General features: G+C 38.6%; 3 protein-coding genes and 4 long non-coding RNA genes across 17 annotated transcripts in view; 5 read left to right on the forward strand and 2 right to left on the reverse strand.

The window, feature by feature from the left end:
* The window catches only part of LOC133728167 (uncharacterized), a 54,127-nt gene extending 45,287 nt beyond the window's left edge, over positions 1-8,840 (forward strand). The window contains exons 1-3 of one of the 4 annotated variants that reach the window (XM_062155577.1): positions 6,960-7,112; positions 7,404-7,490; positions 8,062-8,838. In XM_062155577.1, the coding sequence (XP_062011561.1) occupies positions 6,998-7,112; positions 7,404-7,490; positions 8,062-8,612 (753 nt within the window). In that variant the 5' untranslated portion in view covers positions 6,960-6,997 and the 3' untranslated portion in view covers positions 8,613-8,838. Of the gene's footprint in view, positions 1-6,959; positions 7,113-7,403; positions 7,503-8,061 lie in introns of those variants that run through there. The other 3 variants (XM_062155575.1, XM_062155578.1, XM_062155576.1) reach the window with 3 other exon arrangements.
* A 10,239-nt stretch (positions 8,841-19,079) lies between these two features.
* On the forward strand, positions 19,080-29,842 carry LOC133732480 (uncharacterized). Of its 3 annotated transcripts, none has more exons than XM_062160040.1 (3): positions 19,080-19,235; positions 19,543-19,641; positions 29,135-29,842. In XM_062160040.1, the coding sequence occupies exons 1-3, from the start codon at positions 19,121-19,123 to the stop codon at positions 29,704-29,706; spliced, it is 786 nt and encodes a 261-aa protein (XP_062016024.1). In that variant the 5' UTR covers positions 19,080-19,120; the 3' UTR covers positions 29,707-29,842. The 3 variants fall into 3 exon arrangements, with proteins under 3 accessions (XP_062016024.1, XP_062016025.1, XP_062016026.1); XM_062160041.1 differs by lacking the exon at positions 29,135-29,842 and adding an exon at positions 20,165-20,821; XM_062160042.1 differs by lacking the exon at positions 29,135-29,842 and adding an exon at positions 20,165-20,818 and having other exon boundaries at positions 19,543-19,629.
* A 2,369-nt stretch (positions 29,843-32,211) lies between these two features.
* On the forward strand, positions 32,212-37,006 carry LOC133728385 (uncharacterized). 2 transcript variants are annotated; one of them, XR_009855830.1, is made up of 4 exons: positions 32,212-33,159; positions 33,273-33,436; positions 34,189-34,877; positions 36,761-37,006. It is a non-coding gene; the product is annotated as an uncharacterized LOC133728385 (long non-coding RNA). The 2 variants fall into 2 exon arrangements; XR_009855829.1 differs by having other exon boundaries at positions 32,688-33,159; positions 34,189-34,258.
* A 1,423-nt stretch (positions 37,007-38,429) lies between these two features.
* Positions 38,430-39,410, reverse strand: LOC133732732 (uncharacterized). The gene is made up of 2 exons (XR_009857297.1): positions 38,943-39,410; positions 38,430-38,828 (listed from the first exon to the last, which is right to left on the reverse strand). It is a non-coding gene; the product is annotated as an uncharacterized LOC133732732 (long non-coding RNA).
* A 643-nt stretch (positions 39,411-40,053) lies between these two features.
* On the reverse strand, positions 40,054-47,229 carry LOC133732733 (receptor-like serine/threonine-protein kinase NCRK). 5 transcript variants are annotated; one of them, XM_062160315.1, is made up of 11 exons: positions 46,869-47,229; positions 45,699-45,756; positions 44,591-44,670; positions 44,360-44,479; positions 43,709-43,819; positions 43,041-43,313; positions 42,643-42,878; positions 42,264-42,560; positions 41,790-42,026; positions 40,965-41,192; positions 40,054-40,669 (listed from the first exon to the last, which is right to left on the reverse strand). In XM_062160315.1, the coding sequence occupies exons 3-11, from the start codon at positions 44,658-44,660 to the stop codon at positions 40,412-40,414; spliced, it is 1,830 nt and encodes a 609-aa protein (XP_062016299.1). In that variant the 5' UTR covers positions 44,661-44,670; positions 45,699-45,756; positions 46,869-47,229; the 3' UTR covers positions 40,054-40,411. The 5 variants fall into 5 exon arrangements, with proteins under 5 accessions (XP_062016299.1, XP_062016301.1, XP_062016300.1 ...); XM_062160317.1 differs by lacking the exon at positions 45,699-45,756; XM_062160316.1 differs by lacking the exon at positions 46,869-47,229 and having other exon boundaries at positions 45,699-45,906.
* Positions 47,230-69,838: 22,609 nt separating this feature from the next.
* On the forward strand, positions 69,839-70,631 carry LOC133731512 (uncharacterized). Its single transcript, XR_009856698.1, has 3 exons — positions 69,839-70,163; positions 70,441-70,508; positions 70,599-70,631. It is a non-coding gene; the product is annotated as an uncharacterized LOC133731512 (long non-coding RNA).
* Positions 70,632-70,680: 49 nt separating this feature from the next.
* Positions 70,681-71,380, forward strand: part of LOC133729051 (uncharacterized) — a 752-nt gene continuing 52 nt past the window's right edge. The window contains exons 1-3 of the long non-coding RNA XR_009856198.1: positions 70,681-70,813; positions 70,914-70,979; positions 71,267-71,380. The exon at positions 71,267-71,380 is cut by the window's right edge and continues 52 nt beyond it. This is a non-coding gene — a long non-coding RNA (uncharacterized LOC133729051). The remainder of the gene's footprint in view (positions 70,814-70,913; positions 70,980-71,266) is intronic.

Genomic DNA, 71,380 nt, shown 5'->3' on the forward strand with positions numbered 1-71,380 from the left:
TTTTTCCAAAGATGCACATCATATTGACATCTCTTTTTTCTAGGTGTTTCGGGTTTTCATACCGAATGCTAGTAGAGGGTTGTTCCAGAAAAATCATATTTGGAACAAGATTCTTGTCTGGTTTTTCTAATGGTTTGAATCTGTAGATACCTATACTAGCAAGCTACTTTGCTACATCACCAAGCATAAGTAACACCCTCTTTGGGACACCCACAAGCCATGGTAAGACCCAACCAAGACATGCATCCGGTAGCCCTATGTTCAAGCTACGCTATGGTATCCGGAAGTGGCAAATACGTCGTCGGGAAGCCACCTTCCCGGCCTTGCAAAGTTGCCTTCACAACATGGCTTTCTAGACTAGAATAGTGATTATTACATCCCACATCTAAGAAAATGTAAAGGAGATGACTTCCTTCACCTATAAAAGGAATGCCTCCTCCCACAACTCAAGACACTCCATTACATAGTTTGTAATCCCCCTTGGGCCGCAAGGCTCAACACACTAGTATAACATTCAAGTTGCGGCTAAGGCGGAGACGAACCACTATACTTCTTGTGTCTCTCTCTCTCTACTTATCGTTAATTAGATCCCCACAGATCCAAGCATTAATATTGGCGTCGTCTGTGGGAAGCCAACACAAAGGCTTCGTCACGTACCATAAACTTTGGCCCGTTAGCGTTGAGCCAACGCTCGGTCAACATCAAATCAAGGTTGGTCAACGCCCATTAGGGCCGGTCAGGGTTGGTCAACGCCCATTAGGGTCGGTCAACACCTAGTCTACGCAGGTCAAGGTCGGTCAACGCTGACCTACAAAAAAAAAAATAATAATAAAAAAATTTTGTGCTAACTTACTCTGGACACCCAGAAAACTTCTCTGGGCACCCAAGCACAAGCTTCAATCATCAGCGCCTCCGCTGAGCAAAACCCCTCCGCCGTCCAAGGCCTCTGCTAGCCATTACGAGTCTCCGCCGAACTTCCAATCTCCGCTGAGCTCCAAGTGTCAACCTCAGCCGGACTGCACCACCGGACAGCCTCCGCCGGACTATACCTCACTGACCCCAGGCTCTTCGGTGATGGCAGCTGCAAAATTCCAGTCCGGTCCTCCGCCGACTCATCGCTGCACACCAAGTCCGTTGCTAGCCACAAACACCGCTAAGGGACACCAGCGGCAAAACCTCCGCCCAGCAAGACACCGCCAGGCCTTGCACCTCCGCCAAGTCCGGCAGCACCTTCCGCCAAGCAAACACCTGCTGAGCACCACTGACCTCCTTTAGGTCATTTCTCCGCCAAACACCTCCGCTGGCTAAACGCTCCGCTCCGCCAGCCTCATCACTGTCGAGCTGCACCGTTGGAAGTTCACCGCCGAACTTCAAACTTCACCGCCTAACACACACCGCCACAGCTCCGCCGAGCACCATGCTCCACTCCGCCTAACTTCATCGCCGGCCAAGGTCCAACCACAGTAGGTAGAGCAGGTACCCTCCAACCGCTAGGTATAACTCCGTCGGCACCAAGGTTAACCAGCAGCCCCGCTAGCCTTCCCAGCTTCGGCAGCAACCAGCGGTAATCGGCGCTGCTAGCCACCTCCAGCGGTCATCAGGCTCCAGCTACAGTCAAAGATGAAACCATTGCTCATCCCTGTGTTCTTCTCCGAGCGTCCACATCTCTTTTGATTTGAACACCTGGCCTCTTCACCAAGTTCATTGGCAGAAAAGTCAACCAACAAGATAAGTCTTGTTATCTCTTTCTTTGATACGCACATGCCTACGCTTTCACACAAGGAAACTAGCTTTAGCATATTTCATCAACAGATCGAAAGCATGACTAACAATTTAAGGCCACACATAAATTATAGTCTCCTGTGTACGTGTGCAATACACTTGTCATCACTCACTTCAATTGCAGCATACTCACTAACATGCATATATTTACATCTATGTGCTGCAACATAGTCGTGATTGTATGTGCTTATTATCGCAAAACTCGACACACATACATGCTCTGTTCAATTGCATTAATTTTGTGGCACATGCAAAGGCACAAGTCCTCAATTGGACACCTTGCTTACACAATTTTGCCTATTGATATGTGGGTTAGGCGATGGCCACATAGTACCATATTTACTATATATACGATTGGGCACGTCCAAATTGAACTTGGGCTTAATTTTTCCCTATGACCACACACATGTAGCTTTTCTGTCCAAGCATTACTAATTGACCGCTTGTTAATGAACTTTATCACACAGAAACTAGCCTGTCAGCATGAATTCCATTTATTTGCTTGTTCAAAGCATTGAAATTAAGCTTGTGCACATGTGCGGCTTTCTTGGTTTATATGCTAGCAAATGAGCATTCACTCCTCCCTAGTACATTTCATGTACACATATTCTTATATTTTTTATTTCACTTAATAATCAAAACTTGCATCTCACATGCTCCTCAAACTCAAGCATTTCATGTCAATTAGTACTATACATATATTTGAAGCAACATGATTCAAACATGTGTACATGATCAAAGATGCTAATTATTTTCTCTATCTTATGCTAAGGAGACATAATCATCGATCACCTCTCTAATTAGTGAAACCATCATCCTTCTACTAAGGTGCTTCGCCGGAGCAATGGAGCGTCATGCTTGGAACAACTCCAACATAATTTGGGTACTTATATCATTTCCAACTCCAACTCGCTCCAAATCGGCATAAGATAAGTAACTATATCTTATCTCTTACGCTCTTGCAATTAGAGCCATTGCCATGCTTTCCCTACTTTTAAAGCATGCTTATAACATTTCGTAGATTTGGCAAACACTTTCTAGGCCTCACATGTGAGGTATGCCATGCTTCACATACCGATCTCAACGATCTCTAAGCATGCTTACAACAATACAAAATATTATTAGCATCCACACTACAAGTACATGCTAAACAAACTATGCCATGCTTCTATTTAATTGCAACTCAATTAAATAAACATGTAACGCTTAGTTAAACAAACTATGCCATGCTTATTTGTTGTTCATACAATTAACAACATTTACATGTACACTATATGTAAAAAATTTGGTCTAGCCTCTTGGCCACCATACTTTGTCAAACTCTCCCCATGGGAAAGAGACCTAAACAAGTCTAGACTCCACGAGTCTATGGTTCACGACCAACCGCCATGCGGCAAGGCAACGCCTCATAATGACAATTACTGCTACGCGGTATTGCAGTCAAGTTTTTCTCCTCTAGGAAAGAATAAGGGGATATGTTAATGTAGCCCACGGCAGCCATTGATCCGGCAGTTAACCCCCGACACTTGGGTATCAAAGATTAGGTTCGCTACCTAACACCCACAGCTTAAACGCAGCTCCCCTCATCAAACAATATTCTGACCATGCGGAGGTATATAGGTAGGAGTCGGGGACTCCTTAGAGGGCCTACCAGGGGCCCACCCGAAAGGGCATAAGCGTTCGCTCCGACCAATTCTAGATGGACAACGCACTTGCACTAATTATGATTGCAATACGGCACAAAGCCACGCTTTGGTATCAACCCCGCTGAAAACCCTCCTTGATCGGGGACTTCGGGCACTTGTACATACAGCCCAGCATAAATAACAATGGTTACGCTCATGCCTCCGGGCATCACTTGCGAGCTACCCATTAATGCCTCATGGCAACCCCTGAGCTTCCCGCTCACGAGCTTTCGCTCACGCCTTTGCGGCACCCACGAGCCTCCGCTCACGCCTTCACGGCACCCCTGAGCTTCCCCCTCACGAGCTTCCGCTCACGCCTTTGCAGCACCCACGAGCCTCCGCTCACGCCTTGGCGGTACCCCTGAGCTTCCCCCTCACGAGCTTCCGCTCAAGGGTTCGCGGCACCCCGAGCTTCCGCTCACGAGATTTCGCTCATGCCTTCGCGGCACCCCTGAGCTTCCCGCTCACGAGCTTCCGCTCACTCCTTCGTGGCACCCCCGAGCTACCGCTCATACCTTCGCGGCACCCTGAGCTTCCGCTCATAAGCTTTCTCTCACGCCTTCGCGGCACCCTTGAGCTTCCCGCTCACGAGCTTCCGCTCACGCCTTCGCGGTACCCCTGAGCTTCCCGCTCACGAGCTTCCGCTCATGCCTTCGCGGCACCCCCGAGCTTTCGCTCACGCCTTCGCGACACCCCCGAGCTTTCGCTCACGCCTTCGCGGCACCCCCGAGTTGTCTCTCACGCCTTTGCAACACCCCCGAGCTTCCGCTCAAGCCTTCGCGACACCCTTGAGCTTCCCGCTCACGAGCTTCCGCTCACGCCTTAGCGGCACCCCTGAGCTTCCCACTCACGAGCTTCCCCTCATGCCTTTGCGGCACCCCCGAGCTTCCGCTCACGAGCTTTCCGCTCACGCCTTCGCGGAACCCTTGAGCTTCCTGCTCACGAGCTTCCGCTCAAGCCTTCGGGGCACCCCTGAGCTTCCCGCTCACGAGCTTCCACTCATGCCTTCTCGGCACCCACGAGCTTCCACTCATGCCTTCTCGGCACCCACGAGCTTCCGCTCATACCTTCGCGGCACCCTTGAGCTTCTCGCTCACGCCTTCCCGGCAACCCTTGAACTTCCCGCTCACGTGCTTCCGCTCACGCCTTCGCGGCAACCACGAGCTTTCAGCTCACGCCTTCGCGGCACCCTTGAGCTTCCCGCTCACGAGCTTCCGCTCACCCCCGAGCTTTCCACTCATGCCTTCCTGGCAACCCCTAATTTTCCGCTCTTGCCTTCCGGCATTCCCAAGCTTTACACTCATGTCTCCTCGACACACTACACGTTAATGGAATATTGAATTTTTCTACCATTTGTCGTTTACTGATTGCGACAAATCGAATTCTTTTCGCATTCCATTAATACGAGCGAAAACCAAACAAACACAAACGTTCACGTATTCATCGCTCACGAACTGACAAACGCTTGCCTTCGTGGCACTCATGCAACTTACACCTCACGAGCGTAACCCCGTCAACTCGACCTCATTCGTTTTTCTTGCGCACATCACGCATTTATCATATGCAATCCGTTTGCACACACAACAATATGCGTTCTCGAGTTTCTACGTCATAACCGATCATACTCGGCACCATCCACATGTATACATCAACATGTATCACGCACCTCGCACAGTCGTATATGCCAACGCATATCAATGCAACTCACATTTGTGGCCCAATGCAACGAGCATTCTACATATGTGTGTTTTTGTCTTTGTTGTGCAGGTTAATGAGTCCCTTCTTGCTTACGGAGTTCGGGGACTTGTAGGGGCTCCGTGCCGCCCAGTTACTTATGCTTGATGACTTCATGATTATAACTCCCCAACCAAGAAGCTCCTCTTACTTGGGGACTTCGGGGACTTGTAGATACCTCTACTAGCAAGCTACTTTGCTACATCACCAAGCATAAGTAACACCCTCTTTGGGACACCCACAAGCCATGGTAAGACCTAATCGAGACATGCATCCCGTAGCCCTATGTTCAAGCTACGCTACGGTATCTAGAAGTGGCAAATACGTAGCCGGGAAGCGCCTTGCAAAGTTGCCTTCACAACATGGCTTTCTAGACTAGAATAGTGATTATTACATCCCACATCTAAGAAAATGTAAAGGAGATGGCTTCCTTCACCTATAAAAGAAATGCCTCCTCCCACAACTCAAGACACTCCATTACATACTTTGTAATCCCCCTTGGGCCGCAAGGCTCAATACACTAGTATAACATTCAAGTGGACGTAGTCTCCCACTAAGGCGGAGACGAACCACTATACTTCTTGTGTGTGTGTCTCTCTCTCTACTTATCGTTAATTAGATCCCCACGGATCCAAACGTTAACAGAATCCATTAGTTTTCTTTGATTTTACTGGAGGCATTTGCTTATCCTTTATTATATTTTTCATAAAATCCAGCGTTTTTTGCTGTTCATTGATTTTTCTGCCAACACTTGTTAGCTGTTCTTCTTCCTGTTTAGGAAGTTCTTTGATATAATCTATTTTTTGCTCCAATTTTTCTAATTGGGCGATTATATCAGGTATTTTATCTAGATGTTTTTGATATCTAGATACTTCGAGTATCATAGTCTGATATTTCTCATCAGAGGATTTCAATAGAGAATTCAACTTCTCTAATAGTAATTCTGACATTGTCCCCATTGGGGATTCCCCTTTTGAGTTTTTTTCAAGCTCTGATACCAGTGATTTACGGATCTAACCAATGCTCAAATAGTTAAGAGGCTTTTGTTCCTCTTCAATCATAAATTTCAGATCTTCAATATTTTTCTCGATCTTGTAGATTATTTTCTGAACTAGGAATATTCTATCCCAGTAATTAGGAGTGGCTCGGCTGAGCCTGCTGAGCCTATCTCCATAGTCTTTGGCTCTTCTCAACTTTTCTAGTTCTTCTTCTAGTTCTTTTTCAAATTTTATGCAATTTGCAAGTAAATCCAATCTAGACAGAATAATATGTAAATGTGCGATTATAGATAATGAAGTTTTAACTGTTTACCGTTGAAAATAGAGGGTGAAACTTTAGCTGCAACTAACATTTAAATAGATAATTTCAAGATATGGGCCCACCACGCTTTATAAAAAATATATAAAGTGTTGAAGATAAGAAAAAGATGATGGAGATGGGTATTAGTGGGATGAATAGTGAGTGGTTTTGAAAAGTAAAGAGAAAAGGTGGAAAGTTTTGTGTGAGTGGGAATAAAAATAAGTTGGTGGGGTGTATGAAAAGTATATTGATGGATTTCGGGTGTATGAGAATTTTCCCTTAATTAATTGTTTAAGAGAGTTTGAGATATTTTTGTCATCGTGGGTCAACGACCCATAAAGCTTATAATCCATGGATCCACAATTCAAAATCCTTATGACAAACCAGGCCAAACCATGTGACTTGACCCGACCCAAACTGCGATCTATCGAAATAAAAGGCGGAAGAAACCTATCATTGTTCTTTCACGTACGCTCTCATTGAATCAAACCCTAGGTATGGCTGGACCCGACGCAAGCTGTGTGGATGAGATCTGCCAGGGAGATGAAACTGTTTCAAAAGGCGTAAGAAACCTAGCCATCTTCTTTGAGACTCTCAGCGCCTCTTCTCCGGGTATGAAATTTGCTTCTCAGAATTTCGTTCATTAATTTTTCTTTGATTTGAAAGAAGATATATTCTATCCTTTATTTTTTATTTTTGAGTTCGTTTGCTCCTTCCTCGTATGGTTTTGAATTTTCAACTGTTTGTTAAGAATTGTCTTCAAGGGAAAAATCGTTGTTTTCCCTATTTCGTGATTTTTGTTAATAATAAGATTAATAATTGTGAAAATATCTGGTACTTTCAAAATCGTTTGAGACAGATCCTAAAGTTCTTGTTGCTCACTAATCTGGAATTTCTTGCCAGATACAAGGAAACAGTTCAGTTCCAGGGCCCGGGCACCTAGTTCTAAAACCAGCAATCGAAAAGGTTGCGGAGGATCCACTGGTTCAGGTTTTGCCTTAGGTATTGGGGTTTTCTGCTTAAGTTGTTCCCGTTTAGTTAATTAAGTTGTTCCCTGTGTTAAAATAATATTAATCATTGTGAAAATATTGCCGCTATATTGTATTTTTGTTAGTTTTTGAGAGAGATCTGAAATTTGTCTTTTTTGTTTCTCCGTGTGTGGATCATATATAGAAGAAAACCCAGAAAACCCTGCTTCTTTTTTACCTTTTTTTTTCCCCTCCATTAAGCTTTTATTATTGAATTCTACTTTTGTTTTGGTTAATAACTTTGAGATTGCTTTCTCTACTATGTGCTTTTTAGCTCCTATTATATCCTGGTGTTTGTGTAATTGGCTTAATCTTTTACAAACCTATACTCGAATGAGTTCCCAGTATTTATGTAACGTTTGGTAAAGCTAGATTTAAAGTGATATCCCAGTACTTAATTAATTGGTATAATGTTTCATAAAGCTATACAAGCATTTAAGTTTCTGGTGAAAAGGAAATTCAGCTTTGACTACCATAGATTCTTATTTTCGTATCTTTTATGGGTATCTAACAATGGAACTGCAAACAAACAGGCACCTATACCTATACTCCTGTCGACTTGAGGTCCAAGTTCAGAAGACCAGTGACTGGTGGAGATGCTTCTATGGACAAAGCAGTGCCTTGCAATGAGTGTTCTAAGTCTAAGGAGCACCCCCCTTATTCTTATTGCCCTTACGCGCCTTGTCATATTTGTTATAAGGTTCACCACCATAGTTATTGCCCTTACTTTGACCATATCCCACAGGGTGCAGCTTTTGACTGTGGCTATCAAATAATTTGTGGATGTGGTAGTGAATTTGATGAGGATAAGTGGGTTTGTACGTCTTGTGGTGGGAGCAGAGCAATGCTTAAGGCCAAGTATTGTAGCATTTGTAATAGCGTGAAACAGCACCGCGCATATGAATGCCCGAAGGACAAGGTTCTTGCTGCCAAGTATAAATTGGCCAGGGACAAGAGGCGTTCAGTTGTGCCGAATAGGATTCCCTATAACACTGTCTATATTCCAGAATCATCATCAGGAATGATCTATGTTCCAACTCCTCCTCCGGGGTGGGTTTGTGGACACATGAAAGAAGGCTCGTAGTTGCTGTCGAGATAGACGAATGTCAACCCGCTTCGTTTGAGCCACGAGCTCGTAGTTGCTGCAGCCTCAACAGAGTCAAATAGACACGCAATCCTAAATTTTTGTATTGTTCAAATTTTATTTATTTTTTCTGTGAAGGAAATAGAAAGTACAGGTCGCAGGTGTTCGCTGTATTATTTAATCCGATTAATGTTATTTTTTGGAGGCAGGAGGGAATTTAATCTATAGCGATGTGGCGTCTTATTATTGGTTAGTTGACTTAACTTGGAGACCAAGTAGCATAAGCATGTAACATGTTAGTGTTTGATTAAGAAGTGGACGTACATGGGGCACCAAAGCCACCACTCCTTGATTGACACGTTGCAGATTTATCCATGTAAATATGAACCCGGCCATATTTTACACGTAGTCTAGAATTCTCGGGGGATTATAACTTTTGATCCGTAACTCTAATTTAGGATTTGTGAAAAGCTACGGATATGTTTTGATGCTCTCTTTCTATTTACTGAGGTTTGAATTAGATCGAACGGTTATTTCCATAAGGTTCATATTAGAAGGCTGGTTTTATGATCGGTACTGCCGATCGAGGTTAGTGGGTTATGTAATGTGTGACAAAGTTCATATCTTTAAAATTCTATGAGATTCTAAAATTCATTTGTAGTAATATTTTTTATTTTTGTTTTTGGTCTGAAAACATAATTATGATATGTATAAAACGGCATGGTTTCACTGGCAAATTACATAGTCTAGAAGGAAATGGATTAGACAAGGCTGAAGGAAAAGCTTTAACTACTTTTGTGCATATCACTCACACAGTCACACCTCAAATTTGGCTCCACCTGGGAGTCCAAGGCGTGACAATGTCTCAGGCTCTTATCCTCAATTGAGTCAAAAGGGTTTGTACTCGCCGGATTTTGGAGCTGAACTCGATGACGACTCGTTGGGTTGATCTAAGTTGCAGCATTAAATGGTTTTGTAAATACTTGGCTTTTGACCAACTGCTACTTTTCAGTGTTTCTATTTTAAAGCACACAAGCAGCGTCATACTTTGTGGCTCTGTGCTTCCTAATATCACAAGAATCGCAACTTGCAGCCATGACAGCAAAACGTCTTTGTTTTTTCAAGAACAGTATATAAATGTACTATTGCCCACTGAGAATTAAGGTACTTAAAGTTTACAAACTATCACAACTGTATGTGGATTTATAAACCCGACATTTGGTAAATACCACCAATGACTCCGTCACTGAGTATACCATCTGGCATATTTTTAAGGGTAAATCAGTCTCTTAATAACAACAATGGGATTTATTGCATAATTACCTAATTTGCTATGTACACCCACTTAGCTCTCTTCCAAAAACCAGAGAGATGGTGCCGGAACCGATAACTCGACGACATAGAGGAAGCCAATCACGCTGTGGCACACAGCCACATCGGTACGTCGCCATCTGCGTCTCCTCCGTCACCTCCAAAATCTCTGACATCGACCCCTCTCGCCTTGTCTTCTTCTTCCTCTTCAAGGAGTCTGTCCTCTAAGTCCTAGTCGAGATCCAGCAGGATCCGATACCATACTCTGAAATTTTAGGAAAACCCATTGATTTCTCAGCAAGAATTGAATTGGGTTTTGGTTCACTTCCCTGAAAATTTAGAAATCCAGTAATAACAGACTGAAATTTCAAGACCCAATAGTGAGAAATCTATTTTGTTTCTTCAAATGTCATGGATTATGTATCAAGAACTGTTTTTGTGGATTGTGTAGATGAAAACGAACACTACTATCAGCAATTAGGAAGCCCCAATTTGTTTAACCCTGAGAAATCGATGAAAAAGCACTACATATCTAACGGCATATACTAAAAGTGTGTCGGGTTTGTAAAGTTATGTGCTAATGTGATAGTTTGTAAACTTTAAGTACCTTAATTCTCAATGGACAATAATTCACATACTGTTCTCAAAATTTTTCCTCATACCAAAGTGTGAAACAAATTCACATTAACCACCTGACCTATTCTGCTTTCTGCAAGTTATCATGCATATGTGCAGAGGATCATTTGAGATCCTACAACAAAAGGGAATTATATAGAATAATATTACAGGGTGTACGTGCCTGCTTCCAACTTTCATATTATGATATGTTTCTTCGCATTAAAAAAAAAAGGCTAAATACTGTTTAGTCCCTGAACTTTTGCTGAAAAAAACATTTCAGTCCCTCGCCTTTTAATTTGACACGTTTACTCCTTATTCTTTCAGTTTTACACCCAATAGGTCTATTCTGTTACACTCCGTTAAAATGTGCCGTTAACTTCCTATTTTAAGGATAAAATTACTATCATAGCACTGACTTTCTCTTTCTTTAACTTTTTTAATTGTTTTTATTCTTCTCTTTAATTTTTTTTTTATTTTTCTATTTTATTTTTTCTTTCTTTAATTTTTTAATTTTTTAATTTTTTTATTCTTCTCTTTTATTTTTTTCTTCTGATTCATACCAATAAAATTACTAATTTTTTTAATTGTTTTTATTCTTCTCTTTTAAGGATAAAAATTACTATTATAGTCCCTCTCTTGTTTCTTCTGTTATGACTAATTTTATTGGGTGTTTGGGTGAGCCGGAAAAGAGATTCATTTGTTGCTTGACACAAATAAAATTAGTCATAACTTTTAATACGACTTTTATTAATTTTTTAAATTGTTTTTATTCTTCTGATTCGCATCAATAAAATTACTAATTTTTTTAGTTTTTTTTATTCTTCTCTTTTATAGGTGCCAATCAAAAGAAAAAAAATTAAAGAGAAGAATAAAAACAATTGTAATTTTATTGGTGCTAATCAGAAGAAAAAATAAAAGAGAAGAATAAAAACAATTAAAAAAATTAATAAAAGTCGTATTAAAAGTTATGACTAATTTTATAGGCCTCAAGCAGCAAATTAATTTCTTCTGCTCACCCAAACACCTTATAAAATTAGTCATAATAGAAGAAACAAGAAGTAAACATGTCAAATTAAAGTGAAGAATAAAAAAAATTAAAAAAAAAAAGTAATTTTATTGGTATGAATCAGAAGGGAAAAAAAAAAGAATAAAAAAATTAAAAAATTAAAGAAACAAAAAAAATAAAAGAAAAGAATAAAAACAATTAAAAAAATAAAAGAGAAGAATAAAAACAATTAAAAAATTAAATAAAGAGAAAGTCAGGGCTATGATAGTAATTTTATCCTTAAAATAGGAAGTTAACGGCACAATTTAACGAAATAGACTTATTGAATGTAAAACTGAAAGAATAAGAAGTAAACTTGTCAAATTAAAAGGCGAGGGGCTGAAGTGTTTTTTCAACAAAAATTCAAGGACTAAACAGTACTTAGCCAAAAAAATATATGTTTCTTTTCTTTTCATTTTACTTTTTAGCATCGTAAAAAAAAATTTTAAATAAAAATTAAAAAAAAACTTTCATTATTTGGGGTAATATACGGAAAATTTGTAATCATACCCTAGTATTATATAGTAAGCTAGGACTTTGTGTAGGACTGTACGAGAAGACAGACATAGACCTTTGGGCTCTAGAGTAATGAGTACGTACAATAAATGTGCAACCCGTTCATATTGTTCTTACCAAATACTACCAAGCTGGCAATAGAATTTATACAGAGGGAATAGGTAAAAAGGCCAAAGCTTTTTTCTTTCTTCTTTTTTATCTAAAGAGGTCAGCTCTTCATGTGCTATATTTTTCCCATGTGTACCCTTAGTTAAGAGATCACTTTACTGGTATGTTAGTGTTAACCTGCACTAAATCTCCAATGAGGGCGTTCAACATGAGACAAATGCTACCACTCTTCATTTAAACGTAATTATTGCAACTCAGCAACTAATTATTTATATATATTCTTCTAGTCTGGCTGTTTTTTCCATTTTGCTCATCTACAACTCGATCGGGAAGTACTTACCTTTGAAATATATATATATATATATATATATATATATATATATATATATATATATATATATAATATGAAGATTGTTCAAGTAAATCCAGAACATGTGTTTGACCTAGTTGTAATAGGGTTGAATTAGAAATATTCTCGGAGATATTCATAGATATCTAATTAATTGTACGATTATCTTTCTTTTACAACTTTGATTTTATGTCTTGTAATCCTTTATATAAAGAGGTCTCTATTATGAATGAAAGCACGACTTAATTCTCTCTCAATTCAGTTTTCCTTAAACATGTTATCAGCACGACGCCCTAACCCTAAAACCTTATAGCCAAAACACGAAATCCGAATACAAAACCTTGAAACCCTTTCGGCCCCCGCCGCACACCTAGAAGCCCTCCACACGAGGAGTCTAGAACCAGCGGCGCCACCCCCAGAACCGGCTGGGAAAATACCGAACCGGCCATCAGGGGTTGGTTCGAGATCTTCCAGTCCACATACGGCCGCCATATTCCATCAACGTTAGCCCTCTTAGCCTAGATTCCGGGAACCGAAAAAGTACCTCCCGGAACCGGCCTAAAAGACATTGAACCAGCCAGCTTGAACTGCCACTGACCCTGCACGCCATCGAGCCCAATCACCTACCCCCAGACGCGGCCCACGTGCAGGCCACAGACGAGGCCTAGAAGATCAGAAGCCTAGTTACAGAAAAAAAAAAAAAAAAAAAAAAAGGCAGCCCACAGACGACTAGACCCGGCCTATTGCCAGCCAGGCCCAAATCTAGCGCCACGTCAGCTCCGCCACGTCACCTACCGTCAGACCGCCACGTTAGCATCGGTGACACGTCAACTCCGGCAACAGGTTAGCTTCCTCGACGACTTTTTCTTACCAATTTTCGGTGACCTATTTCAAGGTATTTTTTACTATTTTTGAGTTTTTATTCAATTTCTCTTCTTTTTCTCGGGGACTTGCAAACTCCCTTCTTCTACCCCCCCTTTCTTCATCATAGAGGAGACCAAATTAAGCTGAACTATGGGGGTTCGTGCTCACTCCAAGCTTGGAGCTTGTAGAGTCCTCCAAACTTAGAGTTTGCTCAGAAGAAACGATCGACCACAAACATCATTGTTTCGATCTAATCCAACCCCTCTTGGAATCGAATTTCTTGGAAGCGACTACTCTTAGAAATTTTTATTGTTTTCGTGGTAGCTTTTTCGCTCAAAAACTAACCCTTTTTCTTGTTCTCTTTCAGGATGAGTAACCTGAACAAATCGGACTTTGCTCCATTGGGAACAATTAGCTCTGGATATCACAGGTGGGTTCGTGATGTCCACCAGCATCTCAAGGTCGATGGAATCCTATATACGATTCTCGAGCCTAGCCAGGACGTGCTAACTGTTGAGCAAGCTTAAGCTTTGGAAGCAAATAGAGCAGCCTTAGAGGCAAATAAGGCGAAAGCCATCATCCTAATGACTCGTCATATGGATGATTCGCTCCGGTACGAGTGTATGAATGAAGAAGACCCCAGAAGGCTGTGGGTCTCATTCGAAGAAAGATTTGGCAATGTCCGTGACTCCCTGCTTCCTAACCTAGAAGTGAGATGGCATAACCTCTGCTTCTGTGATTTCAAGTCGATACTTAACTACAACTCGGAAGCACTTAGCATTAAATCCTTAATAGAATTCTGTGGTAAAGAGATCACAGATGCGATGTTGATTGAGAAGACTCTCTCTACCTTCCCCGTCTCTGCATTGATGGTTTCTAAGAACTATCGAATCGATGTTATTGCAGGACAGATCACAAGGTTCATGAGCTCATTGGAGCTATGAATGTCATTGAAAAGTATGACAACATCCTTGTGAATAACTATAATTCGAGATCCATGGAAACAGAGCATATTTCGGAATCCAATTATAGTTGCTCCCCTAAGAGAGGACGCCAAGAGCGAAACCCTAATCTTAGGGATACTTCTGGACGTTCTGATCCATATAATAGCTCTATTTGGGAAGGTAACCGCCAAAATAGGCGAATACGGAACCGAAGAGGTAAACATGCAAAGAAAGAGGGAGGCAACGCCTCTGACCATGTTGGTGGCGCCACCAACACTAAGAGCCATCTAAATGACGCTTTTAAAGCTAGCGCCTCAATCAATGGAGTCTGAGCAAAGAGATGTATGTTCTTGATGTGCAGTATCCGGTCATTGGGCATACATTTGTAGAGCTCGTGAAGAAATTGTCACCGCCTACAAAGCATATTGTGAAGCAAGAGAAGCTCACTATGTGGAACAAGAAGATCAAGAAGATGATCTAGAGTGAAGGGTTGAAGACTACAAATCTGGCTAGGATCAATAGATCGCCAATTCTGTTGAAATCTTTATTTTTCCAAAAGATGTAATAGGCAATTGCCATATACTTTGTAGTAAATGCCATTGGCTTAGTTTTTCTTCACATAGGCTCATCCAAAATGAGTATGATGTCTAGGAAGGTTTTAAGATAAGTGGTACTTAAGCGAGCTTTGCTCCACCGACATCTCTCTACTCACCTGGTCATATTTATTTTGGAGTTACTGAAAGAAGTCAAACGACTACCTTTGTTTTGCATTAGCTAGCATTTGGATTAGATTCTCCTAATGGTTAAGAGACAATGATGTACTCCATTGGCTTATGAATAAAATTTCACGTTCTTTTCATTATGACTCCATTTTGATTCTGAGCATATTACTTTGTGATTACGATTGCTAGGCCATCAGTATTAATTCAAGGACATGGAATAGCCTAAGTTCTCCTTGCCAAATGGCACCTTGATTACTGTCACATAAACTCTCAATGCTCCTAGGGCAAATCGCACCTATGAATAGCCAACGGATTCCATGCAGAAAAGCATGTAGAGAATGAAAAATGAGTTCCTTTGCAATACCTTTAATGATTACATCTTAGAGAAGTTTATGTGTCTCTCTAGTGGATTTTATGTCACCACTATTCGAGCTGTTAAATTCAATAAAATTATGAGAGAAGATCTCTTGGATTTAGACACATATTGGCTTTGTCAAGACAGGATAGGTCATCCTAGTCATGATATGATGATCCGTCTACTAAAGACTTAACATGGACATCCATTCTTCCGAGCAAAATGAAGCACGAATCAAAGGTTGATTCCTGGACTAAGTATGACCGCTGCCGCTACCTAGGGCACCGCCGCCGTGCGCCACCAGCCTAAGGCTAGTAGAGTTCCTATCCATAAAGCCATTGATGACGCCCTAGGTGATGCTGCAATCACCAACTTTGCTTCAAATAGCGTCTCACACGCTTAGGCTCAACCAAAATCCTCATTGGTTGCTTCTAAGGCCTCTCGCTCATTTTACGAAGCTCGTTCCTTAGAGAAATTAGGACTGAGACCGTCCTATGCAAAAGATATGAAAATACTCATTCTGTTCTTACATAGAGTACATGGGTATTCTGTGGGCTAGTTCAACCAATTTGCGGACGTTTAAATATCTCATGATGTTGGCTGACAAGCAAACACGCTGGTCACGTGTTGTGTCATTGTCCACTTGTAATGCTGCTTATGCTACACTCCTAGCACATATCATATGACAACGGGCTCACTCCCTGGATCATTCTATTCAATCAATTGGATTTGACATTGCTAGAGAGTTTACATCGAAGTCTTTCGATGGTTATTGCATTGGGACTGATGTTGGACATCATATTCTCATGAACACACCTAAATGGTCTCTCGGAAATGGCTACGATGGTAGCCCGGACATTGATAATGCTCACTCATCTCCTCATATCCGCTTGGGGTGGTGCAATATCGCAGGTAGCTATGCTAATTTCGTCTATGACCCACCGCCACTCAATCTACCTCTGCGTTACAGCTAGTGACTGGGTACAAGTATCGTACTTACACATATTTGAGTGTGCCAATTGCGCCGCCACAGCGCTCTATGATGGGTCCTTACAGACAAATGGGAAACTACGTTGGATTTGAGATTCCAACAATCGTCCGCCACTTAATGCCCTTACTAGGCGATCTCTTTACCACATGTCTTGCGGATTGTCACTTTGATAGACAGTCTTCCTTCTTGAACAAAGCATTGTCTCATGTTGATCACTCTCACAAATGAAGCGCACTTGCTCAACCATCTTGCTTGACATAGGTTGGAGTTACTCCCGGTTTCCTTGAGCATTAAGAATCAAGTCTAACTTCTTATTCATGTTGGCCTCAATCCGCTTCAACTCAATTTGCATTTGAGTGTTCGGTGGATCCATCTCATACATACCTCTTCTTCTTTGTTGATCATTCAAAATCACATTGGCTTCCTTCACCGGTCTCCTATCACTTTGATTATCAGAGAGTTAGGATGACTCAGCTAGTGAGTCAAGAACGCTTTCCGCTTTAATCTCATTCTTCTCCATGAAGCTCCTTTGACAAGCATTTTTAATTCTTCTCTTGGTATCTTGGCATAACCCATTGTAGAAAGTACTCAATAGTAACCACTGATACCAAAACATTGAGTCTGAGAGATTCAGAAACCTTAATTCGTCAGGGGTTGAGGAAGTCAAGTCCATGGCGATGGCTGCATAAAGAAGACTTCAGCTTAGTTTTAAACTGCAATCAGATCGACGTCGGAGTCGATTGGATTGATTGAAGGCACATAATGGAGAGGTAGCAACGAAGCCGATTGAGATATGAAGCTTCCATTTCTACAACCTCCAATTAAGGATTGTAAATGACATGTATGATTGAGATATGAATATGCTATTTCTACAACTCCAATTAAGGATCGTTCAAGTTCAAGCCCACCTTGGTAAGAACCAATCTCTGTTTTGAATCATTGGCCTTTGAGTAGGTGCTTGAGAGTTTTCAAGTTTCACTTGTATGAGACAGTGGACAACCCAATTGTTGAAGTTGTTTTACTTATCAATCCACACACAAAAATTTCCATATATATTTTGATATTTGTGGTGAGTTCAAGGAAAAGATGGGGTGGTATTTTTGGGTCGGTTGGTTCAGTTTTTTCCTTGTTTAAATTGAGAGGGTGGAGTGGAGTCGGATCCCAAAATTTGCACTTTCGAGGTCACATTATACACTATTGATAATTTTTTTTTTCTTCATAAAACCAGAAATAGCAGTAGCATAGCTAACCTTCATCTATTTTCCATCTCAAGCAGTAGCACCTGACTTTCAATACTTTTTTGATCTTCAAGTAGTAGCAACAGGGTAGCAGAAATTTGTTCTTCATCCCTACGTAGAAAAGTAGTAGCAGAAACTGGACAAGTATGATGAGTGCAGTAGCTAGAACTGGACAAGTACGAGTACAAGTGCAGTAGCAGAACTGGACAAGTACGAGTGTAGTAGCTGAAAGATTAGACGAGTGTAGTGAGTGTAGTAGCAGAATTGGACGAGCACAAGTGCAGTAACAAAACTAAACAAATATGAGTGTAGCGAGTGTAGTAGCAGGATTGGACGAGTGCAGTAGCAGGATTGGCAAGTGCAAGTACAATAGCAGGATTGGATGAGCGAAAATGCAGTAGCAGGATTGGACGATTGTCAAATGTTGTTTCTCTGTTATTTTTTTTGTCTCACATGGTTTCTCTCTCTTTATTTGAATGTAATTAAAGAAAATAATTAAGTACTTGTCCTTATTTGTAAAGTTTTGTCCTTATAACCTTGAAATCAACTTGTATAGATGTATTTGTGAATCTATTTTTTGTCAAGAACTTATGTGTAGTTTGCTGTAAATATTGGTATTACGAGGATAATTGTAATGCAACTTGGCTTGATCGGGGTACACGTATTACGTCCCCCGATGCGGTAAATTATTACTATTAATAATAGTGGCGTAAGGATGATCTAGCGAGGATAACTGGGTATAACCCAAGTATTATTTAAAAAATACACACATACATGTATATTTCTTAATATAAATATTAATAGTACATGTATTTTAACTTTTAAAGTGACACGGAAAAGATGGTTAAATAACTAATTTTATTGAAAATGGCTAAAACTTGATGTCATATGTAAACAAAGTTTTAATAAGTAGATAAATACAAACTTTACGAAAGTTTATAAAATTGAAAAAAATCTGGTATTGTTTATTGTAAATTATATTACAAAGAATTACTTATAAAGTTTGGTAATACCGGGAATCGAAATACCAAATTTGGTACATCTGATGAAGCACCAAAAAATTTGGTTTGTAATTGATACCTCAATTTCAAAACTGAAACCGATTCGAAACCAATTTCAAAACCAAAAAATTTTGATTTTAAAATTGAAAACATGTATAACTGATTCGAACCGACCGAATGACAACTTTATTTTTAAATTTTTAACGTTCGATAAGGCACCATATTCTAGAGATTAATTAATTGTTTAGGAGAACTTGACATATTTTTGTCATCGTGTGTCAACGACCCATAAAGCTTATAATCCATGGATCCACAATTCAAAATCCTTATGACAAACCAGGCCAAACCATGTGACTTGACCCGACCCAAACTGCGATCTATCGAAATAAAAGGCGGAAGAAACCCATCATTGTTCTTTCACGCTCTAATTGAATCGAACCCTAGGTATGGCTGGACCCGACGCAAGCTGTGTGGATGAGATCTGCCAGGGAGATGAAACTGTTTCAAAAGGCGTAAGAAACCTAGCCATATTCTTTGAGACTCTCGGCGCCTCTTCTCCGGGTATGAAATTTGCTTCTCAGAATTTCGTTCATTAATTTTTCTTTGATTTGAAAGAAGATATATTCTATCCTTTATTTTTTATTTTTGAGTTCGTTTGCTCCTTCCTCGTATGGTTTTGAATTTTTCAACTGTTTGTTAAGACTTGTCTTCATGGGAAAAATCGTTGTCTTCCCTATTTCGTGGTTTTTGTTAATAATAAGATTAATAATTGTGAAAATATCTGTTACTTTCAAAATCTTTTGAGACAGATCCTAAAGTTCTTGTTGCTCACTAAGCTTCCTTGTACTAATCTGGAATTTCTTGCCAGATACAAGGAAACAGTTCAGTTCCAGGGCCCGGGCACCTAGTTCTAAAACCAGCAATCGAAAAGGTTGCGGAGGATCCGCTGGTTCAGGTTTTGCCTTAGGTATTGGGGTTTTCTGCTTAAGTTGTTCCCTGTGTTAAAATAATATTAATCATTGTGAAAATATTGCCGCTATATTGTATTTTTGTTAGTTTTTGAGAGAGATCTGAAATTTGTCTTTTTTGTTTCTCCCTGTGTGGATCATAGAAGAAAACCCTGCTTCCTTTTTACCTTTTTTTCTTCCCCCCATTAAGCTTTTACTATTGAATTCTACTTTTGTTTTGGTTAATAACTTTGAGATTGCTTTCTCTACTATGTGCTTTTTAGCTCCTATTATATCCTGGTGTTTGTGTAATTGGCTTAATCTTTTACATACCTATTCTCGAATGAGTTCCCAGTATTTATGTAACGTTTGGTAAAGCTAGATTTAAAGTGATATCCCAGTACTTAATTAATTGGTATAATGTTTCACAAAGCTATACAAGCGTTTATGTTTCTGGTGAAAAGGGAATTCAGCTGTGACTACCATAGATTCTTATTGTCTTATCTTTTATGGGTATCTAACATCAGAACTGCAAACAAGCAGGCACCTATACCTATACTCCTGTCGACTTCAGTTCCAAGTTCAGAGGACCAGTGGCTGGTGGAGGCCCTTCAATGGACAAAGCAGTGCCTTGCAATGAGTGTTCTAAGGAGCACCCTCCTTATTCTTATTGCCCTTACGCTCCTTGTCATATTTGTTATAAGGTTCACCACCTTAGTTATTGCCCTTACTTCGACCATGTCCCACAGGGTGCAACTTTTCACCATGGCTATGAAATAATTTGTGCATGTGGTAATGAATTTAATGAGGGTAAGTGGGTTTGTACCTCTTGTGGTGGGAGCAGAGCAGTGCTTAAGGTCAAGTGTTGTAAAATTTGTAATAGCGTGAGTCAGCATGGCGCATATGAATGCCCGAAGGACAAGGTTCTTGCTGCCAAGTATAAATTGGCCAGAGACAAGAGACGTTCAGTTGTGCCGAATAGGATTCCCTATAACACTGTTTGTATTCCAAAATCATCATCAGAAAAGATCTATGTTCCAACTCCTCCTCCTGGGTGGGTTTGTGGACACATGAAAGAAGGCAAGCTTAAGGCCATCTCCAACCCATGATCTTAAAGTGCTAAAGGGCTAAATTTTAGCCCATTTGGACTCCAACCCAACAACCTAAGGGCCAAAAGGCCAAAATAGAGGGCCGAAGATGAGGTTGTAGTGCTAAATATAGCACTTTGAGTAGCACTTTGTCCTTTTAAAAAAATGAATCAGATTGGTGGTGGCCCACGGGCCGCAATTGATGTTGACGGGAGCATGACGTCAGCAACGACTAGTTGCTGACGTCAGTGAACCGTTGATTTTTTTTTTTTTTTTTAATAACTTTTATACTATAAATACATATGACTTTAACATTCTTTTTCACATCTTCCTTCTACTTCCTCATATATATCTTTCTATTCTAAATCTTTTATTTTCTCCCTATTCTTAATCTCTCATTTATTTTACTTTTATCGAAAATGGCTAGTTCGTCGAAAAGAAGTGTGAATTGGTCACCGTTGGAAGATGAAGCACTCACCGTTGCTTTCGTGAAAGTATCCCAAAATTCCGTCAATGGTACAAGTCAATCGGAAGATGGTCTTTGGGTCCAAGTCCAACAAAAATTCATGGAGATCCAAAATACTATTTTGGTACAAAGGACGTGGGAGAGTTGCAAATCTCGGTGGCAAAAACACATTTTTCCTCAAATGAACAAATGACACTCTTGCATCAAACGTGCCGAGAGGAGGAACCAAAGTGGAGGCAATCTTGAAGATCAAGTGAGTATTTTTTCAAAGAAAAAATTATTTTAAAAAATATTTTTTATCATATAAATTATTTCAATTACTATAAGTCAATTGACTTTAAAAAATAAGCACATATATATATATCTAACCAATCTAAAATGTTAAAATATATTTTAGGGCTATAATTTAGCCTTGATGGGTTGGAGACGGTTGATGTCAGATCAATGAATAATATAGAATTTAGGGCTAAAATTTAGCTCAGGGCTATTTTTAGCCATTTGGGTTGGAGATGGCCTTACTGGGTCTACAAGGTAAGCTTTCAACGAGTTGTTGTTTGCTTCTCTGGATAAATAGACAGGTTGCACCGGAGAGGATCCAGTTAATGTAACTTTATGAGGTTAATGTGACTTTATGAGCAGATAACGCCTTGAGAACTTTTTAATAGCTGAAATTTTTATCTATTTACAATGGTATGTAGGATTTACTTTTTTGTTTTTGTTTTCTTATGTGGATTTACTTTGGTGCTATAATGCTCTTGTTTCCGGACAAATTGCTTGACATTCATGTATGTATTATTATGTTTTCTATAAAAAAAAAGAAACTGTTATTTTTCAAGGTTGTCGAAAGAAATTAGCAAAAACTGGCCTAGTGGATTTGGGGAATTTCGTCTCTCCCCAAAATAAAAATTTTCTACTACACAGGGGTTTATAGAATTGTTGCAACAAAGGCTAATAGGCATTTTATTGTTTCCATTTATTAACAATTGTATATTTATATATTTCAAAATCTGGTGTTCTTACCAGATTTATGTACTTGCAGCTGGTCAGTAGACCAATCAAAGTTCATAAATTGAAATTCTAACTAAACTGGTTACAAAAATGGTTGGATATGATAAAATACATTAGATTCTCTCAGTTGGTTCGTCTGGTGATTAGATGGGCTGCATCTGGCATTCACTGTATATCAAAGCAGCATACGATTAATAGTGAATAACCACGGAAAATCAACTTATAAGACAAAAACAGTCATTTTCGGCTCATTCGCTAAAAGTACATTATCAGTTCTAAACATAAGGGTATCCCCACACAGCAGGCACTAGCAAATTCTAATAGAATCCCATTCTCTGCTACATTGTAATACAGAGTCACCTACAGAGCATACCAATTGCTTTCAACTTCCAGAATCCATACATTAGAGGCATGTTCTCTTGCTACAATAATCTGTTTCTGTTGTCATGCTTTCATCACCAACATGTAAATGTTTAAGAGACTCTGTATAGAAAACTAACTGTTAAAGAATTAACGAACGACATAAGCTAGCTTTACTTGAAAAAGCTAAATTCTGAAACCAGCATAAAAGAGTTGAGCTAAGTTATACACAACAAAGAGTTATACTGACACCTGTTTTTCAGTCTCTTATTCTACCTTTACTGGATTGCAAAGAACTAAGTTCTTCAAAGTGAGCCTTGAATTCTTTAATTCCAAAACCAAGAAACTGGAAATAAACAAAATTGTTAACATCGGTTGAGAAAGTTGTTAACATTGCCAGCACAACTCTCGCAAGTTTTCATGTACCGAAGTCGAATTCTTGCTCCAACCGATATCCAGATATCCAATAACCAAAAGGCTCAACATTTAGCCAATACATGAAAAGCACACCATGTAGCCAATTGCAAGTAGGCCTGACATTTAAACCCGTAACCCTCAAACCCGCAAGCTAAAAATCCGTACAAACCCGCCCGTTTATTAATCCGGGCTAAAAAAAGCCCGCACGCAAAAAACCCGCAAATTAACGGGTTTTGCGTGCTAAACCCGTTGGAACCCGTTAACTCAAAACCCTTCCAAAAACCCATTTCTAGCAAACTTTTAGGATTTTTAATTTTTTTTAAATTTGATTTACTCTCAAACTTTATCTTATTCTAGCAAGCATTACCAAATGAGGCATTAATTGTAAAAATACACGATGTTGTGGTCTACTCTCGCGTGTGTATGTATGTAGTAGATCTTACACTTTGAATTAGTAATCTTCTTGGAGGACTGCTTTATATATAGCACCTTATGACTATGGCTTCAGATCTAATACTACTTTGACTATGACAAATAGTTATTGCAGAGCCAATAGTTATCTTTTGAATGTTGAAATCTCCCTTTTCTGTTTGAATGGTAATTAATTGTATATTCTTGTTTCGTTCTTATAGGCAACTTAATTGTCTTTCAATGTCAAAAAAGCTACTTGCAGTGCCTTGTGATATAGTAATGTTGTTGTCAAAAAAATTATATACATAAGTCTTGACTAGTTCTAGTTGCTTTGATAAAAAGTAAAAACAAAAAAAATGTTTACGGATCTTAACGGGTTCCAACGGATAACCCGCAAACCCGTCAGGTTTAGCCCGCGAAACCCGTGAAGCTAACGGGTTCTTATTGGGTCGGCCCGTTAAGAACCCGCACGGTACCCGCACTATACCGGCATGTTGCCAGGCCTAATTGCAAGTAATGAGAAGCCACCTCTGGTGATCATCAGCCACCTTTTTCACATCTAATTATCTAAAGCACCCATCTTCTGTAACCTACAACAATAAGAACCATCAATTATGCTAAAGGGTCAAACCCAATTGAAATGAAACAAAACCCCCTTTGAAATTCTGCAGTAAAAACCAAGAACTATTACAACCCCATTTCAACTCCAGATTGAAATCACTGTCAACTCTATCTTTTTCTTTCACTCACTGTTCTGAGTGTTCTCTGGGTCTCTCTAGATGAAACTGAAGTCTTGCGGAAAGAAAGAATGAAGCAATGCCCAACATTTAGGTGAGTGCAGAATTGGAATTCCACTGTTCGTAAGGTTCACTGTTCACACGCGCTCAACTTATATGTATATACTAGCAATGGTACCCGCGCTTTGCTGCGGAATTTGTTGTTGGTAATAATTTATGTTAATGACACATGAATGAAAAGGACTTGATTCCTAATCAAAGTGATAATATAAGAGACAAAATTTCGTCTCTCTAAAATTGTTTGAGTTTAATTATTGCAATTTACCATAATATTCTATTAAAGCATTCTATCACAACATCAAGTATTGCAGGGAGCAGGGAATAATAGTAAATGAATAGAAATGTTGTAGCAGCTGCCCCAAGAACCAAGTAAACAAATTTCAGAGACTATAATCTTCAAGTTAGCACTTTTCCACACCAATTTCGAAGAATAATTCCAGATCTACCAACGATACCCGAAAAAAATAAATTAAGCAATACCTAGTTTGAAACTCTTGAGCAGAAAATATATTTGAACTTCTTTTTTGACAGAGAACATATAGAAACCAAGATATGTCAATTAATATATACATACATTAAATATTAAACTCTAAACTTCCATTTATAGACCAAAGCCCTGAAACAATTTTATCTCCAATATACACACAGAATACCAACCTTGGAACACAATCCCTAAACTCCCATACCTCTGTCTCTAGGAGTTTACAAAACCTGGTCTTCACGACTTCTTGAATATATGCAACTTTTGAGCTCCAACTACACAAAGAACAACAATTCAAATTTTCAATAGCTAAAGACAAATAAAGAAAAAAGAAACAGCAAAACAATTGTGAACAAAACAAACCAAATATAGAGAACTCAGAACCATTTTACTCTTGAGTCTTGACACATTCTTCTGTTGTTTTTAAAGAAGGCACACTTAATCAAACTAACCCAAGAACCCATCTATTCAAAAACATCATGCAACCGTTTTTTTTCAAAACATGTGTGATAGAAAAGAAAAACAAACAAATATTCACACAAAGAATACAAACATCTCTGACTATCTGAGAGCTTCCTCCCCAAATCAAAACCCAATAACCCCTTGATAAGTTTTTGTTAAATTAGAACTTTAGCTACTTGCAACAACAACAATGGAAAAAAAAAAAAAGGCAGCTAATCATACGCAGAAAATAGTGGTACCTTTTGTATATACTAATGCATAAGCTGCAAGAATACTAATGCATATATTCTTTTGTAATTGACCATATCCAGTCTACGCATTTACTGATGCATAAATTTAATGCATATACTAATACATATAGTGGTATGAGTATGCTTTAAAAATATAACCAAGAGGCATTGTATTTAGGGATAGCTAAAGCAAGAGAGACTGAAAGGGCTGGATGATCATACAAAAGCCATTTAATCCAAAAACCAACATAATCAAATCCAATAGGTTCTCTGAAGTAAGTAATCACTATGCACAGAAAAAGAATCCAGATTCAAAAATATAATCAACCACCTTTGAAGAAGTCGTACGACCACATTTATAGTAAACTCAATAAGATGCAATGGGTATGGAAAAGCATGATAGTAAATAATTTGTGAAACTATTTGCCTAGTGTCATAATTGTGTCAAAGAAATCTACATTCCATAACTCAGGACAGAGGCATCGATCAGATGCACTCTGGATAAATATGGTTATCAAAGCAAAGGACATTAATCTTATCTAGGCCAAAAGTTGTATCAATTTCAGCCTTATTACACAAAAAGAGCCAAGCTAGTAAAAGTTGCAGCCTTTCCTGCAACCCTATGCCGATGCAAACTGCAAGGAATTCTTAAGTCATAAAAACCTTGATCTTCTACTTCCAAGTTTCAAGTAAAGATGGGAGAGAAAAAAAAAAAAAAGAAGGAAAAACACATAATTCAAGCAGAACAGTAGATAATAAGGGCTAGTTTGGGATTGCTGCGACTTTTAAAAAAAAACTGCTGCTGCTGTGTTGTGAGAATAATCAGCTGTGAATTAAAACAGTTTTGTGTTTGGTAAGTAATATTTTTAAAAGTGCTGTCAGTACATAAAACAACTGCAGAGCGTGTTTTGATCCACAGCAGTTTCTAAAAGCAACATCTGGGCTGCTTCTAAAATCTGCTGCCAGTGAACTATAACTTTAAATTAAAGCTGCTTTTTATTTATTTATCAAACACGATAAAATCTAAAATTTTGAACAAAAGCTAATTTTTTTTAAAAGCAAAGCAATCCCAAACGGGGCCTAAGTATACCACTTTGAAGTAGAACAGTAGATCATCTCATCTCATTTCAACAATTAACAATAACAGACTATCTCATCTCATTAATTAACAATAAATTTAGAAACTCAATTAACAATTAACATTAACAATAAGAGTAGATCATCTCATATCAATTCACATTAATTTAGAAGTACAATGTTAAAAATACAACAATCAAATGCCTATATGTCATCTTTTATCAATACTCATCTCACTATGAACAATATGGTTTACTTCTAATCTAAACTAACTTCAGAGTAAATCATCAATTTCATGTTCAAGACAAAAAAGTGCTAAATAACCTATATAAGCATAGCGGGGAAGAGTAATCTAGCTGCTGGAACTTCTGCTATGGATTGTCATATAAATCTTGTGGGAAGATTGGTTGATACAGAGGAGCTGAGTTTAACTTTGTGTTATTTGATTTGAAAAATGCACTGAAAAATGGGTGTTTAGTATTTTTTAATTAGTATTTAGTTATTCATGTGTGAAGGTTAGAATTGTAAATGTATTATTGACACATGGCAATATAATAATAGAAAATTACATAGTAGCACATGATCAAAGATGTAAACACAGAAAACTCACTTTTAAAAAAATTTATACAAATAAGGACAGGAGCTCAGGCCCAAAAGCCAAATGATACAAGCCTGACTCTCAATTTTAATGGAAAATAACCAAAATGCTCAAGTTTCATCCACGGTCAGTGATATATGAGTAGCGGCTGGTGGGCCCCCTCTTGTTCGTGTGTGCTTCTTGAATCCCGCTTTCCCACTTCCTTCTCTCTCTCCCTCTCTCTCATATGCAGGGTCTTCCTAATCCTTACTTACCCAAAATACAAAAACTAAATGGATATGATTAATACAAAAACTAAATGGATATGATTAATTTCTTCAACGAAAATGAAAAGCCTTAAACAAAGTGAAAGAAACCAAAGAAGAAAGAAGAAATTTCTAACTCGGTGGGCTGCTGCAACTTTGACCTAGAGCCCCCCTATGTAGGGCTGTCAATGGGTCGTGTCGAGTTGGGTTCGTGTCGGGTCAAGGTGTTTGTCATGTCTCAAGATACAAACTCAAACCCAATCCATTTAATAATCGTGTCAAAAATTTAAACTCAAACCCAACCTATTTATTAAACGGGTTACCCGTTTCCAACCCACTTAACCCATTTAATAAATAGGTCGTGTCGTGTTAGATAAAATGACTCATTTAAGGGTTAACAATGCGACCAATTTAACTAAAAAAAAAATGCATAAATTGATTAAATTCACTAAAAACTCCACAAGATGAAGAATATAAATAATTAAATTTAATAATTATAAAGCAAAATATTTCAAATTGTCTAATCCTATGATCAAATACTCCTAACGTCCAGAATTTCAAGCAGAAGTATAGTATAATCGGGTTATACGGGTTCACTTTGTGTTGGCGGGTTGACCCGTGGCCGACCCATTTATTAAATGGGTCATAGCGGGTTGACCTATGGCTGACCCGCTTTTTAATTCTGTGGGTTCAACACGTTTTATTTCGTGCGGGTTTCGAGTCATGTTATCGGATCGTGTCGGAATTGACAGCCCTACCCCTATGTACCTCTCTCTCTCTCTCTCTCTCTCTCTCTCTCTCTCTCTCTCTCTCTCTCTCTCTCTCTCTCTCTCTCTCTCTCTCTCTCTCTCTCTCTCTCTCTCTCTCTCTCTCTCGTACTTTTCTCTGGAGCTCCAATTCAAAGTTGTCTCTTCTCTCCGCATCTCTCTCTCAGTGCATGCTTTCCAAAATCGCCAATTCAGTAAATGATTGCACTCGAATGATTGATGTTTAGAAGATTTAAAAGTGTTAATTAAATGGATGCATATGTTGCGTTGTTAATCTGTTTGATTGCCAAGAAATTCTGTGACTACTTGCTGCAATTACATGCCTGTTGGATATTATTGTCTAGGCAGAGGGTCAATAATGGTCTCTTGATGTGAAGATTTGATGTCATATGTAAAACTATTGATGTCATATGACAAATTGAAAAATCTGGTATTGTTCATTGTAAATTATATTACGAAGAATTATTTGTAAAGTTGGTAATACCGGAAACCGAAACACCAAATTTGGTACATATGATTAAACACCGAAAATTTTGGTTTGTAATTGATAGCTCCATTTCAAAACGGAAACCGATTCGAAACAAATTTCAAAACCGAAAACTTTGGTTTTGAAATTGGAAATACCTAACCGATTCGAACCAACTAATAAACAACCATATTTTTGAGTTTTTAGCGGTCGGTAAGGCACCATATTCTAGAGATTTCGTTAATTAATTGTTTAGGAGAGCTTGACATATTTTTGTAATCCTTGGGTCAACGACCCATAAAGCTTATAATCCATGGATCCACAATTCTGACAAACCAGGCCCAACCGTGTGACTTGACCCGACCCACTGCGATCTATCGAAATAAAAGGCGGAAGAAACCTGTAATTGTTCTTTCACGCTCTCATTGAATCGAACCCTAGGTATGGCTGGACCCGACGCAAGCTGTGTGAATGAGATCTGCCAGGGAGATGAAATTGTTTCAAAAGGCGTAAGAAACCTAGCCATCTTCTTTGAGACTCTCGGCGCCTCTTCTCCGGGTATGAAATTTGCTTCTCAGAATTTCGTTCAATTTGCTCCTTCCTCGTATGGGTATCTAACAACGGAACTGAAAACAAACAGGCACCTATACCTATACTCCTGTCGACTTCAGGTCCAAGTTCAGGGGACCAGTGGCTGGTGGAGATGCTTCTATGGACAAAGCAGTGCCTTGCAATGAGTGTTCTAAGGAGCACCCCCCTTATTCTTATTGCCCTTACGCACCTTATGGGCCTTGTCGTATTTGTTATAAGGTTCACCACCCTAGTTATTGCCCTTACTTCGACCATATCCCACAGGGTGCAACTTTTGACCATGGCTATGAAATAATTTGCGGATGTGGTAATGAATTTAATGAGGATAAGTGGGTTTGTACCTCTTGTGGTGGGAGCAGAGCAGTGCTTAAGCCCAAGTATTGTTCCATTTGTAATAGCGTGAAACAGCACGGCACATATGAATGCCCGAAGGACAAGGTTCTTGCTGCCAAGTATAAATTGGCCAGAGACCAGAGGCGTTCAGTTGTGCCGAATTTGATTCCCTATGACACTGTTTATATTCCAAAATCATCATCAGGAAAGATCTATGTTCCAACTCCTCCTCCTGGGTGGGTTTGTGGACACATGAAAGAAGGCATGTTTACTGGGTCTACGAAATAAGCTTCCAAGGAGTTGTTGTATGCTTCTCTGGATAAATAGACTGGTTGCACCAGAGAGGATTCAGTTAATGTAACTTTATGGATGTAATGTGAATTTATGAGCAGATAATTAAAGACGCCTTGAGAACTTTTTAATAGCTGAAATGTTTTACTATTTACAATGGTATGTAGGATTTACTTTTTTATTTTTGTTTTCTTATGTGGGATTTACTTTGATGCTATAGTGCTCTTGTTTCTTGACAAATTGCTTGACATTCATGTATGTATTATTATGTTTTCTATAAAAAAAAAGAAATTACTTTTCATTAATTAAGATTTCAGGACAGCCGCACTAGCTTCCTTTTAAAAAAAACATAAATAAATAAAAAATTGTCTTTCTTAAGATTGTGCACGGTCCAGGCCCGAAAGAAATTTGCAAAAACCGGCCCAGTCAATTTGGGGAATTTCTTACCTCCCCAAAATCAAAACTTGCTACAGAAAGGGGGTTTATAATTTTATTGCAACAAAGGCTAATAGACATTTTATTCTTTCTATTTATTAACAAATTTATATTTATATATTTCAAAATCTGCTGTTCTTACAGATTTATATACTTGCCGCAGGTCAGTAGACATCAAACGAAAAATCAAAGTTCATAAGTCTAAATTCTAACTAAACTGGTTACAAAAATGGTTGGATATTACAAAAAACATTAGATTCTCTCAGTTGGTGCGTCTGGTGTTGAGATGTGCTGCATCTGGCGTTCACTGTATATCGTAACAGCACAGGATTGACAGTGAATAACTACAGAAAATCAACTTATATAGACAAAAATATTTCATTTTCGGCTCATTCACTGAATGTATATTATCAGTTCTAAACATAAGGGTATCCCCACAGAACGGACACAAGCAAATTCTAATAGAACCCATTCTCTGCAACATTTTAATACAAAGTCACCTACAAAGCATACCAATTGCTTTCAACTTCTAGAATCTAGACATTAGAGGCATGTTCTCTTGCTACAATAATCTGTTCTGTTGTAAAGCTTTCATCACCAAGATGTAGCATTGGTATGCTTTATGTTTAAGAGACTGTGCATAGAAAACTAACTGTTGCTCAAAGAATTAACAAACGACAAAAGCTAGCTTTACTTGAAAGAGCTAAATTCTTAAACCAGCATAAAAGAGTTGAGCCAAGTTATACACAACAAAGAGTTATACTGACACCTTTTTTCAGTCTTTTATTCTACCTTTACTGGATTGCAAAGAACTAATTCTTCAAATTGATCATTCATTTCTTTAATTCCAAAACTAAGAAACTGGAAATAAACAAAATTGTTAACATTGGTTGAGAAAGTTGTTAACATTGCCAGCACAACTCTCGTAAGTTTCATGTACCGAAGTCGAATTCTTGCTCTAGCCGATATCCAATTTAAGCTCTGCCGTGGAACGGTCAGCATTACTGGATCTCCGGTCGTCTTTAGGAATTTGAATCAAAAGCAAAGACTGGCCCGAAAAGGCTGACCTTTGCTCTTTCTTGACCGGAGTTGAATGTCGGAGCGACCTATTCATTGGAATCAGAGTCTCTAGTTAGAGACGAACCACCGTCGGGCGGCGCAACCCCCATTTCGATATCGCCGTCCCAAATGCCGCGGTTGAGCGACAAGTCAGCGAGAGATCTGCGAATGAGTTAATTGAGTATTTGCATTGGAATTTTGTTTGATATCCCAAGCTGGATTACCAAAATTAATCCAGGTTCTAATGGGTATAGCTCCTCATAATAGCTCGCTGATGTTCAGAATGACAAGGGTTCCATTTGATGAATCCAATATGGTGTTTCTCTGATATATGCCAATATCCCATTTCAGTGGTCAATTGGGGCTGAAGTCAAATATCCCAAAGATCAATTTGAATACTTTTATGAGAATGTGTATTGAATTGGTCACAAATACTTGTCCAACATTGTAGATAATGATTTTAGTAATGGATGCTTTGCAAGTCATTTCTTCTGCAACACAGATAATTTCAAGCATGGTAGGTGTCATTGCTGCATTAGAGCAAGCATCTAGAAACTTAGATGAAGCTCCACAGAGCATTCGAAGCCTAGAGGAATTTGTTTGTGATCTTGTGACTTAAGCACAAACATGACCACCAAATTCAAAGCTTGAATTCCCTGATAGAACGTCTGATTTTAAGCTCAGTTGAGGAGAGTATATAAGGCAGCAAAAGAAGAAGAAAAAATTTCAGCAAGCTTATAATTTAGAAAAAAAAAAAGAATTAAATATGAAAAGACAAAATTACCCTTCAATATATGTCACATGTCTGACGCTTTATCGGAGTTAATGGTTTCATGTACTTATGTTGGGTCGGGATAAGAACATCAAGTACCAATGTGATATTTTTTAAACAAGAGATACAGAAGTTACTAATGAGTCAAAGGTCGGACATTGTTTGCATTTTTTTTTTTTTTAAAGAAATAATCACATATTTCATTGATACTGAAGCCAGAATGGCCATTATATACCTTTTTACTGTCATCTATAGACAGATCAAGAAGTTGTGGTGATACATAGGACAGGTCCACTCATTAACCTTGATCGCTCACTAATTGCAAGCAACCCTGGTAACTTTTGAAACATAAACATAATACATAGACTCATTACAAACATAAAGAACAGAAGGAAGATTGGCTGGATCAATCCTACTGAATCTCAAATGCAAAATCCTAAAGAACCTGAGGTCATTGGCTTGGCTCACAAAAGAGCGCAAGTCCATAAATCACTCTTTTTAGTTTTAGACACCCATAGCCCAATCAATTTTTGCACCCAAGCAGGATTGGTGTGAGCCCCGGAAAAATTTATCGAGCTTAAGTGAAATAGTTCGATAATTTACTTATCGATTTCGATAAAAGTTAAAGTACTCGAGAATAATTTCAGAAAATTTCGTGAAGTGAAATCCTCAATTTAGAAGTTGGATAATGAAGTACACGTCACGACGAGTTCGTGGAAATTTTCGGAGAATTTTTCAGTGACCCGAACTATTTTTTAACTATTTTCCGAAGTTGAGGAATTTTAGAAATTAAATTAAGAAATTAGGAAACAGATGGCGCAATCCTAGCCATCCACCGACTCCACCTCTTGATCCTAGCCGTTCATCCTTAATTGGGTAAGTCTATATATCTATGTGTGCTCTGTTGGGAGATCCAGAAGGATCGAGAGAGAGAGGAGAGAATCAGAGTTCTCTCTCTGACCCGAAACGAAACCCAGAAACAGGCAACAGGGTCCGACCGGCGCTACTTTGTCCGGCCACCGATCGACGACGGACGACCACCATCTTCTTCGCCTCTACGTCGCCTATAGCCTGATGCTCTTGGATCGTCCATGCACCTGACAAGGACGAAGAGCCGACGGTGAAGGTCCAAGCTTTTGCCGGCGATTTCTGCAAGTTTCCGGCCACCATTCAAGGCGCATTCGGTATGGAAATTCATCCCTTTGTCATAATATGCACGATTTGATACTTAGTTTTCGGATTGGAGTGAGTTCTGATGAATTGGGTTTTTGGATTCCTCTCGGTTCTTTCGACGCAGGCGACTTCTCTGGCCTCTCTTGGTTCGCTCTTCATCTCGTCTCCACCTGTTGATGCTTGTTGTTCTAAACTGAAGCTAAATTCCAAAGAACTGCTAGCTGGTGTTGGATTCCCAGTTCGTCATCATCCCTGTTCAATCGAGCTTGCTCGAAGTAGCTTTTGAAGGTATATTTCAACTCTCGAACCAAGTTTTGATCTTGGTATGATACTTGGAGGTTAGATGAACTGAATGGGTCGTTTGGCTGAGATTGTTTTACGCTTGTTCTAAGTTTGGTTGTTCAAGGTTGGGTTTGAAAATGAGTGGATAACCTGTTGTTGTGGCCTTGAAATGGATAGTTGGTTGTTTGAATGTGTATAAGCTCGATTGCATGTGCAGAATGGGTTGTGTGTCGATGTGGATGGATTATGACTATCATGTTTGATTGTGGTTGTTGTTATTTAGGTGATAGCAGTTTAGAATTTATGAATTGGTTGTGGAAAAATCAAAAATATGGTGAAGCTATAAGGCTTGGGTGTCCATAGTAAATTCCGTGGAATTACTATGCGGCAAAACGGTTAAGTAAATTCTAGATCTTTCGTTAGTGAAGTTGTTATTGGTTTGCTTGTGTATTTCGTGGTTTGATAATAAGTAAGGAAAGAAATTAATGTTTATACATGTATTGGGTGGCCTTAGTAATCGGGTGCACTCAATATATGTTTGGTCGATAACGTAACTTCAAGTCAATGTTCGATAATTTAGGTAATTATCGAGTCTACCTCGATTGGTCAAACATGATCAAACGGTCAAATGGTCAAAGTGGTCAACCCTTGGTCAACTCCTGGTCAAACCAGGAAAAGTTGGTTTGAACGATATATTAATCGTCGAGATTTCGTTTAACTGTTCAAAAGTTATTAACTATCGAAATGTCAGAATCTAGGACTCCAGTTACCCGAGGAACAGAAGGTTCGTAACTCTCGGAGTACGTGAGAGAAAGCATCAGAATCCAGGTAGGGATTTAGGACTCTCCTCGGTTGGTGATTTTCTTTTATATTTTTATTAATGTGATGCATGTTAAGTAATATGGTTTGGTTAAGTTCAAATGCGATGCATACTAACCAAATCGTGAGAAATGTGTGATGGCTTGAGAGCGAAGGGTGGCTCTGACTTCCTTGGGTTCGATCCCCAAAACCTTCGGAGGGTTAGTTACGCCGGTCGTCCGGGTATTCCGATCGTAATGACGGGCTCGGTACGTGTGCGTAGCTAGGTAGCGGACGCTCTCGCTACGCTTACCTGATGATGAAGTAAATTGAGGTAAGGTCGTGTAGTGGGTCTATGGGACCGGCCATCTGGTAAGATTCAGCGCGCGTATTCAATTTTGTATCATGCATCGATTTTCGAGTTAAAAAGCATTCTTATAAAGTTTGTCGTTCTTTAAAATATTTGGTTTAAGTATGTTTCATACTGGAGCGCTCCCAATACTGGTCTATTGATTTTCAAACCTAGTCGAGCTAGAGTTCCTGTTGAGCAGCGAGGACGAAAGCTCACCCCTACAACAGTATGGATGCAGGTACTGTGCACTGGTGATCGGACAGTAGCGGACGGAGCTGGGTGTGCGGAACAAGTTCGGTAAATCTTTGTTTGGTTTCCAATCTGAATTCTACTTCGCGATCTTCGTGTTTCAGGACTTGTTGAAATCTAGTCTCGTGTCAAAATGAGTTGAATTCTTTTCATAGGGATTCGTACCTCATGCTAGCTTTTATCCAAGTTTTGGACGGATGAGATAGGTTTTAACAAATTCAAGTTTTTCACCTCAAAAGTATTTGTAGCTTCCGCTGTGTTTCTACAAAAAAAAATTCAAATAAAATGTCTAGAGGTCTTTAGAATGTAAATCGAGCGTTCGGTTTATGTTTTAGAGATTCGCGGCACTGTGACGTGCTTAAGCTGGTGAGGTGCAGTTTGGGGCGTTACAATTGGGCTCCCAATTGGAGTTGAGTCTCCAAATTGATATGGGCACCCCATCTCATGCATCTATCTCGGTCGCGGTTAACACCTCCGCCGATCCTCAAATGCCGGCATCAACCACGCTACCACCTCATGCATTATTCCTTTCTTAAATGATTGTAATAGATTTTAGGGAAAATTTCGCAAACAGTACACCAAGTAAAAGCCACTAATAATTCTTATACATAAAGTTCCAAACCAAACATTTTGGTACACGAAATCTGAAACTCGACCCATTATCAGTACACGACGTCAATTTTTGACACCAAAATGTCCATTATGGCCTCAGTTCTTTTTTTTTTTAATAAAAAATTTTTTATGTTATTTTTTTTCCTTCGTTTTTATCTCTTTCTTCTTCCTTCTTCCGAGCTCACTCCCTCGCTTCCAACGCCGCCCTTGCCCTCCAATTGGTGAGATTTATGGTCCTACAGCTTATATTTGTAACTCAGCCAATATTTAGTCATGTGAAAAGAAAGAAAGAGATAAAAATGAAGGAAAAAAAAAAATAACAGAAAAAAAAATTTATTAAAAAAAAAAAGAACTGAGGGCATAATGGATATTTTGGTGTCAAAAATTGACGTCGTGTACTGATAGTGGGTCGAGTTTCAGATTTCGTGTACCGAAATATTTGGTTTGAAACTTTATGTATAAGAATTATTAATGGCCTTTACTTAGTGTACGGTTTGCGAAATTTTTCCTAGATTTTAATAGTTAACAAGAAATTTAATACTTCGATTTTAATAGTCAAGTCAACATGACAAATAAACAAATGAATTTGATACGAAGAACTGTTTTGTCAGGTATGATTGTTGGTCTTTATTGCCTTCATTATTGTAATGCTAAAAAAGCTAATTCACCTAGCATTATTCATTTCTTAAATGATCCTAATGAATTTTAACAGTTATCCTTTAATTAAATTTTCCTTTCGACTGAAAAAACTAGTACTTCAATTTTAACAGTCAAGTCAACATGATAAATAAACGAAATTAATGAATCTAATAAGAAAAAACTGTTTTGTCAGATATAATTGCAGGTCTTTATTACCTTCATTATCATTGATCTTTAATACCATCATCACCGTCAATATGCATATTCTCAGTCACTTTTGTCAAACATTATATAAAAATCATTGTCTTGTTGGATTAGTTTGTCGAGAATCATGGCAATATCCAAGTTATCTATTCCCATTGTCTTTTTTCTTTCCCTTGTTCTCTTTGCTCAATGCATCGGTAAACTCTCTCTTTCTTTTGTGAACCATCGCATGTTTATAAAGTTGTAAAACTAGTAGCTTTTTTTTTTTCTTTTTTCTTTTTTGAGCATATATAAGACTTATCACCTACATTTCAACAATGTATATGTAGTTGATAAGCAGACAAATATATGTTAAGCTAAGTGCTAAGTTTTGCAAATTGATAAGAGATTTTTTACACTTTAAAAATGCAAGATGGATGGTTCTTACATACTTCATAGCATACTAAAAAACAGAATTATTCTTTTGTATGATGCAGAGATGACTGAGACTTCTAGTCCTAATCCAAGTCCTATTTCAGACGTAGGGTGTCAACCGTGTAAGAGAAAGGAAGATTGCGAGTGTACATGTCCAATCGGACGTCCCCGCCTTTTAAGTGTAGTATGTTTACTTAATCCATCAACAACTTATGGTTGTTGTATCTGCGAATGTCGGTGACAGCTGAGAAGGTGAGAATAATAATAAGAATGAACTAAACTTAATGATAAAGTGGTTCTTGCTGTTTCTATTTTTTTTTTCCTCCTTGTAATAAAATCCCTCAATTAGTCTATTTGGACCATTACGAAGGGTTAAACCAATAAGAGAGAAACTTGCGTGGGGCACCCGCACCACGTGTCCCTACGGCAGACCAATCACCTCCCAACATGGGGGTGTTTTGGGTATTGTATATTTAAGGAGCAGGGGTGTTTTCGGAAAAGACAAAAAAAATTTCTTCCTCCTGATTGGGCTGCCATAGGGACACGTGGTGGGAAAACCCCCACCTAAGTATTTGCCAACCAATAAAGGCATGAGTTAGAAAACTAAATGATAAGTGAAGGCCCGTGTGAATGGAAAAGATAAATGGTAATTTTATGGTTGGTAATATATTTTCAACTGTTTTAATTATTATACATTATTTCTCAAAATTTCAGCTAATCACTCGACTAAAATGACAAAAAGAAGTTGGAATATAGTACTCTAACCCCGATGTAGTAATGTACTTGAATTACAAATTCAACAATTGTCGGAATCTCTCAAGCCCTCAAACCCCATGAAGTGAACTGCTACACTATGATAAACTAAGATTATTTTTTAGACTACTTCTGAGAGCGGCCTAAAAATGCTTTTGAAAATTAAAAAAATGTTTTATTTACGAGAATGTACTTGTCAAGGTTGTACCCAAAAACTAGTCAAGTCCCTTCTCAAACTCGAGCTCAAAACTTGGGCCTCTTGAAGAACCTTGTGATATTTAGGAGATGGCTAGTAGACACTAACAGATAGACAGTGTAATATGACGGAGTTTCAAAACCAAACCCATACGAGCATTCTTTGGACATCATCATATTTACTACCCGTCCGTGGTTAGCACTCTTTGCTAAACTTGTTCGGTATATAATTCACGTGATATGTGAGTTTTCGGAGGAGAAATCAACATGAATTTTCATTTTCTTTTTGTGTGTAGCTTTTGATGAAAAAGCTTAGGACATGAGGCAAAGACATACTTAATTTAGTTAACATAATTTTAGTACCTCCGATTGTCCGTCAAGCTTTTGAAGGAGATACGAATAAGGTTTGAAATAAATATTTCCACCTCGCTCATTATGGAACTCGTGACCTTCATGACTTTAGTAATTTCAAATAACTAACTGGCCATAACTCACCAACATACTAATAAAAAAAAAACTTAAAATCTATGTAAACTTCATAACCCCGAAACTACATGCAAACCAAATAATGAAATAGCAATACTAATGTCCATTGCCTTCCATCCAACCAAATGCTACCAATTGTCCAAAACAATTTTGCCACCCATATCAATTGTCCAAAAAACGACAAGATCTTTCGACTTATACAACAAAAGACTTTAGATACACTAAATTAGCCATCTCTGGAAGTGTGCTGATGTTCCCATTCAACATGTCATTTCTGTATAGAAAAAGGGAAGAAAAGAAAGAAAATCACAGGAACTGTCTGCAATTCCATGGGCATTACAATATAAAGACAACAGAATTGAGAAAGAACTATAAATCAATGTACAAAGTACCAATCAAAATACATAAAAAAGTAGAGCTGAGGAACAAACGCCTATAAATGGGTTAACATCAGAGACCAACTAACCAAACTGGAATACTGAGTTGCAAAAAAAATAAAAAACTACTGGAATACTGAGATCAGAGATTTATATTGGATCATTTCTAGCTACCTCTCATCACTCACACAATGTTTAACCCATACAAAAGTCAGCTAAATAGAAAATGCAGCACCATAGCTAAGGTGGGGGTGGCCCAGACTCAAAGAGTGGAGGGCAGCAGCAACTAAATAGTCCACAGCAGCACAGAAGCCACAAGCTGCAGAAATTTAATTTGAAGCAAAATAATCCAAGTTCAGTACATAATCTAGTTTTTCATGGTTTCATGTAAACTCAGAAACAAGACTGAATAATTGAAGTGAAGAAGTCTTACCATAGTTCCAAGCATCCTCCTCGATGGTAGGGAGGAGCCGGGGCCAGCAGCGGTGTGCCAGGAGGCGGTGGATCCAGCTCCGGCATCAGTAATGTCTGGTGATGGGACTAGTGATGTAACTAAGGTAATGAGATTGTAGATATATGGTTAGTAATTAAATGGATCGTGCATATATCTTCAATTCTACTCCCCCATCGCCCCATCTACCATTCAAACCAACTACTTCAAAGTCTTCGCAGCATGTTAGTTTACCTAAGTTCTCAACAAACAAAACACATGCTAAGCTCAAAGTGTGGAAATGGATGTGCACAGGGCAACTATATATTTTCTAATCGATTAATTACGTACCGAACTTGAAAGAATAACTAACCACAATTTATTCTCCTTAAAAAATAAAAAATAAAATAAAATCTGAAGACATACATGACAACGGAATTAGAGTAAAAAAGAAAAACAAATGATAGCCTAAATTAAAGCTTATAGATTATCACGTACAGAAACGTATTTTCATATGAAAGTTGTGAGGATGCATGAAACAACCTTTCATGATTTGTGATCACGTTTATATCAGGGCTAATCTATAGCGAGGAATGGGATGAGTATTGATCAGCGGATGCATCTTTAGCATGAAAATCGGATTAAGGATCTCAGAAGTATTTGCTGTTAAGTACATAAAACACTTCAAATAAGCAATGGTTTTATCTGAACTTCAGGAGAAATTATTCAATACTCACTAAAATATATGAAATGCCCAAGCTGATTAACCATTCTGCAAGACCTAAGAATTTCGCTTGACCTATTGATCTGAGAAGTGAACCATGCAACACTGACCACCTGACTGTCATGTTAAGCTGATATGTTCTCAATTTTCGACATGTTCCGGGTTAAAATGGGCAATAAGCCCTATAGGCTATAGCACATGTGGAGAATTTTGGAGTTAGTATTCCATGATATGACCATGAACATCATATGTAAGGAGCTCTGCTAAAAGAACAGGCCGGAGCATTTCCCCAGTTCTCATGGAATTTCAGACAGCTGCAGCTCAACTCATCTGAACAAAATTTTCTTATACCAAGTAGTACTCAACTGCTGAAAGCACAAAACTCAATAATTATCCTTTCAATGCTTTTTTTTTTTTTTTTTGCACAGGACCAAGTTACAACCATCGGTTCATCTCCTAACGTATTTTGAGTTTTTCTATGACTTCTTCTGTACAAGAAAAGAATATGCCCAACTCATCAGCATATCATCTAAAGAATATCAAACAACAACAGTAACTATATAATGAACTGACACAGTAGCCTACGATTTTCTTTCCTTTTCTTTTCCAAAGAACAAAAGATATATAGAGGAACAAGTCTTCGGAAATATCTTTATTCCTCATGATTTCTTTGACAAACCTACTGCAAAGCATCAGAAACAAACCTATTGCTTCACCCATCTTCAGTTCTCTTCCATTTTTCTTGGTGTCATAGAGGTTTAGTATTTGCTATGGAAAATGACTCGAACCTGGGCTCAGTCAAGTCCACTGTTTCATCATCAGAGGCACGCCAACTCCTAGCGTTTGAAGTCAAGAGGATCAATCTTTCCATATATCTATCTGAAGTGGTATCTTCACTTCTTTCAACACCGAGGTTGCGGTCAATATCTAGTGGCAGTGAACACCGAAGTGAACATTTTCCGGATTTGTCTCGCCTTAGCTCCTCAGCTTCTTTAAGACCCATGTGCTACCCAAGAAAGAATGTTCAGATTAAGAAGATTGAAAAGTGCATGTATTGCTCACATGTTGAGTTTAAGAAGATAACCTCCCCATGACATATGAAAAATTAAAAATTTGCTGGACTTGCATTAATAAATTTAGATTCATTTTATTGTAATGGAAATAAACCTCCAAGTTGACAATAGTTGTTTTTCCATGGTCCTTACAAGACTAAAGAAGAAAACCAATGACATGTCAACCAGGTGCGGAAAAGCAAGCAGTGATATAATCAGGACATAGTTGGCGTAAAGTAAAGTAATTACCTGAAACAAATTTACAGGCATGCCTCTCCTTTTAGATCTCTCTGGTGCAATAGTCGAAAGGATTTGGACAACCTCACTCATAGTTGGTCTAGAATCAGGGTCCAAGAGTAGGCATTCCTTTGCTAAGTAAGCCATTATGTGCATATCTTCTTCTGGGAAGTTCCCATTCAAATCAGGATCAGGCAACTCTGCGATTACTCGCTTACTATCCTGTAAACGAGGGGTAGCCTAAAACAAAGACAAAAATTGCAAATGCCACATCAGTATTTGACTATATGATATCTAAGTTTTTGCTATGAAACATACATAATTGGATGACTAGAAATGTATCATAATCAAACCCGACTCATGAAGTCTGCATCTTAACAAATGCTTATGATGGAAATCCAATTTCATTAGATTGTAGCTTTTGTTGTTATTGTTGGATGCCAGTTGAATGCAGGATCTGATGGACTTTAAAAATAAAGCAAAGCCCCCAGGCAACATAGGGACTGGGAAAGAGATTGGCTTTCAAAAATTTAAACTAATAAAAGTGTACCTATCATCCATAATGTTGCAAGAAAGATTTAATGGATTAGATATAGCATTTGGTAAAAATCATCTGTTAAAAACAATTGATAAAAAATAGTTAGAGAATCACTGCATCTGTAGCAGTTATTAAAAGGGATGCATTCACAGATTTTGTCCACAGCCTCAAATTATACAAGTGCATAATGGAAACTTAGCTACCAAGTAAAATGTCAAACTTAACATAGGGCAGAAGAAGTACATGCTGCAAGTTAAAGAATATACAGATTTTTAGTAATAAAGTTTATAAATTCTTACCCATATGACAAGGCTTTCTTCTAGCTTGTTGGTTGATCTGTGAATGGGCTTCCTGCCAGTGATAAGCTCAAGAAGAACTACCCCAAAACTGAAAACGTCTGACTTGAGAGATGCTCTTCCAACAATTGCATACTCCGGTGCAAAATAACCAAATGTACCTTGCATTCTTGCTGGAGAACTAGATGCACTAGGGAGACCATCAGCTTTTAAGCGTTTTGCCATACCAAGATCAGTTATCTGCACATGTATATGACATATTTCAAATCTCAGGAATATGCTTGTAAACACTAAAATTTCTCTTGATGTCCACTAAAATCTAAGCATACTTTTCTAACATGATAAACAACGATGTTCTTAGCTATACATTGTCAATATATGTTATAGTTTCTTTTTCCTTCACATTGTCAATATATGTTATAGTTTCTTTTTCCTTCCTTTGAAGAATTACTACAATCTCTAACACTCAAATCTTACTTTTGCTTGCCAATTTTCATCCAGAAGAATGTTTGTGGATTTGACATCTCTATGCAGTATTCTTGGAGCAGCTGCATCATGGAGATACTCCAAACCCCTTGCAGCTCCAATGGCAATTGCTACTCGAGTATTCCAATCCATGTTCTTCCCTTCAGACCCATCCAGACAATCTCTCAGGTTACCATTATTCATGTACTCAAATACCAATAGCCTCTCAGTATTTTTTCCATGGGTTTCGAAGCAGTAGCCGAGCAAAGGTACCACATGACAATGATGAAGTCTGGATAACAGTTCAATCTAAGGGAAATAACAAATAGCAATTAGTTTTTATTTTCTTATATTAAGATACAATAAAAAGAACTGCGAGATGAGGTATTACCTCAGTTAAAAAGACAGAATCCATATCAGGCCCTTTCTGAGTCTTAAGGCGCTTAACTGCCAGAATACTTCCATCTTTGAGTTGACCGCGATAAACATAACTACTTCCTCCAAGTCCTATTAGATTGGAATCTGAAAACTTATTGGTTGCATTTTCCAGCTCCAAATATGAAAATTGAATAATTGCTCCAGGTGAAGGTCCTGTTTTGCTTCCAAATAAGCAAGAGGTAAAGCAGCCTGTGAACAAAAGATTATTACAGGTTAGTATAACTTTGGAGAAACTTCAACAGAAAGATAAGAGAAGAAAACAAATCAGGCCTACAGGTAAGTATTAAGCACTAAGCAGGCAATATAATGTTCAGAAAACACATTTGGCTGAAGCTCCTTAAGAGTAATTACCTATGCCTTGATTGATGGGGGAATTTATATAAATTTTGGTCTCAAGCATTGAGGAACTCCTATGGCTAATTAAGTCTGTACCACTGTTGCAACTTGTTTCCTTTTCTGATGAAAATATTGGTGGGTGAACAGTGCACTTGTCCCTTCGATAGAAGTAACATGCCACCGAGGCAAGAAAAGCGAAAGTTGTAAGTATGACACATAGTAAAAGAACAATCACAACAACTTTGCTTGAAGAGCGCTTTTTCGAAGATTCTGCTGCATCAAGAGATCCTGTCACGAAAGAGAACAAGTCATAATTAAATGACTTCGTATATAAACATAATTTCAATGTGGAAGTGGACGGCAATACTTCCAAGTCAAAAAAAAAAAAAAAAAGGCAAGGGACCACTCATATTATCACAGTAAAACAGAATCAATGGTCACAACCCATAAAAACCAATCCGTTTTTCAACGTATATATAATTAATTTTATCATTATTCTTTTTGAAGTGGGTTGCTTTGAGCACATGTATGATGCAAACTTCAGGTTAGAGCATCATCAATTGCCCAGTTGCACATAACGTCTGTCCACCACAAAATAAAATTGCACTTTCGACCACAGAAACAACTCAAAAAGCTATTAAAGAAACATTTGTGCCCGATTGTGAGAGAGAAAGAGACAGTACCAGAAGTGCAGTTGCAGGCTGTAAAGCAACTAGTATTATGACCATCAGCTGCCACTTTAGGAAGGCCATTGGCATCACATAAACATGTCCATTTGCTATTACTTACATCATCTATAATAGAATAAAAGGCAACTTAGCATCTAGTCTCCATGAAAATTCATCTCAGTAGAACTGCAGTAAGTATTATACCAAAAAAAAAAGTACAAAAGAACGCCACTGTCAAAAGAGAAGGATATCTTAATCAGCATAATGAACTTATGGAATGCAAAGATAAAACTGAAGGATTTGCTAAAGATATGCATTCTACTTTAACATTTGTGACAACTGTATAGGTCCTCCAAAGCCCTTATTCCTTTCAATTGAACAATACATGAAGATATCTTATATATTGAAAGTGCATTCTTCCAAGAAGAAACTATACTTGATATTAATTGTAATATGAAAACTTTGCATAATATGTTAATGTGTTGTGAGTTTATGACCAGTAATTTTCTTATCTTCCCCCTTCTTGTTATAGGATTAGAGATATAAACACACAGACATGTAGAGACCAAAAAAGGAACTATATGTTCAAAGTCTATCAGCAACAAAATTTATAACAAAAGCAGCGTAAAGCTTTTGGGTAATATACCATAAAGACTAGCAGCATACCCTGACTGCAATTACAGGATGCTGAACAGTTAGATTCTAGAGTGTAGCTCCGGTTTCCTTGAAACGGAATAGAACATCTACACGTCCAATCTGTTACACCAGAAGTATTGGAAACCCCATCTGCCAAAATATATTATGAAAATAAGATAAAGCTATTATTCAACTTTTAAGGGAAGAAAGTATCAATAATTACAGCAAAGTGGTCATTAAATAAAAATATCAGATACTAACCACAGAGACTTTGCTGAATCGAAATCAAACTTATAATACAAGCAAGGCAAACTCCCACTTGGAACTTCATTTACTGTAACCTGTATAGCATACAAAACGAAAAGAATATAGATTCAATTCACCTGAGTTTTTCTGGTGCAGAGTGATTTACAGAAGTAAAAATTCTCATAAAAACTTGGAAACATTTTCAATTCTTGGTAATACAGAGGTGATGTTAAACTGTCAGCACCTTAGATTTTAAAAATACATAGAAACACTGAATTATTAGGTGAAATTAGCATAATAAATATTATCTTATAGCAATTCAGGCATGAACAAAACTACAGACCTTCAAACAAATGTCAAGCAATGCTAAAAAAGTAAACCCGAAGATGACACCATCCAAACCTGAAGTTCAGCTGATTAAACTCAAAGCTGTAAACCACTAACCACTTTCAAGCAATTTGATTCAAATCATTTACAATTTTTTAAAAGATCTAAGGCGAGAAAGTAAACTAAACTCAGGCCAGAGATTAGACGTGATTTTCTCGTAAATCTGAAGATGCATTTAACTACGAAAGAGAAACAATAGAAAGTCAGGCCCACAAGCAATATGATAGGTTGGAGTGACTAATACATGGTTGGCCAACAAATTTGAAGCTATCAATTGAGTGCAAGCCACCGTACCATGTACTCAAGCAAGATAGTACAACATTAAGTTCAACAACACTAGGTCATGGTAAAGTCAAAAACAAAACTTTGCTAAAATAACCCCCACAAGATTATTGATAGCTACCGATAATAAGTTAATAACACACACCTAAATCCCTGAATGCAGAACTAACTACTACAACAACCAAATTGCATTAGCCATTAAAAGCTGTAACTGCAACATGGAGAAATAATACAAATGGAAAATGCAGGCCTTGGGTTTGGTGCAAGAGGACGTGTGGACCAACTGGCTTCTTCTATGATCAATGCATTACTTCTTCTAGCTGTCGTAGATGTCCCATCTTAAGTAATAAGAGCACTATGATACTACAAGAGCTCTACAAGATGTAAAACTATAAAAAGCGACCTCACTACAAACAAATTTACACTTTCTCCACAGTTCAGGAAATCACATTACCTGAGAAAGTACAGAACCACAGCAGGAACAGCAAAACACAAACTTGTGCTTGACCTTACTGACAAACAAAAAAAAGTGAAAAGCTTATATCAAACCAGCTCCAGGTGCTCGAAACGATCAAAACCCACACTAACCACTATTTTTTCAGAGCTTAAACACGACTATGAAGGATAGATGAGCAAATCCATCAGAAATAATGGAGTGAATCTTAAAAATGGACTGCAGAAAGGACACATATGACAGCAAATATAAACCTGACAAAATAGGAACTGGTCTAAAAACAAACCCATCAACCACCTCTCTGAAAGCTACCCTTTTGCAAATCAGAAAGAGACCCCTCACCTGTAACATTATCTAATCCACATTGATTGAAAACACGAAAAACTGTTGTCCTTTACCACAGCAATTGTCGTAGAAAAATAGAAATCTTGGTCACCCAATTATTGAATTCTCTAAACCTTTCCAAAATTAAGACACCAACGGTTGAAAACTTTAATCTTTTTTTTTTTTTTCCTTTTTCTTCAAAGGGAAATAACGGTTATATAAGACTTTCCTTCAAAGACAAACAATCAGAGACCTACATCACTACATGTACATACTGCTGTACAAAGCGACCGAATGGCCGAAGCTCAAACTGGGCCGACCCTACCTATCTGTCGGCCGAGGGAAAATGGGCCCACTATTACATCAAATGGGCCCCAGTATATCAGACAACGTGATTGCCTGATACAATTGAAGCTTCTTTTTCTTTTGGTCTGAAACTCTAAAATACAGATTGAAGCACCAAACTCACCATAGTTGAACATAAAGAATGAAACTTGGTGAAACAGTCAACAACAATTTTCCCAAATTTATTAAAGCTAGATTAAGAAATTCTTTACTTAACATGTGATGAATTCTTTTTACAAAAAGATCAAAGCTTTGGCCATTCAAAACAAAGAAAGAAACAAAAGATTACAGCTTTGGATTCTGAAGCATCAAAAGAAGTAGCTTTTAAATGATAATTAAGTAGCTTTTAATTATTCAGTTAATTACTAAACCACCCATGAGAATCACAATCGTGTTCAGAAGGTGGAACACAGTCCGCCAGATCCGGTATTCAAATTTACAAACACGCAAAACAAGGATAGAAAATCAATCAACTTCAGGAACTGGAATTCCGGAGCTTACCTTTGAATTAAAGTGATCGAGGAATTTAGCTTCTGTGATCAATCAAGAGTGACGACCGATCGAACAACCAGTTTTTCGAGCTGGCATTGAAGTCCGAAGAGGATTGGGATCTGATAGACGACAGCTTCTCACAATCGAATACGAGAAAGAAAGTGATGAGCCATTTTCAGAGAGTCCAGAATGAGCGAAGGAAAGTGTTTATTGTCAACATTTTTGAGTGAATAAAGAAGGTATGGACGCTTGTTGTGGGGAGAGTGAGAGAGAAGAGAGGTTTGAACGGAGGGAGGTGAGAGCGAGAGAGTGAGAGTGAGAGTGAGAGTGATGGAGGGGGGAATATGATGAGATTGAGAGGGACCTCATGGACTGGAGCAGAGGTGGCAACCTCCCGCTTCCCAAGGTGTGCACCAGGACCCTACTTCTTCTTTTATATATTTCATTGTCATGATTAAACAAAGAGCGTCTTACGTGGCAGCAGTCCCACGTCTGTCCAGCTTGAAGATGTCGATGATTTCGTTTGTCTAGCAGAAGATTTAAAAAAGAAAAAAAAAAACAGAAAAAGAAATGATGGTAACCGTTAAAGTCCATTCAAGAATTTTCAAGAGATTAAACAAGAGTGAAAGAAGATAAAAATTTACAAATGGCCACTGAGTTTTACTCATTCGATATTTAACTCACTAGCATTTCAAAAAACTACTTTAATTCACTCACTTATGTATTTTTTATCACTTAACTCATTCGACGCTAACGCCGTCTATTTCATCGTTAAAGGACGTTAATTCCAAGGTCATTTTGGTTCAATCAGCTATGAAAAAAGGGTTTTTGCGTACCAACACTATGAGACAACGACTTAGAACGCTGTTTTTCATTCGACCCTTCTCTCTCACCATTGCTTTATAACCTTGACTACACAGGCCATCAGTTCAGTTCTAGAGCGAGAAAGAGAGAGAAGGAGGGGCGAAGACACAAAATCAAGAGTTTTCATTGAGAATTTGAATGAGCAGAGATGTCAGTGATTTTGAATAAATGGAGATATTTTAGACTTGATGGAGAGCCACCAACACCTCATGGTAATTGACTCTTCCCCTTCAATAAGTGATATCACTTGTAGGGCATTTATGCTAATGATAGGTTGGGTAATCGATTTTGTTTTTTAATCCATAAAAGTGATCCAAAAATGGGGTTAGGGTTTTCAAATTATGGAAATTGAAATTGGGATTGAAACAACGGTTTTGAGTTATGATTTAATATAACTTGTGGTTTGTTGTTTTGTTTATGGAAATTAAGGGGGGGGGGGGGGTTGGGTTTATTGAACTTGGGACATGTTTTGTTTATTCCAACTATTGGTAAGTTTATTAGTGCAGACATTTAAGGGATTTGTTTAATGAAATCTTAGTATGGAAATTATACAAACAGTACCTGAATTAAGGCCGACTCCTAACATCAGTACCCGACTATGCAAAACTATCACTTTGGTACCTCAACTTTGAAGCCCGACCCAAGAACAGTATACGCCGTCCATAACAGTGTTAAGAGCCCAGCCACGTGGCAAAACCTGAAGGGTAATTGGGTCATTTCAACCCAAATTCACTCTCTCTCTCTCAGTCAAACTCAAATTCAAGAATTTCACCCAAATCACAGCACCGGTCCCAACTCCTCCACTTCCTCCGCCTCCTCCACCACCACAAACCCAAACTGTAACCCAAGAAATCCCAACATCCATGAAATCGCAGTTCACAACACAATACACAACCAATGTAAGACCTCGGAAATTCGTTATTAATTCCTAAATGTTTCCTGGGATTGATAAAGTGTTCGTTTGTACGATTTCGTGGTTCGAGGGTGGAGTGGAATTATTTTCGGATGAATAATTATTCGAAGTGCACGTTTTAGGGGTTCACAAAGGTTGACTTTTTATACGTTGGGAGATCTTCCTTCACGAAAGTTGTAGAGCGCGTCGATACGAGTTCGTGGACATGCAGAATGCGGAAATCGGAGTTCGTATGAAGAAGTTATGGCATTCGAAAAAAGTTTCCATTTTGGTTAAATAGGAAAAAAATCAGAAGTTTCCGAAATGGGAAACTTTTTCTCTCTTTTCGGTCCCAACCCCGGTTCGCCCTTTCACCTTCGCCGGCCGATTTCTTCCTCCTCCGGCCACCTTTTGCTTCGATTCCAAAGGAATCCTGCTCTCCTCAGTCTCCTCTACACGTATGTGGTGGTGATTCGTCGTGGGAAGAACCGTAGACGACGTACAAGGCCGAGAAGTTGTACGGTGGAGCTGTAAATCGCCTCAAATCGCCGGCCTTGGTTCTCCCAGCTTCGGCCACTATAGCTCGAGTTCTTTGAGGGCTTTTCTAGCTCAGAGGAAGCAGAAGCTACACCCAAGAAGGCTTGCTGCGATTTGATCTGTGGTGATTGAATTTTGGAGTTTTTGAAACTAGGGTTTTTCGAATCCTTCGGCTTGCGAGGTAAAATTCTACTTTTTGGCTCATAATCTGATTATGGTGTAGTTATGAAAGTTTCAATTAGAGTTGAGATGAAGAACTTTGATGTTGGGAGTTTTGCCAAATTTTGACTTTGGGTGGGCGGCGGTGCCGCCACAGTGGTGGTGTTTTCCAGCGGCTTCCGGCCACCCCAGGGACAGTTTATGTTCCTGATTTCGATCTACTCGTCGATATGAGCGTTTCAATATATAGTTTGTAATTTTTGGAAGTCGTATGAGCATGTTTTGAATTTTCAAAATTTTAGGGTTTTCGGTTTGATCGATGTTCGATCCGTGAGGATTTGGCCGTCCGTTTGACTTGTAGTTTTGTTATGTTGATCATATAAGTGTTTCGATGACTTTGTGTGGTCTCAGATGGGGATCCAACCATTGGATCATCGTATAATTGTGTTTTTGGTGAATTATGTGCTAAGTTGAGGTTGTATGTGATTAGGTGTTTGATGGAATTGTTTTGGGCGAACAATTGTTGATTGTGTGATCTCGGCTGTAAGAGAAGACGCAGCGGGATTTAGACGTGAGTAAATCTCACGTGGTTCATTTATTACTCGGAATTACTTGTTTAATTGTTAAATCATTTTCGAAACAAATTTTTTATTTTAAAATATATGAACTTGATCGACAACGGTTCATGGGTAAGTTAAAACAAGGTTTTGATATAAAATGATTTTCGAGAAGTATAAATTATAAAACTATAGTTGGTATTAGTGGTCATTCCTGCGTGAATGATTACATATATATATATATATATATATATATATATATATATATATATATATTTACGTGGCATATATATATGGATGGCGTGACATTGGGATATGTGTATGATTTGGGAATTATTCGCATTATTAATTGTGCATATATTTACTCTTTTTCAGGAATGCAATATATCATGTGATTGATTGATGTGATTGTGTTAAAGAGTATCTTGTGTTGAGTATGCTGTGTTGGGTTGTGTGGGACTTTATAAATATTTTCGGATCTACGGATCTGGTGTCACAGTGGTGACTGAGGCAAGTATATCGGGAACCACACCTTTGGCCGGGTTTGTGGTTACGATCAGTTAGAGCTCTAATCTGTCTGCCTTTGTACTGCATGGGAGTGACGCGTTGGGTTACTTGAGGCCCATGAGTATGTACTGCATGGGAGTGACGCGTTGGGTCACTTGAGGCCCATGAGTACACGTGTTTTTAAAAGAGAGTTCGGGTGGGTTCTTTCTTTTATTGTCTAAGAGGGACTTGAGTTTCATATTATGGGTGAGTTGGGATAATATGATTTTTGATCACTTTTGTGATGTATGTTACCTTAAGGGGTAAGGATGTCGAGTTTTGAAAACGAGTCATGTTGTGAGATGATTTATTTGAAGTTGATGGGTGATCATCGACTTTAGTATTGATGGGTGATCATAGACTCTAGTGTGAGTTGTTGACCTGTGTGGTGATCTGTGTGATGACCTGTGTGGTGACCTGTGTGGTGATCTGTGTGATGAGCTGTGTGGTGGTTGGCGTTATTAATGGATGTTTTTAGTAAATGTTTCTATTTATTTCTATTATTGAATTGTTTGTTTTCTTGGTAATCTCCTGAACTAAGTTATATGCAGGATTGCCGCTTTTTGTATTGTTTGTTTTAATATAAATTCCTGAACTAAACTCTATGCAGGGATTTATATGATTTCTATTGTTTGTTTTTAATGTGATTTCCTGAACTAAGTTTCCATGCATGGATTACTGATTTTCCTTAATTCAATTGTAAGTGCGGTTGTGGTTTGAGACTTGTAGTGAGTTGTGAATGAGTTGTGAGGTCATCGTTTTGACAAATGCTTTATGTTGAGGGGAAGTGAATGTGATTTGTCGTTGAGATGATATGATATGATATGATATGAACTTGATGTTTGGTTGTGTTTTGTGAAATTAAATATTGTTGCTTTAATTCATCTCACGAATTGAGAGATTATAAGCATGCGTGACGTGAGTCACTTTAATTGAGTTTACTCATAAGAGCTGAAAAGCTTACCGGGTTTATTTTATTCAATCCCGGTGCACTATTCTATGGCGTAGGGGTTTTTGTGCAGGTTAGAATATCGATTAATCGTCGTCGAAGCTGAGGTGTAATTTCGGTAGCGTGGACGTTGAAGAGTACTCTTAGTTTTAAGTCTTCCGCTGTGTAGTGAGTTGTGGTGGGTGTGTTTACTTATTGAATTATTATTCATTTTAATTTGTAAACACTTGGTGATGTGATATTTGACTCTAAAGAACGAGTCGGTGTTGACATTGTGAGTTCAGTTTGTTTGTTGCTTAGTTTAGATGAAAAATTTTCTATGTGTTTTTCTTGTGCTTGTTAAGTTATCACGTTTAGGATTTGAATTTAATTATTCAAAATTTCGGGGCATGGCAACCAAATCCTTCACGGCTTTATCAATTTCTCTTTATAAACCCTGTTGCACAGACAGAGAGAGAGGGGGAGTCCTCTTTTATTCTGGTAAAGCTTCGTATCACACAAACACACATCAGTGACCAAATGGCTGTCTCACCGCCTCAGTCCGAAGCTCAGCTGACTCTTCTCCCTCCTCCTCCACCGGAATCCGACTCTCAGTTACGGCAAGTTCCAATTCTCTCTTACCTCTACTATCGTTTTTTATTATAAACAATCATATCCGAAATTGATTCACTCGCGATTCCTGTAGAGATTTCGCAACAAGTTCAAGCAGAAATGGAGGACATTCTCAAGTCGATCAGGTCAGTTTGAATTAGGCGCTGAAGAAACTGTTTGATTTTGATTCCGATGTGAATTTTGAAGTCACGATTTGTTGTTTTCAAGGAAATTGATGAAAACTCTTCTCAGATAACGGAGGAGATTGACGAGTGCAAGGACTCTGCACTCAGGAAAAAGAGAGAGAGAGGTGAACAGTGAGGGACTCGGAGATTCGGGTATGGCAGAGGTGCTGAGACATCAATCATGGCCTGAGATCGCTAACCTTGATGAACACCGGCTTCGCATTGCTTTGTAGGGCTTGTTGGGCTAACGCCGGTATGGCTTTGTTGATGGTCGTCGACGACATCATTTCTCTTCAGTCCACAAACCCAAAATACCCGAAAATCCAAATCTTAAAAATTGAAATTGAAATGGATTCCCAATTTGGATTTCTTTCTTATCAGTTTGAGAGAGAGAAAGAAGTTGCAATGTATTAAAAAAAAAAAAATCTAGGTTAAAACACGAAATGACCAAAATATCCCTCAAAATGTCCTAGGTGGCACCGTGGCACAAGACTTAACACTGTTAATAATGGCGTGTATCGTTCTTGGGTCGGCCCTCAAACTTAGGGTACCAAAGTTATAGTTTTGCATAGTCGGGTACTGATGTTAGGAGTCGGCCTTAGTTCGGGTACTGTTTGTATAATTTTCTCTAATTTAATTCAATTGAGATTGAGTGCATCTTTTGATATTAATATTAAAACTTCCATGAAATCATATCAGAAAGCCCACAAATTAAGTTCCTCTGTTCTTGAAAAATAAAGAAAACATACAGTAGCAGAAGCTTTGTGTAAGCTTTAGTGGTGTTCACTCTTTCAATAATGCTTTGTGGTAAGTTCATTAATTAATTAAGACCCGTTTCTCATATACTCAACTAGGCACAATGTTGGAAATAATAACTAGTCAAATATTGGACCCCTAGATATCCTGAGAGATTGGCCTTCATATCCAATACACGATGTTGCTTTTGCTACTCTGTTTCGGTATCCAATTTATGCCAAGTAGTAGGATCTTAGAACTTTACATTGTTGGAGGTGGTGTGAGAAGAAAGGAGGAGGCAGAGCTAGATGATGCTGGAATTTTGCTTATTAAAGATGTTTATCACCTACAGTACATGGGAAATGTTGTAGAGGACTTACAAGAAGTGGAACCATTAGAATTCAATGCCAGTGGTGTTGGTACATCAAATGGGCCAGGGATTACAAATGGATCGAAAAAGGGAAGTCGAGCAAATGTGATGAAAAACAAAGGGGGTAGGCCTAAATGTAATGCCCGAAAATTCATTATTAGTTTATGATGATTTTTTTTCAGAAATTATTAAGTGGGTTGTTAGTACAATTACGTGGTCTAGGGGTGGAGTGAAAGTATTTCAGACGAATAAATGCTCGGATTATTTCGAGGGGTCAAACAATTGACTTTTTATTCGTTGGGTTTCTCCCAAAACTTCCTTCACAAAAGTCATAGAGCGCGTCGATACGAGTTTGTGAATACACGGCACGCGAAAATTGGAGTTAGTATGTGAAAGTTATGGTCAGGAAGTTATTTCCATTTTTGGAAATTTTAGTATAAATAGGGAATTTCCGGAAATATCTTCACAAAATCTGAACCCTTCCTTTTTGGTCAAATTCGAGAAAATTCCAGTTTTTTATTTTCTCTCACTTTTCTGGTAAACCCGACTCGTACCTGGATTGAAGACCCTGTCTTTTCTCCGATCTCGGCGAACCCAGGTGACGGCACCGACACATAACTCTTCCTCTTCTTCGTCTGGTCATCCCTACTGCAGTCTCTAGCACCGATTCTCACCCACAGCGGTGCTAGAGACTGTAGTAGGAGAAAATGAGAGCAATCGGACCCGATCGGTTCTCGCGATTCCGACGACGGCGTGGCTTCAAACCAACTTTGTTGAGCTCGCAGCGGCCTCCTCGTTCTATCCTTGGTGGTGGTTTCGAGCGATTCTCAGTGTGGAGTTGTAACTAGAGGTGAACAGTATTTTTCTGGCTTGTGACAGCGATCTAGGCTGAGTTGGCTTGAACTCCAAGTATTAAAGTTGCTCTACTTGGTATCCTGGACATTTTGGACGATTGGATTAAGGTGGTTTTGAATTTGGTCCGGCGGTGCATGTGCAACCGTCTGTGGAGGTGCTTGGCAGCGTTCCGGCCATGTCAGTGGTAGTTTCTATTTTTATCTATCATCTACTTGTTGATACTAGCATGATATATAATACGTAATTTTTGGAGATCATATGAATATGTTAGGATTTTTATTGTTTCGATCGTCTCGATTTTCGATCTGTGACGATCCGGCTGGCCGATCGACTTATAGTTTTGATATATTGATCGTAGGAGTATTCAAAAGACTTTGGGTGGTCTCGGATGAGGTCTCACCTCGATTGGGGTTACTTTCAGGGATTTAGTTCAAACAGGGGTTTCGAACTTTAATCGCTTTGTTTTCATGTGCAAAGCTGTGACCTTATTTTCTTAGGTGCTTGACTGTAGGTGTTCGGTAATTCATATTGTTTTTCTTGAAGGCGCAGCTGGATATTAGGTGAGTAAATCTCACGTTGTTTTAAGTGATAAATTAGTTATGTTCTTGTTATTAGATTAAGTTGTTTGGTTGCGAAATCATAGTTACCACAAGTAATATTTGTTTTGAAATATATGAAATCGTCAACAGTTCATGGGTAAGTTAAAACGATGTTTTATTATAAAATGATTTTCGATTAGTGAAATTTGTGAAACTATAGTTGGTATTAATGGTGTTCCTGAGTGGATGACTAGGTATACATATATTTACATGATATACATATAGTTCTGGGAATACTTGAGTTTGGGGTGGAAATAATATGTTGTGTTGTGATGGTGGAATTAGATATTTTGACGAATTTTCCTCTATTCCTGTTTTCATGTCGAGTTGTGTTGGTGTGTGTGATTAAGTCAGTAGAGTGTGTGTAGTAGGACCTGCGTGGCGGAACCAGTGTGGCGATTTTGAGTAGAGGTGTCGGGTCTGTTGTTGTTTACGATGATCTTGTCTGGTGTTTCAGTGATTCATGTGTCATCTAGGTGAAAGGAGGTTATTATTGTGTGATATTACTTTATTTGTTGTTAAGTAAAGGACTAATTTTAGTTTACCCCCCTGAAGTTTGGGGTCGACATCATGTTAGTCCTTGCAGTTTCAATTTAATCAGTAAAACCCTCACACTTTTCAATTTCATCAACTGTGTCTAATTACTTGAGTTCCGTCTAAATTGGACGTTATATCTGATGTTGGGGGCCCACTATAAGGGCTAAAATGGCCATTTCAAGACAAAAAAAATATCATAACAAAAAAACCCACTTTAGGGGCTAATCCGACGTCGTTTGGCCTCTTGGCCTCTGCTCCACCATCTCCATCCTTCTCTTCGCAGCCCAACTCCTCTTCTTCATCCTTCAGTATTCCTCCATTCGTGTTTACAGTTCTATTAACCCAAAAAAAAGCATGGCTCTATCTTCCGAATTTGAACCAGAGAAGACAAAAAAGAAATCACACATCTAATGAATCCCCAAAAAACACAAGAATACCTCTTCCACCACCATCACCACCTCCATAACCATGATCTGAACCCACCGCAGCCACCCCCGATCGTCCAATCTCCTCCCGGAAAAATACGTCGTCTTCGTCGATCCCTTGTTCACTCCTCAAGGCTGACATATTCGACCCCTCTCCCCCCCCCCCCCTCCCTTCTTCTTCTTCTTCTTCTTCTTCTTCTTCTTCCCCTTCTATAGCTTCAGATAACCACATGCCTAAATCAACACATTAAATTCCACCCCCTTCACTCCGTCACCATCATCCACCACCAACCCTAATCCATCTCCATCTCTGCGACGAACAAGAAGACGAGACAGAGTACAGAAGCATGAAACAGCTACACAAGCAATCGAGCCTCCTCTTTATCCTCGTCGGCATTCTCATCGGCTCCACCTTCTTCATCCTCTAGCCCACTCTCTCCTGCCTCTCCCCTTCCGAGCCCAATCCCTCCATCCCCCGATCCTTCTCCTCCGTCCATGATCAAATCAACACCGACTCCTTCTCCACCGACCTCCGCAACAATGCCGGCAAGGTTCCCGCCGGCCTCAGCAAGGCATGTGATTATCTGAATAAGAAGAAGAAAAAGAACCGGGTCAAGTTCTGGAAGACTTGGGTCGAGGCGTTGAAGAGGCTGAGGGCAGTCGGGTCAGTGAATTTGGACCACAGCTAGTGCACCGCCATGGTCAATTGGGCGGCTTCCTTGAACCGGGTCACGATTCCGATAGACATTGTGAAATGGGTGATTCCAAATATTTGATTTTGGGGTGAGGAATGTGAAAATTGAGAAGAAATCAGAGATGTGTCTTTGGTTTCTATGTTACTGATATGTAAATAGTCCTTAAGTGAAATTAGTCCCTCAGGGGGGTAAACTGAAATTAGCCCTTAAGTAAATTACCATTGTATGTTTTGCTTTAATTACATGTAATCTCCTGAACTAAATCATAAGTAGGAATTATCTTTTTATTTTTGTACATGTAATCTCCTGAACTAAGTTGTATGCAGGGATTACTAATTTTCTGTATTGTTTTGCCTTCATGTTATCACCTGAATTAATACCATATGCAGGGATTATCTTATTGTTTGACTATATTATTCTGGTCTTCTATTTTGTTGATTGGAGTTTACTCATACAAGCTATCAAAAGCTTATCGGGTTTGTTGTTGCAACCCGATGCACTATTCAATGGTGTAGAGGTTGATCCTGCAGGTCAGGTAATGGTGGCTGAAGTAGGGTTCGTGCGGTTGTAACTGTAGGTGTTCGAAAGCTAATTTTATTGCTTAACTTTCTTTAGACTTCTGTTTCATAGTAGAGGGAGCGTTTACTTATTTTTTTGTTAACTCAACTTAATTCGTAAACTTTGTGTAATGTAATATATGACTTTCTAAAACCAGTCTGTATTGACATTGTAGGTTCTAGACATTATCATGTACTTGTTTTAAGTTGAAATTTTTACAGGTATTTAGTGTTCATGTCTGAACCATCACGCCCTGTGTATTTATTTATTATTTGTGCTTGAAAATCGGGACGTGACACTAAACCTAAGAAGAACATGGAATTTACAAGTTGGTTTGTAAATGTAGAATGTAGTGAAGTAACTGAAGCTGGAATGGGAGTGGATGTAAATGGTAAGAGAGTTAACCAGAGGCAAGAGCATGTAAGGTGAAAAAGAAACCAAGGATATATGACACTAGATTTATGGGGGAGGGGAGTTATACTAAAAAGGAGTTGCAGAAGAAAGAGTGAAGAATCTGACAGCAATAATCCAGATTTTGAAGATGTTATAGATAGTGATTGGGAACTTAATGATGAGGATGATGGTGGATCTGAAAATGTGAATAAGTATAATGACATGGGATTTGCAGGTGATATACCTGATGGAGAAGGTGAAGATTCTGAAAGGTTTAATAGTGGGACTGATTCTACGTCAAGTGAGGATGAAGAAGAGAGAATTCAAAAAGGGGAGAGGAAGAAAAAGAAGAGGTGGTCCAAGTGGAGACAGTTCACGAAAAATGATATGAAAAACTCAGTATTTGAGCTTGGTATGGAATTTCCGAATGCAGATACCTTCAGAGATGCAGTTAGGATATTTTCAGTGAAGACTAGAAAACCAATCTGATTTATGATCAATGATTCAAAAAGGGTCCAAGTTGTATGCAAAACAAGTCCAGACAGTCCATTTCGGATATGGGCCTCTGTAAAGGATAAACAATCAAGTATATTTTCCATTAAAACACTTATACTAGAACATGAGTGCAGTGTTGTTGAAGGGAAAATATATCATTGTAATGCTCCATTCATAGCTAAGGGATACCTTAATGCTTTCATTGCTGATAAGAATTGGTCAAGGGAAGATTTTGGATTGCATGTTGGGTATCAAATGTATTACAGGGCCAAAAGGAGAGTCGCAATTATTGCAGAAGGTACAATTGAGGACCAATACAACCTCTTGGAGTCCTATGCAGCAGTCTTAAAGAAAACAAATCCTAATGCTTCAGCATGAATCGAAGGAGATCTAGTAGGTGATAATGTAAGAAGGTTCAAAAGAATTTATTTTTGTTTTGGAGCATTGAAAAAGGGATGGATGGAAGGTTGTAGATCAATCCTAGGAGTTGATGGATGTCATTTGAAGACAATGCATAAAGGGATATTACTAACAGCTGTTGGTATCAATGGGAACAACGGCATGTATCCTATTGCATATTCAATGTTCCATTTTATTTTAATTAGTTGTTTAGGTATGTCACACCTTTGGTGTGTAATAAGTCCCTGCATGTATTTTAACCACTTTCCTCTCCACTAAAAGAGCTCGCTCGATCTTTTTTCATCAATCTTTTCTCGCTTTACATGTCCATGGCTACTGAAAATTGGCAAGTGGTGGGTAACATCACCTGCAACCCAAGATACCTAGGTCTTGTTCAACCTGGAAAGGAGCTGCCTTACACCAAATTCTTGATGGATTTCAATATCAAGATGAGATTCGCGCAATCTATTGATTTAGAGGGTGATGAAGAAATTGTAGAAGAGAAGAATCTCCGCTCAGTCGAACTTGAGTACAACCCAAATAGCATGTGGGTTGCCATAAATAAAGAGCTTCAAGACCTGCGAGTTCCGAGCCAAGTTCGTGCAGCCATTGAAGATCCAATACTCAAGGGAACCAGAGTGGCACGAGCTGATAGCTCTTATGACGCTCGCAAGTATCTGCATATGGTGGTGGATATTGATTTTCGAGTTGGCGGTTTTAATGGTATTGGTGAATATGAGCCTATGTTTGTGCCGGCAAGTGAAGTGTCCATTAAAAAACTGGAGAAGACAAGAGCTGAAGTGTCGTCGACAATGTGCATGGTTTGTATGGAGGAGATATATGATGGTTGTTGGAATTTAATTAGAATATTTTAAAATACCTGCTATTTTTTTTAAACCTCCTTTGAACCGTTATTTGCAAATAGTAATAGTCATTAATTCTTTTTGTGTTATTAACTCTCTTTGATTGTGATTATTACAAAGATTTCATCAGTTTGGATTATTCATTTGGTTAAGTCTGCAATTATATTGGTTCATTCCTTATTTGATACCTTCGGTTTTGATTTTTCCTAATCAATGTCATTATATTCATTTCTGTTACATAAGGTACAAAGCTTAATTGCTATTGGCAAATTGTTATTGCATTAATCATCATTGCCCTATATAATCTCTAGCTTTCCAAATCAAAATATAAAACAAGAAATTCAATCTCCTTTGTTTTCTTTCCGAGCTCAAAGTATTCATGTGTTTCCTTTAATTTATCTATTCCTCCAAAAGAAAGTTTCAAACTGTTCGTTACGATCCGAGTATTGTGAGTGTACACCTACAATGATCGAGGTTGTTGTACCCTGGAGGGTAGGGCGCCACAAACCTGCTACACCGAGACATTGTCTCCGAGGGGCGAAATCTAGTACTCTTAAGGGCAGTGTTTACACGCCTCAACGTTAAACTGTTTTTGAAGTAATCATTGGGTGGCGGCTTGCAAATCTAAAAGATAAGTATCGATCTTCTATTTTCAACTTATTAATGTGATTATATTTAGGATTAATTTCAGTTTACCTACTCCAACTTTAGTTCAATCTTCATTTTAGTCCTTGTTCTTTTAATTTCATCAAGATTACCCCTATACTCCTAATTTTAATCAACCGTGTCCAATTTTCCAAATTCCGTCCAAATCTTCCGTCAAGTATGACATGGCAGGAGAGAGAATGTTAGATTTCGATATTACCCCTTGAAAGTTACAATGTTGGGAAGCAGGGGTTTTTAATTGCCTGGGTTGCTATCCAGTGTGTGGGAAAGAACCACAAAGCTCAGAGAGCAAGAAGAAGATGAGATCAGTACCAGATCTGAGTCTATCCATATCTGCAAGCTTCATGATGTTCGCCTTGTGCACGATAGTGACTTTCTTTCTGTTATTCAAGTATGCATATATACTCAAAAGCATAGTTGAAATTAAAAAAAAAAATAGTTGTTCACCGAAACTATTTGTCTCAGTGAGATTCAATTTCAAGGAACACATAGGAGATCAGATGTCTTCAAATAGTACAAGATTGAAGATGAGAGTCCAATGAATTGCCAATGATAAACAAAAATTACTTGTAATTTAGATAACCAATTCTCACATGAACAAATTCAAAAATCAAACCCTTACCTTTAAATTGCAGCTAACCCAAAACTTGAAATAACAAATTCAGAAAAATCTAGAATTGAGATGAACTAAATTCTCAAGAACCAGAAGCCAAAAACCCCAATTAGAAACATTGCCATGAAGAGAATCGGCAATTCACTAAAATTTTCATAACCCAAATGGACATGACCACACTCCAATAACAATAGATTTTACCAACTCCCACCGAGAACAGAGGATGCAAATTTCTCTCTATCTCTTGTAGAGCTTTCTCTCTCACCTCAACTCTCTCTCATACATGACCTAGAACTGTGAGGATTGAATATTTGATTAACCAGAGAAGGAAGGAGCTCATGACGGTTCTATGCCGGAGTTGGATGAGCGAAGAGGAAGGTTGCATACCCAGAGGAGATTTGGGTGTCCAAATCAAGTCTGGGTATTGGCGTGTAGGCGCGTGAATTTAACTTGGGACGTTGTTGGACGTCATGGAGGTCGGGCTTGACTAGACGGAGGCCGTGAGCACGATGGTGGTGGAGGTGAGTCACGGTGGTGCTAGAGACCAGTGGTGGAGGAGAGAGAGAGAATCCTAGATTTACTTTCTCTCTCCTCGAACTCCATATGAACGGAAACCCAGTAGCCAAAAATGGCTTGACTTTGATGTTCGTTCAGAAATATGCGATGGAAAATCGGAGAGGCGTGGTGGGTTCAGAAAGACACGGTTGAGGTTGATTTTGAACAAGAACAAAGAAGGCAAATGCGCCGTTGAGGTTGTTCCTTCAGATGATCGAGGCTTTTTGGGTTTTTGGGGTGAATGTGGTCAACAACGACGGAGGAGGGGTAGATAAAATACAATTGTCCATTTTAGCCCTTCATGTGGGCCCGTCGGAAATTTTTTTGAATTATGTCTTCTGCCACGTCATTAATTAACTGAAGATTTAGACGGAATTTGGAAAATTGGACACGGTTGATTAAAATTAGGAGTATAGGGGTAATCTTGATGAAATTAAAAGAACAAGGACTAAAATGAACATTGAGCTAAAGTTGGAGTAGGCAAACTGAAATTAATCCTTATATTTATTTACTAAGAAAATATTGTATTTGTGGAATTTTGTAGGAAACAAAATCTAATGATGAAAATAACATCCATCGACCAAATTTCCAACAATGGTTGGTTCATAAGCGACTCGTATGCCTTGTTCACATCTTTACCATGAGAGTTGCATTATAGAGTGGCTGCAGAAAAGTGGGGTTTGCCCATCCTGTAAGTTCCGCATGCCAACTGATGATGATGAATGGTCGATGATACTAGTGAATTGATCAAAATAATCAGGTTAAATAAATGTAATTTGTGATTCCAACTTGGGAAAATTTTAGAAACAGTACATGAAGTTTGACCCACTATTCATTTTCGTACACAAAGTCACAAATTATGAACTTTGGTACACCAAATGTAAACCCCGACTCACGATCCATACACGACGTTAGTGAAGTCGTTAAATCCTATGTCATTATTCATTTGTCAAAGGGTAATTTAGTACTCTCTCACTCTAACTCTTATTTTTGGTGTTAAAAAAAAAAAAAAGTATCTCCTCTCTCTGACTCTCTCTCTCTCCCCCCCCCCCCCCCCCTCCCCCCTTCTCTCCCTCTTGCCAAATACCCAAACCCAGAAAGCTGCCTGTGACTTTCTCTTTCTCACAGCTCTGAAATTAGGGTTAGGCGAGGCGGAAGAGGGCCAACCCAGCGGCCTTGAACCCAAGGAAGGTGTAGCGGGTCTTCAATTTGTCTCTCTGCAACGACGAGGAGAGAGATGATGGCGGCGACGGTGGGCTCAAACTTTTGCTTCTTGGAGATGTCTCTCTGCAATTCGTCTAGCCTTTGCTTAAGGTATTGTTCATCTTCGAAATCCATCATGCTTGGTTTGGACTGGTTTCTATGTGTAAATGACTGGTTTGATGATGAAGAAGAAAGATTCAATTGGAATTGGAATTGGGGTTTTGGATGATGAGCTGCGAGGTGGATTACGATCTTGAAGTCGATTACAGCGCAGAGAGGCCGAGGAGCAGTGGCTAGGCAGTTGGTGAGGTGGCGGTTGAGCTCTTGGACGGCTTGGTGGCGGAGCAAGTCGGGTTCGGGTCAGGGAGGACCGGAAGAGGCGCTATGGGGCGAGTGGGTTTAGGGAAATTGGAGGGGATGGCGGAGGATGGAGTGGAGGGAATGACAATGGTGGTGTGGTAGTGGCAGGAGAGGAGGTTGTTGCAGAGCACCATGCATGGTTGCAGGTGACCTTGCCAAGCTGCTGGGACTTCTCTCCGGCCATTGTGCAACCAGGAGGTGAGAGAGAGAGATGGGTGGCCAGAGAAATAGAGAGATGGGTGGCTAGAGTAAGATAGTGTAGAGACCAATTTACCCCTGAAACTATGCCAGGTGGCAGAGGTTCTCATGGCGTCAATGACATCGTGTACAAGTCTTTAGTCGGGAACAAATGTTCGTGTACCAAAGTTCATAATTTGTGACTTCGTGTACGAAAATTAATAGTGGGCCAAACTTCATGCACTGTTCTTAAAATTTTCCCTTCCAACTTTAATGTATGTATGTATATATATGGACGTGTTCTATGAGCTTAGTAACGTTTCACTTTTCTCAATCTCAACCAATCGGACTCCCATCCATGTACACATCAAAACTCTACAATGATCAACACCCAATTACAGAAGAGAGAGTTACAAAAAGATTCAATAAATAGAACAGAAAAGATTGTGCATAGAACTTTTTTCTTTTCTGTTTTTGTTTGGAAATGCAGACTTTTTTCTTAAGAAGCCCTAATACAGACCACTAAAGGCTAGGGAGTTGTGCAAGCGCCCAGAACAGATGTATTGTCTGCTAATACGATAATCAGTCTACAAATGCAAACTTCATTGTTCTTAACTACCAAATATTAAAATTGAATTAATCAAAAAGATTACCAAAATTGAAACACTAGGATACACCAAAATGACATACTAATTAATCCAAACGAATTTTGCAAAGATTATTATCAGTGTCATACTGTTTTAGATACACACTGAAGATTTGCAGTGGCTATAAGTTAGTCCTTAATTGGAAAATTTGTAATAGTGTTGGGAACCAAAAGAATGAAAAAGTAAAACATTGAAAAAATAAAAATTTAATTGTCATATGCATGAAAATTACTATATCCAAAGAAAATTACTATATACTTGATGAAAGATCTAACAATATGATTTTTCTTCTTAATTTGATAGTGTGTGTGTGTGTGTGTGTGTGTGTGTGTACGGAGCCGATCTAGAGATCGAGGACGTCCGCACTATCGCTAAAGTGAGGACGTCGATGCAGTAGCCCCTCTCAGGCCGCGACGGCGTGGCGCCGCTTGCCGGACTGACTAGTCTGCAGTTGGGTGGAGTTGCCGGCGACGAGATTGCAACGCTGCCCAAACCCTTGCAGTTGCAGGTGAGGTCCCTGCCCAGAAACCTGCAACCTCGATCTTCTCCGACCTTGATCGCAGCCCAGAAACGGTCTGGGATGCCTCCAGCCTCTGTCAGGCCCGATTCGCACCGCCGTTGCGGCCTGAGCTGACCTGTTGCGTCGACGTCCGCACTTTAGCGATAGTGCGGACGTCCGTCTGTGATGGGTCTGTATATATATATACAGGGACGTTCCAAAGAGGACGTCCGTGAAGTAAGAAAAGTGCGAACGAGATACGTGTCAACCAGCCAATAGAGTTAATTTCCACGCGGGTCCCACACTCCCACAGACATCATCTTCTCCGTCTCTCACCCAGTTTAATTAGTCAACACTCCTCCTCTATCTCTTACTCTCTTCTAGTTTTCTAAAGATTGAAACTTGCTCTCGATCCTCATCTTGGTACTCTTGAAAGGAAACAAAGCCGTCGACTGTTATCAAAAAACAAAGCCGTCACGATTCTTAACATGAAGCTCCATATCCCTTTGAGTCCTACACAAAACTTCCCTCTAAGCTTGCTTCAAGCTCCACTGAGTCAACTCGTGCTCGGTGATAAAGCCATCGTCGGGGTTGACATCAACCTTGAGGAACAATAAGACCAACGGCCTGTTGGTGACCTTGAACTTCTCCTCGTCATTCAAGTAGTCCTCGGCGTCCATGAATTCCTTCCACTCGATGAACAAAACCCAGAAAAATAAAACAAACAATTGAAGATTGATGTCTCTAGGCATGAATTCGGGGTAATCTTGGCAATTGATTTTTGTAAACTAATTTTGGTTTTTGATTGCTATTCTAGGTATTAAGCCGAGCTGGGAGTGGAAGAGATTGACAGAGTCGATGATGTCGACAACGTTGTTTTGGGGGAGACGAGGCCGAGAAGGATGCCATTAACGGCAGAGGTACTTTGTGTTGTTTTTGCTTCCCATACCCGCGCCTTGCAACAGCCCAGCAGCAGCCCACACGGGCCTCCTGCCTCACCCAGAGAACTGCAACACCACCTCCGCCTTGCACCCTCCGCTAAGCACCGATTGATCACCTAAAATAAAAGAACTCTTAATGCTCATCAAAGCAAACAATCTCAGATAACCGATGAATCAGAAATTCAATTTCCCGCAAAACCATCACGAAATTTGAACAAAAAAACTAAAAGAGAGTCAAAAGTCTTGAACAAGAATTTCAGAACAAATCCATCTAGGAGATCCCAAGTTTACAATCCTCCATCCACCCAAGTAAATCCATCACTGCCTCGCCGTGGCGTTGTCGATCTTCTTGATTTGAATCTTCTCCCAAGCAATCACTCAAATTCTTGATCTTCTTCTCTTGGAGATTCGGTGGTGGGGTGGAATCTCGATCCAAGTGATTGTTCTCCCATTTGCGGTCTTTGAGACGGTGCTCGATGTCGGCGACGAGAGGGTCGAAGGGGATGGGATTGTGAGAACGATGGTGTATATGAATACTGAGGCCCTGCCCATTTCAAGGTTTAAACTTTCTAATCAATTTGTTTCTGGGTTTATAGATCAGAGAGACGAAGGAGATCAAGATCAGGAGCAAGTTGCTCCTTTGGAGTCAGTGTTGACTTCCCTTGGACTGAGGGTGAGAAACAGAGAAGATGAAGTCGGTGGGACCCGCATGAAAACTAAGTTGTTTGCCTGCTTCACGGACGTCCTCTTTGGAACGTTGTTGTATATATAATAATAATAATAATAATAATAATAATAATAATAATAATAATAATAATAATAATAATAATAATAATAATAATAATAATAACTTTTCTTTTTCTTTTCCTTTTTAATCTGCACATAAAAACCACGTATTGGTTATTGATTATGAGCCTAGGTTTGTGCCGGCAAGTAAAATGTCCATTGAGAAACTGGAGAGGACAAGAGCCAAAGTGTCAATAATGTGCTCGATTTGTATGGAGGAGATCATGGTCAGTGCAAGAAACAACTTGTATGCCTCGTTCACATCTATACCATGAGAATTGCATTGTAGAGTGGCTGCAGAAAAGTGGGGTTTTTTAGTATAAGAGTTTTTTGTGTTAGCATTCTCTATAAAAATAATAAATGTTAGGCCTAGGTTAGAACTATGTCAGTGCTTGAGATGAAGAGGAAAGCTATTGGGATAGAAGATCAAGTCCCCAATTGACCTTAGTGAAGCTCTTAAAGGTAATTCATTCATTGCATCTCATAACATCACTATGCCAAAATGTGCTTCAGACGACACACATCAGACGACATAAGTTTTGTTTTATGTCGTCTGAGTTTTTCAGACGACATAATTTTTTTTTGTGTTGTCTGAATATAGACTAAAACCATACTCGTTCAATTTGAAAAAATGGTGAGCATTCAGATGACACATTTGTGTAGTTGTAAAAGATGATGATTTCCTATCTCAAATGTGGAGGGATATCCAAAATTTGATCAGGTACTTTTCCCTCTCAAATAGCCGAACTCTAGTTGACAAGAAAATGTTGTGACATTTAGACAACATTTAAATGTCGTCTGAGTGTGGAGCTTGTTTTAAAATTTTTGAAGTTATTTTGACTTGTGCTTTTTTACATAGAGATAGACCTCGACACCTAATTAAAGTCATTTTCTCTTGTCCTTCAACTCTTTCAGCTCGACCTAGTTAGCGCGAAAACGAAAAACTCAAACTCCAGCCTCTCTCCTTCTCTCTCAACTCTCCAAGATCTCGATTCTCACTCTCTCTTTCATCTTCTCACTCTCTGGATTCTTCTTCTTTGTTTCTCCTTCTTCTTCTCAGTCTCTACTTCATCTTTTGCATCTGGATTAATGGAGCTCTCCAGCAACAAATAGAGCTATTTTCGATTCCGATATTGGTAAGCAATTTAGGGTTTCAATTGTTTTTTAGTTTAGTTTTTCGACTGGGTTCAATCTTCGATAGATTTTAGGGTTTTATCTGCAGATTTTGGGTTTGCTTATTATCCAAAATTTCGATTTTGGGGTTTGATTTCGATTAGGTTTTTCTTCTATTTGGGGATGGGGTGATTGAAATGGATATAGCTATATTGGGATTTTTTCTTGGGGATTTGTCTTCGATTTAGTGATGTGGTTTTCCTTCGATTGAAATGGATATGTGTTGGGGTTTTGTTTTCCATGTTGTTTGACAAGAACTCTTTCTTCTTTCAATTAAAACTGATTTGGGTTTTGGGGTTTTGAGTTTGGATAATTGTTCTTCTATTTTGTAACATGTTTCTTCTGTTTTGTTGGCCTTGATAGGGAAACACAATCAGCAGACTGATATTGGTATGTTTCTTTCACCTGATGGTACATTTATCTTAGAGACTAATCCAGGATCTAATTAAATGGGCAAGTTTTGTATTAAAGCATATATCTGGACCTTAAGTTTACCAGTTTTAGTAGGCATAGATTAGGCTCTGCAATTGTTCACCTCCTTCAACTTTCACACATGGTCTTCGCTGCAGGGAACCAACTTGCAGTTGGCAAGGAAACAGGAAGGCATCCCGTACTTGATTTTGGAGCCTATTTGATTTTCTATCTGTGAGTTAGACCTTTTTATATTCTTAATTCTTATCCTTTTCTTCCTTTTGTGGTAGTTTCTTTAGTTAGTTCTGTTATATATATATATATATATATATGGTTATTAGATAATGGTTTTTAGTTTATCACTTTTGTTATATTGCTTTCTTTTAAATTTGGGGAGATAAGAATGATGGTTGCCAACTAAAGTGAGGCAAGGAGACGGGAAAGAAAAAAGAAAGAAAAGAGAAACAGGGAGAAGAAGGGAAGAAAGAAAAGAAGAAGAAGAAGAAGAAGAAGAAGAAGAAGAAGAAGGGGAAAGAGAATAGAGAGGAAGGAAGAGAAAAGAAAGAGAAGAGAGGGAGGAGGAGAAAAGCAAGGTAATCAGGGAGAAAGAAAGAAGAAGAAGGGAAAAGAGGGAGCATGGGGAAGAGAAAGAAAATAGGGAAAAGAAAAGGAAGAAGAGAGAGATGAAAAGAGGAAAAAGAAGGAAAATAGAAGGGAGGGGAGCACGACTAGTTAAAAAAGAAAGAAGAACGAGAAGTAGAAAGAGGGAGACGGACAGGGAATGAGAAGAGAGAATTGGAGAGTTTGGGGCTTTCCTCAAAGGCTGCGATTGGGTATTTCTAGATTGGAGGAGAGTAAAGCTATAGAATGGTGTGAGTTTCGATTTGGGTGTTAGAAGAAGAAGAAGGAGATGAACGAAGGAGAATGGGAGTTTGATTTTGCTGCTCTTGAAACTGAACTGTGGGAAGGCAAAGGGAGGAAGATTTCAGAAGTGAAGGGTTTCCATTCGGCCTGTTCAGTATCTATGGTTGTTTTCCAATTGTGAGTGACTCTTCTGATTTCAATCTTTCTTCAATTTCTATTTCTCTATTGGTCTTGCTTGGATTGCTTGGATTTTAATCTTGGTCTTGTGAAGTGGTTTGTGTCGTCTATCACTTTTCAGAGTCAAGTAAAGTATTGTGATGTTTGAGTAAATGAGAAGGGTGTGGGTTTGGTGTGCTTGTGGTGGCCTAATGATTATCGGTTGTTTTGAGCTGTGTGACCTCTATACTTATTTGTTTTGTTTTCTCTTTTATCGTTTTGAGAATTTGGGAGGCTGCTGTTGTTTAGTTGATCTTTTTCTTATTATAGGTTGTTCTAGCCTTTACAATGACAGAATGATAATAGACCTTTTGTTTATGTATTTTGATTTCTACCTTGTGTTTTAGAGATGGTTAGACTTTCAATTTGTTTAAATGTCAGTTCTCTAATTGTGAGTGACTTCTTTACTTTACGATTTTGCTTGATTTCTATATTGCTCTTTTGGTCTCTGCTTTGAGTTGAAATCATGGTCTTGAGAAACGATAATCTGTCAAGTATTGGTTCTCTCAGTAGTTCATTTGTGATGATTGATCATATGAACAACGATGTGGTCTCTTAGTATTTCATTTGTGACGATCGACTATATGAACGGTGATGTGGTTTCTTTGCTTGTGGAGGTTTGATTTTTAATCGGATAGTTTTTTTTTGGTCGTATAATCGGATAGTTTTAAAAATCTATTTTTCTAGTTCGTATTTCTTTATTTGGTTGCCTATTTGTTTACATGAGAAACTTGTTTTCCTCTTTGGTATCATGGTTTGTCTTTCAGTTAAATCTCTAAAGTTTGGTTGGGGTTGGTAAACTGTGAGGTTTGGGAGGCAAGTGTGTTTGAAGGAGGATTTTTTGGGGGGGTTTTAGTGCAGGGTAAAGTTTCTGAAATTTGCAGGTCTCTAGAAGTATAGAGCTTTATGGATTGTTCTTAGTTGTTCCTGTTTTGCTTCTGCATAGGATTGATGCAAAGGACTTCTCTGCTTTGATATTTTCCTTTCATTATATCAATTTCCCCACTGATATTACTTTGGAGATTGAGAGGCTGGTATTGATGCAGGTTCTATCATGACAATACCTAAAGGCAGGGTCTAGCCATCTCCAGTTCCCGACAGGTGGAGGCTCACTGAAATTCTTGTAACTGGGGTTGTTCTGGGTAGTTACTTGTCACTAATGACTCTCATATTCTTCTAGGTAGCCTCTGAACTGACTTCTTTCCTGTAAGTGGCAGTGGTCTCCCTTCTGTTATCATATTACGAAGAACTTATACACTCTTAAGTTTCCATTGTTGCTGACATAATGTAGGATGTCATTTGAGATTTTAGTCATTCTAACACATAACCATGGTCATTTTTTCTCTTCCTTTTAAGTTAGCAAAACTTTTAGTTCAGATCATCCTTTGCTGTAATAATAAAGGAAACAATGAATAGCAATTTGTTAGTCAATCTCTTGATTTATGATAAAGACTTCTCTTCTTGCAGAATGCATTCTCTGTAGTAAGTTTCAATCAACATAACTATAAGATGGGCAGTTCTGCCTGATTATACTGCATAGGAAGAGAGAGTTGTCTTCTTGTGATATCCGTAATTTTTTTTAATGACTGCTTGTTACCTAGACTAGTAACTTGGTATTGTCCCACTGTTGTGCTTATTGTTTTCTTTTTCTTCTTTATTGTATTATCTTTGTTCTATTGTGCTTGCTATTGTGTGGACTGAAACAAGGCTTTTTTTTTTTCTTTTTCTTTAAAGTTTGCTCTTATAATTGCTTGACGTGGCTAGAGTTTAGAAAGACACCAAACTAGTTTACCTTTTGGCTATTCAAACATTGTTCTTATCTGAACTTGTAAAGGGAGGGTGCTGGAGCTTTTAGGAGTGGGTAGAGAACTTGCTTTGGACAGGAAATTAGGTCGGAGAAGAGAATAAACGATAAGAATTGAGTTTGGTTTGGGTATTGACGAAACTATGGGGAGATCAATATTTTTGGTTTCTCAACGGATTTTGAAGGTTAATTTCCTTCTTTCTTCATTTTGTTTTGACTCTTGAAAGAGGAGCTGGAACCTTGTTATTTGTAGTGTAATTTTGTTGGTTTTCTTTTGTTGTTCAGCATCAATTTTTCATGCACACAAGGTGTTTGACAAAATGATTCTAAATTGCTTTACTCTGGTTACCACGTAGTCTTGGAGTATTTTTATTCATTACTTTTGGTTGTTTATCTTACTAAGTCATGAATCACTATTCAATTAAAGAGTTCTAAGGTTGGGTACTTTTGTGTGTTTTCAAGGACCTATTTTGTGGTTAGAGGACCTATTTTGTACCAGGTGAAAGTCTTACCAAAAGAAGCTACCAACTGTATGTTGATTTTGTTAAACAGAGAGTGTAATCATACTCTGAAACTTCTGAATGTGTGGGTGTTTAAACTTGTATATTGTATATATGCAGAGATTGCAAGCATGCTGATATCACTGGAGGAAAAATTTAGAAAGTAAAGAGATTTTATTCGTGGCCACGATTGTGTGCACTACAGGCCACGAATATAGGACTGCAACAGGACTATTGTCTTGTGCCAAGTGCCAAGAGATTTTATTCTCCTATATTCTTTCCTGACGAGGAATCTATCAAAGAAAGTGATGGTCTTCTTCTCTTCTTGCAACTCAGTAAAATTCCACTTTGTTCAGCTCTTACTTGTTTTATTTTCCTCCTAAATGTACTCTTTCAAGTACTAATTGAGGCATGTATTTCTGTCTTCATGATTAGGTTTCTTGGAAACAATAAGTTGAATGGCGCTCTCTCTGAATCGAAAAGCTCATCTCTTCTCAATGTGTAAGTACTTCAGCATGTTTTCCTTAAACATCATCATAATTCATTACACTTGGAGTTTTCTGATTTTTCTGATAAGTATGTTCTGTATTTGATGAACTCATCTGAGTCATCTCTTTGTTGATAAATATAATGTACTTACTTCGGCTTTATCTGAACTGTACAATATCAGCTTCAAATTAATATGATGCAAAATCATATATCAGAGTATCGATAGGTTTGACCAATGCCTGAATTTTGACAATGGTCATGGTATTATTATATTTACGTAGCTTGTATCTTTTCTGCAGATGAGTTAAATGCCTCACTAAGCTGCACATGAGTTAAATGCAGACGAGTAGACCACCTACCAGATTTGCAGCAAAGGTTTTTGTTCTTTTTTCTGCAATATCTTGTTCCTCATT

This window comes from Rosa rugosa, chromosome 2, assembly GCF_958449725.1.
Source record: "Rosa rugosa chromosome 2, drRosRugo1.1, whole genome shotgun sequence".
NCBI lineage: Eukaryota > Viridiplantae > Streptophyta > Magnoliopsida > Rosales > Rosaceae > Rosa > Rosa rugosa.

Excerpts from the sequence above, each read along its gene's own strand:
- LOC133732480 (XM_062160040.1), top strand. The coding sequence starts at position 19,121 with ATGGCTGGACCCGACGCAAGCTGTGTGGATGAGATCTGCCAGGGAGAT. Across the intron at positions 19,236-19,542 it reads TCTCGGCGCCTCTTCTCCGG|ATACAAGGAAACAGTTCAGT; the intron begins GTATGAAATTTG and ends ATTTCTTGCCAG. Across the intron at positions 19,642-29,134 it reads TGGTTCAGGTTTTGCCTTAG|GCACCTATACCTATACTCCT; the intron begins GTATTGGGGTTT and ends GAAAACAAACAG.
- LOC133732733 (XM_062160317.1), bottom strand. The coding sequence starts at position 44,660 with ATGAAGTTCCAAGTGGGAGTTTGCCTTGCTTGTATTATAAGTTTGATT. Across the intron at positions 44,480-44,590 it reads GATTCAGCAAAGTCTCTGTG|ATGGGGTTTCCAATACTTCT; the intron begins GTTAGTATCTGA and ends ATATTTTGGCAG. Across the intron at positions 43,314-43,708 it reads AGCCTGCAACTGCACTTCTG|GATCTCTTGATGCAGCAGAA; the intron begins GTACTGTCTCTT and ends CTTTCGTGACAG.